Source organism: Lampetra fluviatilis, chromosome 65, assembly GCF_964198595.1.
Source record: "Lampetra fluviatilis chromosome 65, kcLamFluv1.1, whole genome shotgun sequence".
Lineage (NCBI taxonomy): Eukaryota > Metazoa > Chordata > Hyperoartia > Petromyzontiformes > Petromyzontidae > Lampetra > Lampetra fluviatilis.
Genome location: NC_136339.1, coordinates 1,860,176 through 1,920,867, shown reverse-complemented (window position 1 = coordinate 1,920,867; position 60,692 = coordinate 1,860,176). Strand labels below are relative to the sequence as shown.

The 60,692-nt window shown below is 51.6% G+C and overlaps 1 protein-coding gene across 1 annotated transcript; it reads right to left on the bottom strand.

The window, feature by feature from the left end:
• Positions 1-26,295: 26,295 nt before the first annotated feature.
• Positions 26,296-45,331, bottom strand: LOC144952026 (nicotinamide N-methyltransferase-like). Its single transcript, XM_078882416.1, has 6 exons — positions 45,290-45,331; positions 44,841-44,905; positions 41,939-42,105; positions 40,658-40,865; positions 34,670-34,759; positions 26,296-26,641 (listed from the first exon to the last, which is right to left on the bottom strand). Exons 1-6 carry the CDS (start codon positions 45,329-45,331, stop codon positions 26,296-26,298), a joined length of 918 nt encoding a protein of 305 aa, XP_078738542.1.
• Between the last annotated feature and the right edge of the window lie 15,361 nt (positions 45,332-60,692).

Below are 60,692 nucleotides of genomic sequence, written 5' to 3'. Positions count from 1 at the left end.
GGGGTGTTGGTATGGTTCTGTTCTGAACCTCCCCCTCCTGCGATTCCTCTGAATGTTCGGCTTTATGTCGCTCTCATTCTCGTGCCAACCTCTCTCTGGGTTATTTTGCCATGTGTGCGTGCGTGTTTGCTCCGTCCTGCATTGTGGGACTGCTCGGTGATTTTTATTCCTCTCTGAGAGGCTGGGTTCTTTATCCCTCTCCCTGTGTTCTGGATCCGAATTATGATTCTTAGCTCTGTATAACCATGCCATGTACGCCTTGCTCTCGATGCGGCGTAAGGATGCGGTTTCTGGATTCAAAACCATTCTCACCCTTTCTGTGATCTCTGGGCTCAAGGATTCAAAAAACATAATTTTGAACATTTTATCTCCTTCGTGGTATCGATTCACATCGCCTGCGTAATACGCTCTTTTAAATTGTACGAGGTAGTCACGTGGATCTTGGTCCATGCCCTGGGTCATCGATTTTACAGCATAAAACCCCTCAGTGAGTGTCGAATATTCTCCAAACTTCCGAATCACTGCCAGGCTCAGTTGTTTAAAATCATTTCTAACCTTGTGTGGTAGTGACTTTACCCATGGGATAGAATCTTTACTTAAGCTTCGTTTCAACAAACTCGCTTTTTCATCCCGTCTCATCAACCCTCTAATCATTGCCTCCTCTTCCACTGTCGCGATATGTGTGTGGATATCCATAGTCTTATTGTGGGGGTCAAAATCGGGAATTCTGACTAGAGCCTTGTCCATCAATTTAAGGGTTTTACTGTTGAATAAGTATTCCGAAAGTTGATCGCCGTCAGCGTCATCATCAAACAAGTTATCATCAGGCAATCTGTCACTTTTATCTGTTCTGTGTGGGGCGTGATTAAGCGGTGTGCATTTTCTGTGTGCGCGCCCAGTGCCGTGTCGCTCGTGTTGCCATTTCCCTTCAGTTTTTGCCTCTGCCCTTAGCGGAGCACGTCCTGTCGACTTTACTTTAACATTTTGCTTCCCTCTATCTGTGAAGTTGTCAATCTCACATGTTTTTGTTTGCATATGTATCTCTCCATCCCTTCTCTCGAATGAGTGTGATTTAATGTTACTTCCATATTTATTCTGTGGATCCCCGTCTGTGAGTTCCGCTGGTGTCGCGAGCCCTGATTTCTCCTCCCTTACGATGGTGTGAGGACATTTTTCCTCGTTTATTAGAGACGATTTCTCTCCTGTTTCCTTTCCGAATTTTCCTTCATTCCACAATCCCTGTCTGTATGCCTGTGTGAAAAGGAATGAGTCCTGTCCTGCCTTTCCTGTAGTTTTTGCATCGTGTTCGCCTTTGTTACATTTTATCCAGTCAATTAGTTTCCCCCGAGGTGTGTTCGTGTTATCGATACAGCTCCCTTCCCATATGTCTCTCTGACTGTACTGCTTTGTAACAGATTGGTCGGTACGTTTTAATACGAGTTCCCCGTACCCCGTCACCCATTGAAAAATTATTCTTAATCCTATCATCTCAAGCGGCAGGAGTTACTTGACATTCCTTTTCAGAGTACTTATAAACAATTGTATCACAGGATGCGTCAGTTCAACTCGAGCAAATAATCTCAGCCCAGTTGTCTTTGTTATACTCTGCTACTCTGGTATTTCCCTTCAGAGCGCGTTTTGTTTTGTTTTACGCCCGTTTACAATCACAAGGCAACGTTAGTTCACAACACTTAGATTAACACAACAGTGATTCGTTCCTGAATTCATGCATAAACTGTCTGCGAGAGATCCCGGACAAGAGCCCCCATTATGTTGTATATGTTGGGTATGAAAATTTTGATGTGTTGTATGCGTGCGTGGGTGAAATTATTATGTTGTATATGTGGGTTATGAATATTCAGTGAAAATAATAGTAATCAAATGAAATTTGGCCAAATGTGTAATTATCCGGAAATATGTTAATTTTATGTAATTATGCACATTTAATTATGCCAATTCGAGAGGTAATTGTAGTAATTATGCGAGTGGGTGTAATTATGATGATGCAAGTCGTTATGATAACCAGACCCCGCCTCGGTGACGAGGGTGGGTTATCGATCGGAATAAGGCAATTAATTGTATGCAGTTATGCAGGTGTGGTGTAAGTATGCAAGATTAACTTAGATTAACTCGGCATCGTTGTCTAGGTTCGTCTCATTCTCGCTTATCTTTAGGTCCCCGGTTCACCCCGTTATCGCTTTAACATTTACTGAGTATGTGTTAGTGTGTTTATTAAGGTCACCAAGTTCAGATCTCAACGCAGAAGCAGATCTTATGCATAGACTTCAGGAAAGAATCACACAACCACTTCTGTATTAATCAATTTATTACTAATTCAACCTCAACTATGATATAGTATGCGAACTCTCAATCCCGGAACGTCAACACGGCATCAATACAGTATCATCAATGATTGTCTGATTTCACTTGACAACGGCACATGGATCCCGCGTAACGCGATGGTTGTTAGTGAGAGAGAGTCGTTAAAACATGCAAATACTATGCTAAGAAAACCTTAACGTTAATGAATGATTACTCAATATTATTCACGCAGTACCGTACTCCTTATTGATAGGATGCGAGTACGTGCGGCGATTATGACTGAAAGATACTTGAAAGATTATACGGCGATAAAAAAAAACAATCAAAAACAGTTATTATTCTTAAAGGCACCAATCTCAACAGATACATCGGCAGGTTATCTGACAACAGAATGGCTCGGAGTAAGGGCCTGCGACGGTGCTCCTTTTCCGAAGATCGTTATCTTATCAAGTTTACTAATTGGGGACCAGATCACCTGTTAAGGATCTGGTGGGCCACCACTCCCCACGTGAGCGTGGCTCGGCGGAAGGAGGTGCCAAGAATCAATTCGTATTGATGGATCTGTTGGGAATTTATGCGATTAAGAGTACAGCCCACTAAATATTAAAGATAAAATTACGAATACTCTTATAAACGACGGATGGCCATCACTCGGTCGTTGGGATGCCTTCACAGCCACGGGCAGCTTATGGGTTCGAGTGGGTTTGAGTGGTAATAGTTGTCTTCAATAGTCAGTGTTCGGAGTCGGTTCTTTATGTCAAGCAGACGCCTGGTGGTCGTGTGGTGAGGGGGCGGTGCGCGTCATACGTATTAGTCGCTCCTCTGTCGCCGTGGGGAATTGGTTTGATGCCTGTTGATACGCTGTCGTAGTTCGGAACCCGGTCGGTAGGTGGCGCCCACAGCTCGCTCGCAGCGCGCAGTGCTGGGTCGTCGCCTCGTCGCCAAACCGCGATTGTCAGCTGCAGCAGGGACCTCCGACTCGGCAGAGGTTGAGCTGTCAAGCGGGTCTTGCCCGCGTATTAGTCGCTCCTCTGTCGCCGTGGGGAATTGGTTGGATGCCTGTTGATACGCTGTCGTAGTTCGGAACCCGGTCGGTAGGTGGCGCCCACAGCTCGCTCGCAGCGCGCAGTGCTGGGTCGTCGCCTCGTCGCCAAACCGCGATTGTCAGCTGCAGCAGGGACCTCCGACTCGGCAGAGGTTGAGCTGTCAAGCGGGTCTTGCCCGCCTGCAGAGGAGACGGGGAGCCGCTTGAGTCGAGCCCCGAGAGCCGGCTGAACTCGGCTGAGTCCCAGAAGCTGAAGAGTCGAGCCGACCCGTTGGTCGCAGCTCGCCCTTGAGTCGACCCGCTCGGTCAACTCCTGAGCCGACCCACTGGTCGAGCTCGGCTGGTGAGTTGACCCTTCTGGTCGAACTCGTGATGAGTTGACACTCCTGGTCGAACTGATTTCCAATGCTCAGGGTCCTTTCTTTTATGCCGAAAAATCCCTTTGGGTCCTGCCCACAAGGCGGGGTTTCTTTCGATTTTTGCTGTGTCAGGATCTGTCCGTAGGTAGGTGTGTCCATGTGTGTGTCCGTACGTCCGTGTCCTTGTGTGCATCACCCACGGTATATTCCGTTGTCATACTCCCTCCATAAAATCCATGAGCAAACAATCAGATGTTACAAATTGCCTCGAAATCGTCTCTCTGTCTGGGTGCAATATTATCTCTTGTCTGGCCTTCTTCATGAACCAAAACACAGACGTTACAAATCGTCTCACAGGCGCCTCTGTCCGTGTTGCACGACCTGGAGGGAGGGGCACACTCCCTCCGACCCTCGCTGACGCACGAAGAAATGATTAAAAGTTTTAACATTTGTCCCTTACCATTTCACAGTTATGATTCTGTATGTAGCCTAAGGTCTGTCATTTCCCATCGTGGTGCTTGACTCAAGTGGAGGTGTTTCCCCGAGCGTATACACTCCTATCCCGCGCTGCGGGGATACAAAGACGGCCGGGATCTCCCTTTCTCTCCGACCCTGGGTTTAACATCGCTCTTTTATTATGTATTTTATATTCGACCTGGTGGTGATTCATCCCGTTATGCTTCGGGTCGAGTTGTATCAATAACTTTAGCCTACCCTGTTGTTAAATTCCGACTTTAACGTGACTTTAATAGCAATACAAAATAATTGAGCTTTTTTACTTAACTAGGCGAACACGAACTCCCGGCGGCCCCCGCAGCCTCGCTGTTCAGCTGAGCCTGCAACCTTGAGAGTAACACAACACCCTATTCTCGTCTCACTGTGGTCATCCAACCTTCTTCTCTGGGAGGGTGATTAATTCCAGGACAAGGCCCCCTCACGTTCAGACGTGCAGTGGTTGTTAATCAGCCCCCTCTCCTGTGTACACAACCTTGAGCTGAGTTTATCTTGGCTCCCTCAGCTGCAGAGAACAAGGCGTATTTCTCCTCTCTGTGTGCACGTGTTCCAATTAGCTCGAAATCCCTAACACACAATCAGTGATGACCCCCCCCGGCCTTCTGTGGCCGTGATCCAGACAAAGGCGCCTCTGCTTCCTTCCATTGCATTCGAGTTGACACTGCCCCATTATTCGCCCATGTGCTGAGGTCATAGATGGTTGGGCTTTTTGCCTTAGCTATGTCTGGCTGACTCTCCCACTGTCTCCGCCGCCTGCACGGGTGACAGGTGCCGTTTATCAGGCCTTATCTTTCCTTGAAGCAAGGTTGCAAATTCTGCCATCCTAGCCCTCCTCCCGTTCATTACTTGACAACACCTGGTGTTTTGCAGTTTGCTGCGCTTTGGTGTGTTTTCATTCATTATATATCAATGATGGAAGAAGGCTTAGGACACAACATCAGCAAGGAGGTCACACCAAATACCCTTGTTTCCTGTGCTACTGGGACAGTAGGGCTACATGAAAACACTGGGTTAAAAAGAACTGGCCACCAAGAATCAGTTTGACGCCTGGTGACAAGAACATCAAGAATGAGCCTCTGGTTGATAGGAATAAAATTGTATTTCCCCCACTGCACATAAAACTTGGGTTAATGAAGCAATTCGTCAAAGCTCTTGATCACACTGGAGACTGCTTCAGCTATATATGTTCACCCTTTTCAAGTCTCAGTGCCGAGAAGAAAAAGGCAGGAATATTTGATGGCCCTCAAATAAGAACACTCATCAGGGATCCACACTTTGTTACAACAATGACTGCGGCAGAGGCTAGAGCTTGGAATGAATTCTCTGATGTGGTGCGGAATTTCCTTGGGAACAGGAAAGTGGACAACTATCGAGAGATTGTGGAGGAGCTGCTCTTGAGTTTCCAAGCACTTGGGTGTAGAATGAGCATCAAGGTTCACTACTTACATAGTCATTTGACCCAGTTTCAAGAGAACATGGGTCACGTGAGCGAAGAGCAAGGTGAATGCTTTCATCAAGACATTAAAGTTATGAAAGAACGTTACCAAGGCCGACGGGACTCATGATGGCAGATTACTGCTGGTCATTGATGAGAGACATTCCACAAGCTGTACATCGGAGATCGTCAACAAAGAGGTCGTTTTTTCAGATGTAACATCACTATTGTGAATGACCTTTTTGTACATATTTTTCGTATCTTCACAATTCAATTCTTACATGGTAATATGCATTCACTCACATTGATATGCAGTCACTCTCACAACTTTGTGCTACGGCTCATTAAATGTTTGTTTCATTATTATTGTATATTGTATCTTATCTTGTATGGATGTCTGTTTAGCTATTCGTATATGAGCATAAATTTGCTGTTTTTATTTAAAATGCAATATTTGATATCTCAAAAACCTGATGTGATAGACAAAACTGATGCCAGGTTTGGATTAGCACCCCAAAATTACATTAAAACCGTTGGAATACCTTATGCCAGAAAAAGTGTGTTGACCAGTGTTATGAATAATATTGGTCGCAAAAGCCTACGTGTTAAACTGACTAACTTCTATGGGGAGGATACTTTTCTTAAAACCAGAAATTGGAGAAGCTCCGCATCAAGCGGATGAAATTGATATATTCACTGGCGTTCCTCAAAAGGTGCAGAGATTCGAAGGTAATACCAAACGCAGTTAAAATAACATCACACAAAGTATGCTAAAGCTAACCAACTACTACACAAAGCTATCGAATTATTATAAATAGGGAGAATACAGCACAACAGGAGTGAATTGTCATATATTTCGGAATCTCTAAGGCAATTTTCACTTAGATATAAGCAATAGTGTATCCATGCATTATTGGAATATAATTGATACTATAACAACAATCGGCTGATAATGTGTTTAATCTAACAAAAACTAGCCAAATGAATACATTTCTAGACTTCATAATAAACAATTCCCTACTAAAAACGAACAATTTAAAAACAAAACCGGAATGAACTGAACTAATACTGCTGTAGGGGTGTCGGGGGAAGGATTCCCCCCAATAGGTGGGTTAGTGGGAGGGGTGATCGAGGAGATATAAGGAGAGAACGGGCGGGAAGAAGGGCCCTTTGGCGGGAACGATATTGGGACGGCTGGGGACAGGTGTGGATGGAAGAAAAGGATTAAAGGACGAAACCCCTGCAATCTTGTGTCGGCTCTCCTTTACATCTGGTGGCAGCGGTGGGATTTCAATGGCTACAAAGAAGAATCCCCGCGGAAAAGAGCCAAGGGAAGAGGAAGCAGGGGCCGGGGATCCTTCCCATCCCGGGCAACAAGGGGGCCTGTTATCAGAAGCAGCAGCAGGGGGCCCGGATCGCCTGGAGGACCCCATGGAGGACTGCATGGGCCGCGTGGAGAGGGCACTCCAGGAGCTATTGCAGAGGCTCCCTATGGGGGGCCCGCTAGCACCGGGACCCCCACCCCCACGCGTACTACGGGAGGAGAGGCCACGGGACCCGGAGGCTGGGCAGGAGCCGCAACCAACCTCGTCACGCCAGCCGCCGCCGCTCCCGCCAAAACCCCCAGGGCTAAACACCCAACACGGAGAGCAGGTGGCAGGATGGCCGCGTCGGCTGGGGCCCGTCGACAAGTTCGTAGCTGAGGAAGAAGATTGGGAGGGGTTTGTCCGCCGATTCGAGGCTGCCTTCCACGCTCTCGAGTGGACAGACGAAGAGGCACTACGAGCGCTGCCATCCGTTCTGGGCGAAGAAGCACTCTCCTCTTACACCTCCCTTCTCTCGCACAGCAAGTCCACGCTACTGGTGGCCTACGAGGCTTTGGGGGAGATCTATTGCCCGGCGGAAGGAGCCTTTAAACGGTTCCAGGATCGCCAGCGAGGGGCTAAAGAATCCCCTTTAGCCTGCAGGGGTGCGCTGCTCGTGTTGGCGAGGAGAGCTTTCCCTCGCCTGGCTGAAGAAGCGCTCGAGGACCTCGTGGTCGAGCACCTCATCGCCTACGCTTGCCGCGCCGGCGTTGTAATGCCCGTGGTGACGCCGGAGGAACGCACCTCGCTGTGGGCTGCCCGGACCATCCAAGCCCACGAGTAGGTCATGGGCCGGGCGCCACCCGTGGGCCGGGTGGCTGGCGCGGCGGGGGGGAACAGCCGAGCCGTTGCCGCGGCGCTACTGGGTCCAGCGACACCAACCGCCGAACCTGCACCGTCGCCACAGGCTGCCTGGGGGGCAGCTGGGAACGGACCCCCGACGTCTGAGACGGAGCCATCGCTGCGGGAGGTGTACGCGGCGATCCAGGGACTGGCAGAGCAGAGGGACCAGGGCGCGACCAGCCGCCGCGTCGCTGGCAGCCGCCTCTACAACATCGCGCCGAGCCCCCCCAATGGAACGCCCCGTGGGTCTGCCACCGTTGTGGTCGAGAGGGGCATGTGGCGAGGGGGTGCCGCACGGAGCCGGAGGCTGCCAACGTCACCTGGAACCCGCCGGGGCCGAACGCCGACAGGATCCAGGCGAGTGACGCCGTCCCGCCCGGCCTCTCGGTCGGGCCGAGCAATTAAAATTCCGACGCCGCGAACTCACCTGGAGTCTCCTCGGGGTGGGCGCCGGCGGTGTCGTTTCCTGGTCCCCACTGTCCTGGTCGGGGGAAGGGGATCGCGCCGGGGATAGCGCCGGGGCCGGTGATCGCGTCGCGACCAGAAGTGGCGTCGCGACCCGGAGTGGCGCCGCGAACGGACGTGACGTTGCATCCGGAAGTGACGTCGCGGCCAAAAGTGGTGTCGCGGATCGCGCCGGGAATTGCGCCGGGGCCGTGGACCGCGCCGGGAATTGCGCCGGGGCCGTGGACCGCGCTGGGAGTCGCGCCGAGGCTGGGAGGGACGTCGCGGGCGGAGGTGACGTCGCGGGCGGAGGTGACGTCGCGGGCGGAGGTGACGTCGCGGGCGGAGGTGACGTCGCGGGCGGAAGTGACGTCGCGGCTATCAGTGGCGTCGCGGGCGGGCGTGACGTCGCGGGCGGGCGTGACGTCGCGGGCGGGCGTGACGTCGCGGGCGGGCGTGACGTCGCGGGCGGGCGTGACGTCGCGGGCGGGCGGGCGTGACGTCGTGGGCGGGCGTGGTTTCACGGGCGGGCGTGACGTCGCGGGCGGGCGTGACGTCACCAGTTACCTGCGACGCCGGCGAGTTGCCAGGGGCAGCGGCCCTTGGGCTGAGGCAGCACACAAAATTGACATTGTGCCCTGGAGCAGTTCCACGGCCCGCCTCACCACCGCTTTGCGGCAGAGCGAGACGGAACCAGAGGGACCACGCCTTCGTGACAAAGGAAAGGGAGGGGAGAAGGGAGGGGCTCACGGGAAGGCACACCCCCCAGTCCCCACCGCCCCCTACAATGGGGGCCCCCCCACACCACAAGGGGGGCCCACCCTACGTCACCAAGGGGGGGCAATTTGCACCACATAGAGAGCCCAGCCCGCAACCCAGGGGGAAGCCCACACTATGTAACAAGGGCGCGCTCACCCTGCTGCGACGCACTCCAAAGGGAGGAATCCCATCTTCGGTCCATTCACATCCATCCCCCATCATCTCACCATGCACCACAGGATAACGAGACGCCGCCTGGTCAGTGGCCGGACTCAGCCACACAATGGAGGAAGCTGGCAAGGCGGGTGGTAGCGGCCACGTCAGGAACCTCGGTCCTGGTCGGTGAAATCGCGGGAGTGTCGGCAAGTATCTTGGTTGATACGGGGGCATCAGCCACGATCATCTCGAGCACCATGCACGAGATGCTGCCGGATAAAATCCGACCTTTAGTCCCCGTCAAGACGACGTTTATTGCAGCAAATGGAGGCAGCATGGGCTTCCTGGGCCAGGTTGAAGCCCCGATACAGATTGGGCAGCTTTTGGTAGCAGGACCCATCCTTGTCTCCGCAACATTGCCCGTACCCTGCCTGTTGGGGACGGACTTTCTGAGGCAGATGCCAATGAAAATCGATCTGGCCAATGGGCGGGTGGAAGTCCAGGGAACGCATCTCCATTTCCTAAAGGCGGAGGGGGCCAGCCGGTGTGTACCCTACGTGCAGGCTCTGGTCAGTAAGTCTGTCTCCATTCCCCCGGCAGCCCAGATGCTAATTCCGCTGCGATATCGGTCCCCCCTCGTGACAGCCCGACCAGACTCACCCATCCTGGTGTCTCCGGTGTCAGCTGCCATGGATCGCCATGCGCTGGTGGGAGCTGAAACTATTGTACAGAGGAACCAGCATCTGTTCATTCAGGTGCTGAACACCTCCGATAGAACAGCGACGGTGCAGGAGGGAACAGTTCTGGCCCACGTTAGTCCCTTGTCACTAGGAGCCCCAGGGACAGAGCCCGAGCTTGTAGGCAGCATCAGCCAGTCCGAGGACAGAGGGGCCGAATCGTGGATGGACCAGCTGGCGGGGCCTGAGCCGGGATTGCCGCCCGACCAGAAACAGCAGCTGCGCTCGTTATTGCATGAGTTCTCGGACGTGTTCAGCCGGGGACCGTTCGACCTAGGGCGCACAAATCTGTCGCAGCACCACATTAATACGGGAGATGCCGCACCCCTGCGCCAAAACACATATAGAATGAGCCCAATGGAAAAAGGGCACATTCAACAAGCGGTGCAGGAGATGCTGCGGGCCGACATAATTTCTCCATCCTCGAGTACCTGGGGGGCACCGGTGGTCCTAGTCAAGAAGTCAGACGGATCACTGAGATTCTGTGTGGACTTCTGACGCCTCAATGCCGTCACGCTGGCCGACGCATATCCCCTACTACGTATTGACGACTCATTGGATGCACTGGCGGGAGCAACATTTTTCAGTACGCTGGATTTATTGTCCGGGTTCTGGCAGGTCCCAAAGACGCGGACTCCCGGCCTAAAACAGCGTTCCGGACACCACAGGGCCTGTTCGAGTTCAACTGCCTGCCTATGGGCCTCCAGACTGCGCCGGCGACGTTCCAACGCATAATGGAGTTGGCCTTAGCAGGCCTCCAATGGGAAACGTGCCTCATCTACCTGGATGACGTCATTGTCTTCAGCCGATCATTCGAGGAACACATTGACCGATTACGTCAGGTATTCCTGCGGTTCCGGAACGTGAACTTGAAGCTCAAGCCGTCGAAGTGCCACCTTATGCAGTCGTCGGTACGCTACTTGGGCCACGTCGTCAGTGAGTCTGGAGTGGCTACAGACCCAGAAAAGACGGCCTGCGTCAGGGCCTGGGCTGTTCCCACAACGGTTCCAGAGGTACGCCGGTTTGTGGGTTTCGTTTCTTACTACCGCCGGTTTGTACCCAACTTCGCAACCATTGCCAAGCCCTTGCATGTGTTGACGGCGAAGAACCAGAGGTTTTATTGGGGCCCTCTCGAGGAAGAGGCATTCCAGCAGCTGCGCTCACGTCTGACAGAAGCACCACCATTGGCCTTTCCGGATTTTGGCCTCCCCTTTATCCTGGACACGGACGCCAGCGATGTGGGCATCGGCAGTGTTTTGTCGCAAGTCCAGCAGGGTCGGGAGGTGGTTATCGCCTACGGTAGTCGCGTGCTTTCATCAGCGGAGCAGCGCTACTGCGTCACACGTAGGGAACTCCTGGCAGTCGTTCACTTCGTGCAGCAATTACGACCCTACCTGTATGGTCGCAAATTTACGGTCCGCACTGACCACGCGGCCTTGCAGTATTCGCTCCGCATTGACCAGCCTTCGGGCCAGCTGGCCAGATGGATAGAGCGCCTGCAGGAGTACAGGTACCAAGTAGTGCATCGCAAAGGGACCAGACATGCCAACGCAGACGCATTGTCCCGACTGGCGCCCCAGGGCCCTTGTGCATGCACCACAGGCGGGGCACGCTGCAAGGAGGCGAGGCCGGAAGGGACGGTCATCGCTCCCGTACGCACGGCGGAGGGCGCACAGGGTGAGGTCCAGCTGACCGACCACGACCTGGGGCTGACCTTGGACGATTGGAGACGGCTACAGCTGCAGGAAGCCCCACTGCGAACGCTACGCGCCTCAGCAGAGGCAGGGGGGGAGGAGTACATCGTATGGGAGGACCTCCTCATGCGATGGGACCCGACAGGGCGCCGGCGATGCCTGGTAGTTCCGGAGTCACTGCGTCAACAATTGGTTATGGACGTACACGGCCGCCAGCTGCTGCACCTGGCGGGGCGGAAGACACTGTACACATTACAGGATCAGTACTTTTGGCCAGGTATGACCGCTGACGTGCATCGATGGGTCGCTACCTGCGTCGTATGTGCGCGGCGAAAGCCGCCACCCCGGGTAAGCCGGGCGCCCCTACAGCCCATCACGGTGACCAGGGTCAACGAATTGGTTGCGTTGGACATCCTGGGACCACTGCCGGTCACGCCACGGGGAAATAAATACCTGTTGTTCGGAGTCGAGTACTGCACGAGGTGGCCGATGGTGTGGGCCCTCCCGGACCAAACGGCACAGACCATCGCCGATGCCTTCGTGGGAGGCTATGTCCTTGATTAGGGGGCACCGGAGCGGTTGCTCACGGATCAGGGCAGGAATTTCTCCTCACAGCTATTGAAGGATGTCTGCTCTATCCTGGGCACTAAAAAGGTCCGAACATCTCCGTATCATCCCCAGACCGATGGGATGGTAGAGCGGCTTTACCTTACCATAGCGGCCATGCTGTCCCAAGTGGTGGACGAAAACCATTCCGACTGGGACCTCCACATTCCATCGGTCTTAGCGGCGTACAGGGTGGCCCCGCACGCGGCGACGGGGTTCTCGCCGTTTTTCCTGATGTACGGACGGGATCCCGTTCCGCCTATTGAGGTGCAGCTGACGGACATTCCCGCAAGAGCTGACGCATGGCCGAAGGCACTAAAGACCTCCCTCATTTATTTGAGAGGCCCGCCAAGCAGCCGAGGCCGCATCGGCCACGAGCCAAGAGAGTAATGTACGGATACGGGAGAGGACAGTGACAGCCAAGCCCTTTAAAGTCGGGGACCAGGCATGGCTAGACTGTCTTCAGGTGCCGGTTGGCCTCTCACCAAAGCTGCACCGACCCTGGAAAGGGCCGGTCGAGGTCATTAAAGCACTCCGACCGCAGTGCATCCAGGTCCAACTGGGTAAGCGACGATGGTTTGTACACCCCACCCGCCTTAAGCCATACATCTCTCCACCGTCATCTTCACCAACATCACCACCAACATCACTGCCAACATCATCATCATCCCTACCCAGGCCAAGGTCGCCGACCACCACGCGCCGACCGGCAGGGGGTTCGGTGCCCTGTGTTCCCTTGTCACCTACAGCACCCCATGTGAGGCCTGACGGAGCGGCGGCACGAGCGGGGGCCGGAGAGACAGCGGCGCCAGGCAAGGCGACACCGGCACCACCGAACCAGGGACCACGACGAGAGGGCCTTCGAAGGAGGGGGCCGCCACGGTCATCTGCTGCCTGTGTATGTCCGGGCTGTTACGGGACACTGGCTGGAGACCCGGGCAGGCCGCGCAATTGATTTTGTTGTGTTATATTGCATTGTATGGTTGTGGGGGGGTTAAGGGCTGTCGTCACTGTCAGTGGTGGGAGGCATGGGGAGACTTAAATGGTCCATGGGGGAGGCAGAACCGAGGATGGTTATTTTTTCTCCGGGGGGGGATGGTGATGTAGGGGTGTCAGGAGAAGGATTCCCACCAATAGGTGGGTTAGTGGGAGGGGTGATCGAGGAGATATAAGGAGAGAACAGGCGGGAAGAAGGGGCCTTTGGCGGGAACGATATTGGGACGGCTGGGGACAGGTGTGGATGGAAGAAAAGGATTAAAGGACGAAACCCCTGCAATCTTGTGTCGGCTCTCCTTTACACTGCTTTCACCAGTGACATGATTTCCATCCTTTCCAAAGGCCTTAACTTTGCCGTTACCCCACGCACAATTCCAGTGGATGAGATCATTGCTGAGGTAGAATCAGCGGTAAGACTCCTTCCACATAATGAGGCAGAGATGACTCGACACGAGGTTTCCAAAATAATTGAGAATAGCAAAGTACCACAAGTAAATATTAGCTCGAACAAATCAAAAGCCTTAAGAGAGCTCCGATTAAATAAAGATATTCAAATCCTGGCAGCTGATAAAGGCCGCACTACTGCAGTGATGTCACGAGCCGATTATGATAATAAAATTAACAATTTACTAGAGGAAAGTACCTACATTAAAATTAAACGAGATCCAACTAATACTTTAGAACGTAAGACCACTGCAATCATTGCAAATTCATTCATCCCTAAGACTGAGCAAAACCAAATTAAGCCAAGGGCTTCAATACCACCGTGACTGTATGGGGCTACCAAAAATTAATAAAATCGGCACCCCATTACGACCCATAGTCAGTACAATTGGCTCTGCCACATATAAATTAACAAAATATATAACTATAAACAAATACAGCCCTACATCGGTAGGACATCTTCATTCGTAAGAAATTCAGAACATCTTGCGAATGTGATTAAAGATATTAAACTTAACCCTAATGCCATTCTGGTGAGTTTTGATGCGATTTCTCTATTCACAAAGGTTCCAGTGAACGAGTCGCTTAAATTACTTGATACACTCGTAAAGAATACAGGTTTACCAAAAGACATCCCGAAACTAGCTGACCATTGTTTAAATGAAACTTCCTATGGAGAGGTGACTGCTTTAAACAAAAGGAAGGAGCTGGAATGGGCTCTCCTTTATCTCCTGCTGTAGCAAATCTGTACATGGAAAACTTCGAAACAAGAGCACTCGCCTCGTACATTAAAACCATCTTTTTGGTTTAGATATGTTCAAGACACTTTGGTTGTCTGGCCACATGGTAAAGATACACTTAATGATTTTCTAAATCATCTCAATGCACAAAACCCGGCCATCCAGTTCACCATGGAAATGGAGGTGAATAACACACTCGCGTTCCTAGATATTTTGCTTGGACATGGTCTAAATGTCAAAATAACACACAGCGTTTACCGAAAGCGAACGCACACTGATGCCTATCTGAATTCAGATTCACATCATCACCCAGCTCAGAAATCCTCTCTTATCAAGACACTCATAAAATGGGCTAAAACAGTGTCAGATGGTGAAAGTCTAGTGAGAGAGATTAAACATGTTAAAGAAGCACTACGGCAGAGTGGCTACAATAATGCTCAAATTAACAGAGCACTGAATGCTAAATCATGAACGCAAAGCAACACTGCTGAAAGCGATCAGATTGTTAAAACAATCAAAATACCATATATCTCAGGAGTAACTGACAAATTAGCCCGTGTTTTGCAAAAGCAAAACATTAAAGTAAGATTTAGTACAGTACACAAAATTCAAAAACCAGTATTTTACACTAAAGACGAATTACCTAAATTGCTAACAGAAGGTGTATATCGGATTAATTGTTCATGTGGCAGATGCTATATTGGTCAGACGGGACGTAACATCAGCATAAGACTAAAAGAACAACAAAGAAATATTAAATTATCTCAAACACAACTGTCGGCATTGGCAGAACATGCTTATCAACAAGGACACTCAATTGATTTTGATAACGTTGAAGTGTTGTGTAAAACGAATTATTACTGGCCAATACTAATTAGAGAATCCATTGAAATTGAGAGAAATACAAATAACTTTAATCGCTCTGACAGCTACAGTCTTAGTGCGGCCTGGAAGCGTATTATTAAATACAATATATATTACAATTCCTTAAAGGGGAAACAAATACTAATTAACAACAATTGAACGATTACCAATCTATATATATAAAAAAGAGAAATTTGTGAATATGTGTGTCTGTTCGAAATGTTTAGCATTATCTCGGCCTCGCTGTGCGCTGCGTTGCACCGCTAGTCGAGTAGATAACCTTGCATTCAATAAACCCTCGGAGCCAGGATGAACGTCCAACTCCAATCGTCATTTATTGATTGTAACAAGGTAAAACTGGTGAGAAAACACAGATACAGCATCTGTTATAATCCGGAAACACCAACACAATGAACACCACAGCATCAGAACATTGTCTTAGATAACAATAGATCCTGGACGGACCAGGCCCCTACATTACCACTGAACAGCTAGACAAGAGCACAAGCCGGTGCGTTGCATACAGGCACATCGTGTATTCATCCCACTGCACCCCAAATGTACAGCATTACACATAACACTAAACTGTGAATGAGATACTTCGTCATCTTTACTCTCAGGATCGCAACATAGGCACAAGTCTGACTCGACCTACTAAATCACAAGTAACATCCACAATAAGGAAAGTCGCAGGCTTCGTTACTAACTAGGCCTCGTATTTACTACAACAACTTAACAGCACCATAAAGGCATTTACATCACTATAACGGTCATTCCAACATTATAACAGCATTGCCAATATTATAGGAATATAAACAACTTACAGACAATGCTTTTTAAGCTCCCACAATGGACAAGTGCGGCTGTGGTCTCACTGAGATGCGATGCGTGCCGCCATCTTGACTTATCTGTGTAATGGCCGACGCCTGCGTGGTACAGTGGAAATCTAAAATCGTCACTTCCTGGTCACGTGACCAAAATTTGCATAAAAAAACAGGAATTTCCTGTGAACGTACGCTCCACATCTGCCGTGAGGCAAGACACTCCCCATCTGGTATCTAGGAGATACCACCATTTATTTCCTATCTCATAAACAAGTGTATAACAACTTCAACGGGTCGACTTATTTGTCCATATCTTTGCGAGAGAGAAGTAGTACTATCTCGACTATGGGCCTGATGAAAGTTCTTGTGACACCTTGCTTCGCAATCATAACCTCCACCTTTCGAACTTTTCCATCGGCACTTGGAATCGACTTGAGAATGCGGCCCATTGGCCACTCATTCCGTTTGGCTTGGTTGTCCTTCAGTAGGACGAGGTCGCCTTCTTGGATGTCTGGTCTGTTAGACTGCCACTTGTTGCGCACTTGGAGTGTCGTAAGGTACTCGTTTTTTCCAGCGACGCCAGAACGTGTTCACGAAGCTCTGTAGAGGTCTGCAGTGCTGGCCTCCTCGGTAGGTGCTGTGAGCACATCTGTCTTCTGGGTAAGAAGTGTAGCAGGAGTCAAGATGAATGGTGACTCCGGGTCGGTTGAGACGGGGATCAGGGGTCTTGAGTTAATTATGGCTGAGACCTCGGCCATGAGAGTGGTCAAGACCTCGTGAGAGAGCCGTGTGGACCCGACATCACATAGCATGGAGTCGAGAATGCGTCGAGCAATCCCGATCATGCGTTCCCAGGCTCCACCCATATGCGAAGAGTGGGGAGGATTGAAGATCCATGTGCAGCCTTGGTCACTAAGGTATTTCTTGACAGAATCATCTTCGACATTCTCCGTATTGATCTTAAGCTCTTTACATGCTCCTATGAAATTGGTTCCACAATCAGAACGGAGTTGCTTGGCTGGCCCTCTGATGGCGAAGAATCTCCGGAGTGCATTTATAAAGCTCGAAGAGTCCATGGACTCGATGACTTCGATGTGCACTGCTCGTGTACTCATACAGGTGAACAGCACTGCCTAACGTTTGCTGTTCGCGAGCCCTCCTCTGGTGCGGCGGGAGATGACTGTCCATGGTCCGAACACGTTGATCCCTACAGAGGTGAAGGGAGGTTCCACACTGAGTCGATCGGCTGGAAGGTCTGCCATTTTCTGTTCTTCCTGTTTTCCACGTAGCTTACGACACCGGATACACTCGTGGATTGTGCTGGCGATGCAACTCTTTGCTTCAACGATCCACAGCCCTGCAGATCGGATTGCTCCTTCTGTGAAGTGCCGACCTTGGTGCTTGACCTTCTCGTGGTAGTGGCACACAAGTAAGATTGCGATGTGGCTCTGGCTTGGGATTATGAGGGGGTTTCGTTCATTCTCATCTAATTTTGCATTCCCTAGCCAACCACCGATCCTGAGCAAGTCGTCTTTGTCCATCCTGGGGTTTAGCTTCCTGAGGGTGCTGACCCTAGGAAGGTCTTCTCCCTTGTTGATGGCCTTGATCTCACTTGCATAAGCTGCCTGTTGCACACAGCGGAAGATTGATTTCCTTGCTCTGGAAAGCTCGTCTTCAGTGCGTGGCACTGTGCAGTGATGCCATCCATTGCAGCTACCAGTGGTGCCTCTCATCGGGCGATGGAAGCAGTCTGCGATATGCGTTAAATGTGCTATCGCTCGCACGAGCGTCGTCCATTTCGAGAAATGTTCAAAATGGTGTGGACTCAGTGGACTTCTTGGTCGCACATTTGTTACGAAAGTTGTCACTTGAGGACGAATCTCCTTGTCGGACTCGGGCTCTATGAGTCCAAAGGTCTCCTTGGTAGTACATGGGCCACCGTCACGTCGTAACAGGAACGCTGGACCCGTCAGCCAGATGGTTTGATTCAGCAGAGATGCAGGGACGGACCTAGTTGCGAGATCTGCTGGATTCTGGTCGGTTGGAACGTAATTCCATTGCTCTGGCTGTGTCGATCTCCTGATGCGCTCCACCCGGTTGCTGATGTAGGTGTAGAACCTTCTGGTTTGGTTGTTTATGTAGCCTAGTAAGACCTTACTGTCCGTGTAGAACTTGACCGCATCCAGTTGATGTCCAATTCGTCTAAGATCAGGTTCACCATTTCTGTAGCTAGAACGGTTCCGCACAGCTCGAGCCTTGGGATGGTATGTTATGGTTGTGGGGCCTTGCCGTGGAACTCCTTCCAGGATTCCCACTCGGACGATAGCTCCGAGTCGAGGAACGGAGAGGCCACGGTCACAGCGACCACCGCCACGACCACCAGCAGAGCGACGAAAAGCAGCTTCACCTTAGTCTTCTTCCCATCAGTCAGGACTGGCTTGGAGAAACGTGGAGGAACAAACTCCAGCGAAGACGGTGGATGTACAAGCGAAGTCGTGGTGGTTTCTTCGTAAGTCTGCACGGTACAGCCTTGACTTCTCTCGCCGAGTTTCTCTTTCAGCGTGAAGTGGTTGGGGCACGGTTTGAAGAGCGACGTGCGTCCATTCACGAGCACACTCGTTCTGAATGTGCTAATGTGGTCTGGTTTGTGTGTTCCATCGAGACAAACGTCACCTACGATGACCCATCCTAGGTCGAGTCTCTGGGCGTAGGGAGCGTCATGAGGTCCATTGCGTTGGTCGCGAACCTTGTGGACTCTCAGCATGTCCCTGCCGAGCAGAAGTAAAATCTGTGCCGCGTGATCCAATGGCGGGATGAACTCTGCTATGGGTTTCAGGTGTGGGTGGTGACTTGCAACTTCGGGCGTGGGAATCTCACTCCTGTCGTCCGGTATCTCATTGCACTCTGTCACCGTAGGAAGGGCTAGCTTCATGGTGCTATCCATGGTTTCCACCATGAGGCCGCTCGCTCTTCTTCCCGCTGTCTCCATCAGTCCTGAGTATGTTCTGAGCGTGTATGGAAAGGAATTCCCACCTACACTTAGCTGATCAAAGAACTCTGACCTTGCCAAAGACCTGTTGCTCTGGTCGTCCATTATGGCGTACATCCTTACTGCCCTTTCAGGATGTCCTTTGGGATAGACTCGGACGAGGCATATCTTTGAGCAAGTTCTTCCTTTGAAGCCTTCTCCACAGACTTCTGTGGATTTGGTTGTGATTGACGAAGTGAGTGCGGCGGTCTCGCCTTGTTCCCCGCCGTGCTCTGCTTCGGGATCGGAAGCCTTAGTGCCACTGGGTTTCGAGTAAAATGTGTGCAGAGAAGTAACGTGTTTGTCGCTGCCACATTCCTCGCACTTGATATCTGCCTTGTAATTCCTTGCAAGGTGGTTTGTAGAAGCACAGCATTTGAAGCACACTCCAAATTCTTTCAGCATGTTCTTCCGCTCTTCCAATGGCTTCCTCCTGAACTCACGGCATTTCTGGAGGGAGTGAGGTTTATCATGCAATGGGCATTGCTTCTTTGGATCCTCTATCTTCTTCTTTGTGGTGGTTGCCTGGACGCTCCACATCTGCCGTGTGGCAAGACAAGCATACTTCCCGACATGCGACAAAATTAAAATTTGGCATGTGGGTAGCAACCAGACTGTACACAATGGAAAAAGTATAAAAATAGACTTTTTTTTATTTGGGGGGGGGGGGGGGGGGGGAGCGCAATAATGGATATATTTTGCACGGCAAGTGAGCGGTGACGTCACATCTGTGATGTCACCCGCATGCGGCAGCGTCACGCAGTGTGCCTGCTGACGTCACGCATCCCCCCCCCCCACGCCGTGTATTAATCCAAGACAAGAATCCAAGTCTCGGGCGAAGCCGGGTAGTAAAGCTAATCTATTATATAATTACAATACCCTCCCCCTCTCTGCCTAAAATCCAGTGGCGGCTCCTGCAAAATCTCTCAGGGGGGGGCAAATGTTTGAATGATTGATAAGGATAAGGTCCACCCATGCAATGGATAAATTAACAGCTTAAGCATGTAAAGGCAACTTCACTACTTTAATATTAATGAAAAATAAAGTGACTCTTACAATACATCTCCTTGTTTGTTTCTATACTCACTATTATTACACTGCTTACATCACATTACTCGCTTAATACACTGCTTACTTATATTGAAATTTTGCTCTTCTCTCTTTCAAAGTAGCAAAGTGATCAATTACTCTCTCATTGAAAGCAGGCATGTTCCTGACTAGTTCCCTCTCCATGGAAAGCATAGCCAGTTCATTCAGACGTTCCTGTCTCATTACATTTCTCAGGAATGTCTTGATTCTCTTTAAGGTTGAGAAACACCTCTCAGCTTTCCGCAGTTGTCATGGGATTAGTTATGAGGATGTTCAACAGAGCAACAGTCTCTGAAAAAGTATCCTGGAGGTTGTACTTCAGCAAAACCTGGTACAGCGCCAGTGCACCACAGCAGCCCTTGAGTTCTGGACTCTCATAAATGAGAGACAGTTCAGTCTTCAGCTTCGCCTTATTTAACATAGGGTATGCCCTGACAGTGATGTTCAGAGCCTCAACAGGGAATGTATGGCCATGCTGTTGAAACATCTCTCCTTGTAGCAGCGTGGCACTTACAAGGTGGTCGGTAAAGGAGAACCTTTCTTTGGTGTGGACCAAGATTGTGTCGCAGACCTGACAAAATAAATACATTTATTTTAGTTATAAAATAAATTATTCATTATAATATAAATATGGAGATACAAGGTTTCCATCGCGACAGCAACAATGTATCAGGCCGAATCCATATTTTATTTCTCCATATTTTTTCAAAAATTAATGCTATTGGTCACCCTTTACATCTGTCAATGTGTTTTACAAATATTTAACCATTGAAAAGCATTAAAAGAGCTTGGAAATTATTTTGGGGAAAAAACAGGTTTTCTTTCGTTTCCTGAAAAGTAACAGTTTTGGACATACAAGGCTTCCGTCCGACAGCGATGTTTGTTCCCACCAATCGCTGCACAAGTTAAGGATACGTATGATGACGTAAGCACGTTAGTGCGAGCCCTCCCGGAACCCATAGAGAATGCATTGCAGTGCCTGCAGTTCGAAAAAAAACATCTTTTAATGTAAGTCTATGGGAACACTCTGGGCGATACTCAGCCAGAGTGAAATCGCCCAAAAAGAGGCGGTACTCCACAGAACGTGACATGACGCTGATTTGACTATATCCAGAGGCACAGTGACGGCTAGCGTAACTCTGTGGTTGAATGAGATTGTGAATGTGATTGAAAAAGTCCCTTTCACACTTTGGTGGTGCGTCGCCCAATCGCCCTAATGAAGAAACCACCCCTTGTGTGGACCAAGATTGTGTCGCAGACCTGACAAAATAAATACATTTATTTTAGTTATAAAATAAATTTATTTATTATAATATAAATATGGAGATACAAGGTTTCCATCCCGACAGCAACAATGTATCAGGCAGAATACATATTTTATATCTCCATATTTTTCAAAAATTAATGCTATTGGTCACCCTTTACATCTGTCAATGTGTTTTACAAATATTTAACCAATGAAAAGCATTAAAAGAGCTTGGAAATTATTTTGGGAAAAAACAGGTTTTCTTTCGTTTCCTGAAAAGTAAGTTTTGGACATACAAGGCTTCCGTCCGACAGCGATGTTTGTTCCCACCAATCGCTGCACAAGTTAAGGATACGTATGATGACGTAAGCACGTTAGTGCGAGCCCTCCCGGAACCCATAGAGAATGCATTGCAGTGCCTGCAGTTCGAAAAAAAACATATTTTAATGTAAGTCTATGGAAGCACTCTGGGCGATTCTCAGCCAGAGTGAAATCGCCCAAAAAGAGGCAGTACTCCACAGAACGTGACATGACGCTGATTGGACAATATCCAGAGGCACAGTGACGGCTAGCGTAACTCTGTGGTTGAATGAGATTGTGAATGTGATTGAAAAAGTCCCTTTCACACTTTGGTGGTGCGTCGCCCAATCGCCCTAATGAAGAAACCGCCCCTGCTCAAATCACTGCACCTAATTGGGTTAAATAATGACGTCACCCTGCTGGTCTATTTAAGACCGGGAGCAAGTGGAGCGCTTCACCATTCTGGCAAATTTCCCGATGATGCTGGATGTAATTACCAGAGAAACGTCGTACTCAGAAATTGTAAATGATGTTGATTCACACTTCAACACACCGGTGGCCTAAAGTAGTGAACTATTTGTCTTTTGTAAACGTGACACATTTTTTACTGTTTGGCCATGTCAGGTGGTGGAGGGTTACGACACATTTATTAATAACGCGATCTAACCCAAAAAACCTTTATTATGAATCATTATTCAACCAGTGATTCTTTATTCGACTGCACAGTCACCATTTTTAATTCAACCAAAAACACATTCCTGCGGAGGGAGCTGGTAGGAACGTTGGGTTGCTCGGTCAATGGCCAGGGTCAACGGCGGCGTGGTGTATTCCGCAAATATGACCGACTGCGAGGGCAGGCACAAGCCAGCGTGAGTAGGTTAAACGTTGAGTTTTATAAGGGCACCACGGGGTGACCATCCCCACCCCTCCCACCCCCTACTCAGCCCTCCCCTCCCAACCCAGCCCCTCCCCACCCTCCCCACCTAGCCCCTCCCCACCCTCCCCTCTCGACCCAGCCCCATCCCTCCCATTTTTGGATGCACGACGGACGGACACAATAATCCCCTGTGGGCTGGTGGAACCAGGTGGTTCCTATCAGTATAAAAAGTACTTTATTCAGCCACACAGTCACCATCCTTAATTCAACCACGCTTATACTGCAGAATTAAAATCTCAACAAAATGTGAGATTGTGAGTTGGGATCCTTGTCAAAAATCAACTCGCCAATACTCCATGCGGATTTGATAAAATTAGTAGCAGTCTTGAGAAGTGCCAAGCTAGGGTGATTCGAGGCAACCCACCATGGGAATGTGGAATGTCCACTGCTGACATGGTGATGCCGCGTCCTCACAGCGTAGTGACTGGGGTGCCACGTTGGTGAAATGTAAACTACCTCGTCTGGTATACAGGAGGTCGTGGGTTCGATCCCGACCCTGACACCCGCTGTATATTTGGAGTTTGCGGTGCCTCTCTTCCCATGGTCGCGTGTATTTTTATCCCCTCCACATTTAGAAACAACACCACGCGTTAAAGAGCATTTGGCTGCTATACATTTCCACATGATGTTGATGATGAAAAGTCACTTTGTTGAACTATCATTTGTGATAGCCAGGTCGCTTCTGAAAAAATAACTATACAGCTCAGTGGGGTCTTACCTGGTAAAATAAATTGACTTATGTCACACGCAATGAACGTGTTGATATGCATGTGTAGTGACTGTACTGTATGGTGCCGGGGCTTGCGAAGCCACAGCCGGTATTGTGTTGTCACTATGGGCAGCCCGGGTTAAGGGATGTAGTACCAGCCCTAGCGGAGCTTAGGTGAGCGCTGGTTAGCGGGGAGGCACCGCGAGCAGTGTGCGGGGCCGGCTCCCGGTGAGGGAGCAAGAGGGAGCGTCAGCCAGCCCAGCCCAGGGTTACCTTGGGGCATGATACGCTGGTTGATCTGCTGTCACGTGACCGGATGATATTGGAGGGGGGCGACTGGTGGACGGGGGGGCCTTGGGGTGGTCACGTGGTCCAAAGGAGCTTTCGGGAACCTTCGAAAAAGAGCTCCAGAGACCTGGAAGGTTGGCGGGGCAAAGGGCGAAGCCCAGCCCCAGCCCGGGAGCATATATCGAGGGCTCCGTGAGGAGCTCTGGGTTCTTCGTGTGCTGGTGTTACGAAGATCCACGTCGGGGAGAAGAAGCCTCTTGTCACGCGGTCCGGGACCCCAGTTGTGGTCCGGACTGGGATAGTGAATCGTGTCTAGTTCTGCCGTAGCGTGGTTAGATGGGCATTCGAGTCCCGAGTGTAGATCGTGTTGTGTTGCGTGTTAATGCGGAATAGTGTTGCTCCCAAGATAACGTCTGCGACTCAGTTGGACTCACTACACATGTGTAGGGATTCAATCACAATCGAAAATAGGAGGAGAAAAAGGGCAGGAAACGGGAGATGATTGACAGGGAGGACGGTTAGAAACCGTTGGGAAAAGTGGGGAAGGTGATTGGCTGGAGGGAAAGGAGATCAAGGAACCTTCGGGAAAGGGGCATGCGGGATATATAAAGAGACGCTTGGAGAAAAGGGAATCTTTGAAGACCGTGTCTCGTGATGTGAGAAATAAAGACTCCAATTATTGATAATAGGTTTTTCCCCTTTCATCTGGCAACAAAACAGGTGTTAAGAGATGTTAAAACACCAAACTGAAACCTTTCATAAGGAATCATGTCTACATTAACCACAATGCTTGTGGTCAGAATGCAAAAAAAACATACTCTGATAATATATGCATTGTCCTTGAAACTGATTGGCCTACACGAGAGACAGCTTTCTTTTGAGCCTCGTCTCAAACGGTGTTAGACCAGAGGACGCTAATCTATCGGGTGTCACTACGCATGTACATAACGAGATGAAGCCCCGTCCTCACTCGTGTGCTGACAAAACCGACATCTCCCCCATCCACTAGGATCTCAATCACGTCCCTCACCACCGCTTGTATTGCATTGTTGTTGTAACTTCCCCAGCCCGTGTCCTATACTGGACACCTGTGAAAAAATAGAGTGTCATAGCTCATGGGAATTCCTCCTGCAGTTCAAAGTAAAGATTCTGATTCCACTCGAAGTCACGCAAGCCCCCTTTTTGGACCAATGCACGCGTACAACCTTCAACAATGCAACTTCAACCCTGATGACGTTGTTTGCAAAGCCGAATGGAGTTCACAAAACCATGGTGGATGTGTACAAACATAAATGTTTTAACTCTGTAGTGTGCGACTGTGGTAACCAAGATAGACCAAGGAACTCAATGACCCGATTCGCAAATGTACAGTAGAACCTCGGAGATCGATCGCACCAATTCGAACAAATCGGTGTTCGAACGATATTTCCAAACATTTTTTGCCCCGGAAACTGAACGAAATTTGGAGGTCGAACGGGCAATCGCGACTTGAAAGAACCTGTACGGCTGAGACGCGTATGGCCAGCATGCATGATGCTTGCACAAGGAGACTCCATTCCAAACAATAACACCACCACCACCTCCTCCTCACCACCTTCCACTCAAGCCATCAACTCTCCTTACTACAGGTAAAGTGATGTTCAATGTTCATTTATTTTATTTATTCCATATATTTATTAATTTATTCCATTTATTTATTGTGTTTCTTGTTATTTTGTATGATTTTATGCATGTAATTACTGTAAACTTCGTGTAAAACTTATATATAATGAGAAATTTCTTGTGTCTGGAACCAATTAATGTCATTTACATTAATTCTTATGGGGAAAATTAATTCGGTGTTCGAACAAATCGGTGTTCGAATGGCCTTCTGGGACGAATTAAGTTCGATCTCCGGGGTACCACTGTATAAGGAAGGTATCGCAGCGATGCATTCCGCTATTCCGGACGCAATTGTCTGGTTAATTAACCACCCCGATGTAAAAATCATACTTGTTGTTCTACATGAACATGAGCCATCTGAAGGAGATGCGCAATGACTGACATGCAGTATGTATACTGAACTTCTTTCACACTGCACGTAGCCAACCGTATTAATCAGAGGTGCGGGGGTAAGGACAACAAACATGACAGTTTTTTTTGGGATAGATTGCATAAATATATAAATGTGTCGTTAAAACCAGCCACTACCTAACACAGCCAACGAGTAAGGGTTGTCATGTAAACAGAACATGCCAAGTTACTAGTATAGCACACTGGTGTGTTCGGGAGCCAAGCCACAACATTTACAATCCGAGAAAGACAACGATCTAAACACAATAAGCAGTTCTAAAGAAATTAGTTTATGTATGTATGTTGAACTTCTTTCACACCGTACATAGCCAAGCGTGCTAATCGCTAATCGAAGTTGCGGGGGGTAGTACAGCAGTTCTAATGAAATTAGTTTACGTAGTTTGAACTTCTTTTGCACCGTACAAAGCTACCCATGCTAATCGGAGGTGCATGGGGGGTGGGGTGGAAGGAAAACTAAATTAAACACAAAAAATATGGACTTTATTTTTTCTGCGCTATGATTAAGAGCAACTCCTTGAAGTCAGAGGCCCTCTCCCCTCCAGCGACATCAGGCGCCCCGTGCTTGGTCAGTCGGCGGACCGTCAACCCCGCTGCCCTCACGGCGTCTACCACGTTGCCCTCGTCCACGGGCAGCACCCCGAAGGTCTCGACGCCGACGCGGTAGAACGTCTCCTGCAACACAGTGGCCATGACGAGCCACCCGCCCGGACGCAGGCGCCCGCACATCCGGCCCAGCGCAGCGCCGAAGCCTTCGACCGAGTCGCACGCAGCCTCCAGGCACAGCGTGGAGAGGACGCAGTCGAAGAGGTCAGGGATATGTGTGGACCTGCCGACCCGATCAACCCTGGTTATTAGAATCAGGATCTTTATTTAGGACTGCAGAAATCCGATGAGCTATGTGTGTTTAACCTCTTTCTCATCGTACGTAGCCAACTGTGCTGATCGGAGGTGTGGATGAAGCTCTTTTTCACAGATGTCCAGTAGGGGTGGGTCAGAAAGTTGCAACAACAAACAATACAAAACTAACGATCAGAGTGCAAAGTATAGGAAAGGTAAGCAAATCGCTAAAATGATATACTGCTAAGTATACAAGTTCCAATTGCATAAGTACACGAAGTCCCACACCTCCGATTAGCACAGTTAGCTATGTACGGCGCAAAATAAGTTCAGCATACGTACATACTTACAATTCCCAAGCTTGTGCAAGGCAACACAAACAACAGCAAGAACAGTCCCATACCACATCACGACAATGCACAATCCCTCAATAATAATAATAATATTGATACATGTGTAGTGACTGTGATTGTCACTGTGTGGTGCCGGGCTTACGAAGCCATGGCGGATAATGTGTTGACATGTGTAGCCCGCTTGCGGGGTGTAGTACCAGCCCTAGCGGGGCTTGGGTGAGCACTGGTCAGCGCAGAGGCACCGCGAGCAGTGTGCGGTGCGGGCTCCCGGTGAAGGAGCGAGAGGGTGCGTCAGCCAGCCAGGGTTACGTTGGGGCATGATACGCCGGTTGACCTGCTTACACGTGACCGGATGATATTGGAGGGAAGCCACCGGTGGACGGGGACCGCTGGGCGGTCACGTGGTCTAAAAGAGCTCTTGGGAGCCTTCGAGAAAGAGCTCGAGAGATCTAAAAGGTGGGCGGGGTGAAGGGCGGATCTAGAAGGTGGGCGGAGCCAGCCCCAGCTCAGGAGGGATATAACGGGGGCCCCGTGAGGCGCTCGGGGTTCTTCGTGTGCTGGTGTGAAGAAGATCCACGTCGGGGAAAAGAAGCCTCTAGCAACGCGGTCCGGGACCCAGCTTGTGGTCCGGGCCGGGATAGCGAACCGTGTCTAGTTCTGCCGTAGCGTGGTTAGATGGGAATTCGATACTCGAGTGTAGATTGTGTTATGTTATGTTGAAGTTGCTAAATAGTGTTGCTCCAAAGACAATGTCTGCGACTCAGTTGGACTCACTACACATGAGTAAGGATGAAAGATACAAATCATATTTGTAAGTACAGTTGCTTCCAGCACTAATCTTGTACACTGTATAGAGATTACACAAGAACAACTGCCGTTCGCCACTAAGTCGTGGTAATGTCACCACGGGGCTTGTGGCCTCGTGAAGTGTCGAAGGCTCACTGGCAGAAGGTCATGGGACAGGCCCAGGTGCCATGCGTTAACTGACTGAGGTGACTGAGGTGACTGCCAGATGCACATCTGCAATTCCCATTGTGCTAACTTGCTACGTTTTATCCGCCCGTTGTTCCAATCGTTGTTGTGAGCGTCGTCCTTCTGACCTCCACTCCTGCTGGAGGACGACTGCCTCCAACTACTCAGTAGAGTCCATAATCAACCTCAACAGAGGCCGATGTTAACACCATTACTACTAGTCATTTCCATGTCTAATGTACACATGTATGTTGAACCTCTTTCGCACTCCAAGTAGCCACGGTGCTCATCAGAGGTGCGAGGGAAGGACAACAAACTAACCACAAAAAGCAGTTATAAAGAATCTAGATGATATAAAAGTGCATAGCTACCGGATGCTTCCTAATATCAGAAGGAAGAGCATACCAGACTGCCGCAGAAGTGCATTTGAAAACACGCGATGCAGTGGCACACTTCTTCTTTCGTATGGCATGTAAGCAACAGTTTGTATAGATGTCATAGTTGACTGTTAAGGTCCTTTAACCAATCCAAGGCGGCAGTAGATGCTGTATAGATTATATTGATGATGTGAGAGTTGATGTTAAGGTTCTTTAACCAATATAGATTTGAAATTTTCGTGACTGCAGGGATCCATACTCTTTGGTTCTTTCGCTAAAGTCAGGTAGGTGTAATGTAGTAACTTGCCGGGAGACGACCTTACGGGTAGCACACTCTTTATTAACACCAACTTATATTACACGGGTGGCTAACTGCAGCCTAACCCACGGGGTTCCCCTGGCTACACCCACACGGGCTCTTACGCCCCGTAGCTTCTTGGAACCCACCCGGCTGGGGTGTCCGTCTCGACTCTGGGTCCCACAGCCTCGTCCCACATGGACGTCAGACCACGGGTCCCACAGTCTCGCCTCCGAGCCACACAGGGTCCCGGCCCTTACAAGGACAGCGGGACTAGGGGTCTCAGGGCCCTACCTCTTCAACTCCGTCTTCGATCTTCAACTGGTTATCAACTCCCCGAGTGCTCCCGCGCGTCCCCCTTTATAGTCCTTCATGCGGACGTCGCTGAGAGCACCCACCCCAGTTGACCAATCACTGCGCGCTGCCCACGATCCTATTTCCCACCTTGTGTCCACGCACCCCGCGCCGCCCCGTGATCTATCACTGTCGGCGCGCGTCAACACCACCACTACATCACCCCCTACCACATAGCTCGCAGCCGACCCGGCTGCTATAAAAAAAAATTATTACCCCCCCACCCCGTGTGTGCCCCGTAACACAAGCAACAATCACAACAACACAACACAACAAGAACTCTGCCATCCGCAAGAATCAGAACATGCCACCGCAACAACAAGAACAATATGTACAACCCGGCGAGCGACAACAATAAATGTGTATGCAAAAAAAAATGACTCGTGCAGCGTCCCTTCATTTCCGAGCGCCCCTTGAACCGGACATTATACCGGGCAGAAGGGGAACGCGGCGACGAGCTGCAATCTCGGGCCCCCCCTCTTTTTTTTTTTTTTTCATGAAAAGTGTCGTGTCTTAGCACGAGTCCGCCTGGCCGGTCCGTCATACGGCACCAGACGCGGTTGACCGTCCGGTGGCGCCGGCAGTCCAGGAAGGCACGGGGCAGGCATCGGAGATCCACGCGTGCCTCGGGGTTCCGGTTCACGACGGTCAACAGCCGTCAGGTCCGAGACACCTAGGAGTGGGTCAGGTGGAGACACGTGAGGATCAGACTGCAACACATCCCTCCCCGAGTCGACGGCCACATCACACGCTCGGTCGTTACGGCACAAAGGGAGGCCATGTGGTGCCGCGAAGGGTTTCAGCCGGGAGGGGTGTACGTACCAACGGCGTTTTTCCCATTTAATCTGGATACTCTGAGGTCGCGCAATACGCACGATTTCCACCGGTCCCCTCCATGGTCTCAACAATTTAGGGGACGTAGCCAACGGTGCATGTGGGCAGTGCAGCCAGGCCTTATCGCCTGGTTTCCAATCGTGCGTATACACCTTTCGTGCATGCAATCTTTCGTTAGCGATCTGGCGAGACCTTGAATTCAACCTCGCAGCCTCTCGCGCTTCAGCCAGTTTGGCGATATTAAATTTGATGTGTGCGGCCAATTTAGATTTCGCACGTGGCTGGGAAATCCCCAGTTGAACATCCATGGCCGGATCGGCCTCCCGCCCATACATGAGAAAAAATGGGGAAAACCCCGTCGCCGCATGGGGGGCCATTCGATAGGCCGCGAGTACCCCAGGTACCTGTAAGTCCCAATCAACCTGATCGTTGCAGACCTGTTGGCACAGCATAGAAGTAATCGTCCTCTCTAGACGTTCAACCATTCCATCAGTCTGCGGGTGGTACGGGGAGGTACGCACTTTCTTCGTACCCAACAGGTCGCACACCTCGCGCAACAAAACGCTCGAAAAATTCTTTCCTTGGTCCGTCAGCAAGCGTTCGGGGGCGCCTTTGTCCAAAACATAGCCCTGGACAAAGGCGTCCGCCACTGCCGCAGCCGACTGGTTGGCGAGTGGCCACGCCATGGGCCATCGGGTGAAGTATTCTACGCCAACCAGCAGGTACTTGTTACCCCTAGGTGTAGCGGGAAAGGGCCCCAAGATGTCGAGCGCAACCAGTTCGTTCGTGCGCGAAACCTGAATGGATTGTAGCGGTGGATTAGCCGCTATTGGTGGCGGTTTTCTTTGAGCGCACCCCACACATCCCTTGAGGATGTTTGCCACGTCGCTCCCCATACCCAGCCAATAATAGTCCCGTTGGAGTAGGGCGAGCGTTTTATGAAATCCCAAATGCATGAGTCGTTCGTGAGCAGCCAGAACGACCCTACCCCGCATAGCAGATGGCACAACGAGCGTATGACGCCGGGACATATTGTCCCACTTCATCAGGAGGCCCTGTCTGACCACCCAGGAACCGACCCGCGTCTCCCCCCCCCCGGGAGCCTCTGCCTTCCGACGCAACGTGAGTAGGGAGCTGTCGGCCATTTGGAGACGGCCCCACTCGATAAGAGGCAACGCGAGTAACGAGTCCCCGCCCGTGGGAGCGGCGGGCGCGTCGACCCCCGGAGCGTCAGTGGCGGCGAGCAAAACTTCCACGGGGACGGCGACAGGGGGTTTACACCGCGCCGATCCCAGAAGACATGCGCATTCCGAGCGAGGCGACAACCGCGACAAGGCATCCGCATTCGAGTGCCGCAATCCCTTACGGTAAATAGTCATGAATTGGTAGTCTTGGAGGACCTCCAGCCATCGGGACAATTGGCCGGAGGGTTGCGCCACCCGCATTGCGTATTGGAGAGCCGCGTGGTCCGTACGAACAGTAAAATGACAGCCGTAGAGATACGGCCTGAATTGCTGTATAAAAAAAACGATCGCTAGAAATTCACGACGTGTCACACAGTAGCGTTGTTCCGCAGGTGACAAAACTCTGCTACCGTAGGCGACCACCCGTTCGACCCCCCCGACCACCTGTGAGAGCACTCCCCCGATACCCGTGTTACTGGCATCCGTGTCAAGCAGGAACGGTTGCGTGAAATCAGGGTAACACAAGGGAGGAGCCCGTACCAAGGCGTCCCGAAGGGAGCAAAACGCAGCCTCCTCTTCCGGCCCCCAGTGAAACCTTACCCCTTTAGCCGTCAAAGCGTGTAGGGGCCTGGCTATGGTGGCAAAATGTTCGACAAAACGGCGGTAGTAGGGGGCGAATCCTATGAAGCTGCGGACTTCAGTGACTGAGGTTGGCGTTGGCCATGAGCTGACGCAGTGCGTCTTAGCAGGGTCTGTAGAGATCCCTGAACGGCCAACGATATGCCCCAAATACCTGACCGATTCCCGAAGCAGGTGACATTTAGCCGGTTTAAATTTTAATTTAGCGGAACGCATCCTGAGGAACACCCCTCTCAATCGCTGGAGGTGCTCCTCGAAAGTCCGGCTGAAAACGATGATATCATCGAGGTAAATCAAACAGGTGTCCCATTGGAGTCCTGACAAAACCAATTCCATGAGCCTCCGGAACGTGGCGGGAGCGGAATGTAAGTCCATGGGCAATCGATTGAATTCAAATAGGCCTCCTGGTGTCCGGAAAGCGGTCTTTGGTTTCGATTCGTCATTGAGGGGCAATTGCCAAAATCCCGAAAGCAGGTCAAGCGTCGAAAAAAACTGTGCTCCCGCCAAGGCATCCAGCGACTCATCCATCCTGGGGAGTGGATACGCGTCGGCCATCGAGATTTTATTTTGGCGGCGGAAATCCACACAAAACCGCAAGGACCCGTCCTGTTTTTTAACAAGGACGATGGGAGCACCCCACGGACTGGAAGAGGGCGAAATGATGTCGGCAGCCAACATGTCATTAACAGCCGACTGCACATGCTCCTTCTCGGTTGGGCTGAGCCGGAAGGGATTCTGCCGAATAGGGGCCACGTCACCCGTCGCTATGTGGTGGCGCAACAGGTCCGTGCAGCCAATATCGTACTTGTGTCTGCTAAACACGTCAGCGAATTCGAGTAGCAGGCCCCTCAACGCTCCCAACTGCACACTAGACAAGTTACTAGACCCAACACACGAGTCCAACCATTCTGTCCCCTCCACCAATGGAGGATGCGTATCGAGGCTAGAATCCGCATGTGCAACGAGCTGTTCATCGGCGGGTAGCGGCGCCGCGTGAGCCAGCACCGTGCCCTGTGTAATTACAGCTGGCCGCGACCCCGTTTTCAGAACCATAACGAATGGATCCCTGTCCGCCCGCACCATGGTCTGAGCTACCGCTAAGTCGAGGCCCCCAACAGCTCTGTTTAACGGCCCCAACAGAACACCTTGTTCCGCCGCATCCACCCCGAGGGGTTTTCGCAATCGAAGGGGTACCAACATTTGCGATCCCGGGGGCACCCGCACAGTCTGAGTTGCCAGCGCCTGAACCGTTGCACAAACCGTGCGTATTTTGGTAGGACTCGTTAAAAATGCAACCCGCCAACCCGATGGAAGCTCAATGCAGGCCTGATCGATGAGAATTTTAATGGGCATTTTAGCCAGAAAGTCCATACCCAGTAAACAAGGAACTGCCAGAGATGATGACCCAAAAATAGGACCCGCCAATTTGATATCGCCAATACAAATAGTCGCCCGAATCTGTCCGATGATTCCCAAAGAACCCCCATTCGCCGCGTAAAACGGTACGTCCACCGGAAGAAGGGGTCGACATTGGACGGGGAGGATGTTATAAATAAGGTCCGAAATGATAGTGGCCGACGCACCCGTGTCCACCAGCACCCGGACCTCAACCCCGTCAATAAAACCCGTTACTACGGACGACCCGGCCGACGCAGCCACTATCCTGTGGGCCAACTCAGACCATTTGACTGCTCCCGGGCCGTGTACGAACCCCCCTCGCCGAACCGAATCCCCGGTACCCATACGCGGTCCCCCCACCGCGAAGCGCTGACCGGAGTGTGCCGTGTATGTGGACCGAGCGTGTGGGGTGCCGCGACTTGCCGGGGTTAGCTGGGACGACTTGGGGCCTTGGTCGTTGTCCGGACGTGGTCCCGTGGCGCGCTGACGCGGAGCCCGGCACCCGGACGCGACGTGACCCCGAAGGCCGCAGTTGTAACACATGACGAGGGACGTCGTAGGTTTCGGTTGCTCCAGCTTGCGGGACGATCGTATGGGCGAACGACCTCCCGATCTCCACTCCCCCGGTCTCGACACGGTGAAGGCCTCCTCCCGAGCCGTAGCAGTCTGAGGCTCGGCGACCGTCGCGGCAGGTGTCGCGATCTCCGCCTGATGCTTTACCGGTCTTCATCTGGGCAATATCAACATCTACTTCCTCCATTGAGAAAGGACCGGAGAAAGCGGAGGTTTGTTTGGCAGCAGTCAAGAGTATGGTAGAGTTCTTTCTAAACTTGCCGTCTTGTGTTTTTTATTGATAGGTGCTCGTGAGATGCCGATTATCTATCCGGCAATGTTGTCAGGACTGACTTGTGGAGGTTTGTATTTTGGCGTGGGCTGTTGCTCCCAGCATCCTTCAGAGGCTCCAGGCTTTATGGCTCGATTTTGTAAAGTTAAGCGCCTCCACCGTTTCACACCACTTTTGTCTTCATGCCAAGTCCAGTGACTCGAGGAAGACTTTTGCAGTTTCCTGCTGCTGATCGGAATAAAATTTCCGGAAGAGTTTTTCGCTTTCTCCAGACCAACGGGAAATGAAGACTTTTCTAAGAGCTGTGAGCAATTAATATTGGACTTGGCTCTTCTTGCTGGTAGGTACGAGTGTTACCTTTGTTGCACCCCCTATCCGCCGCCTCTGATTCTGTTAACATCTCTCGCCATGGTGGCCAAGAGATGGTAACTACCTCACCTGGTATACAGGAGGTCGTGGGTTCAATCCCAATCCTGACGCCTGCTGTATATTTGGAATTTGCGTGTCTCTCTCTCTATCTCTCTCCCTATGAACGCATGGATTTTTCTCCGGGTCCTCCGGTTCTTCCCTAAACATTTAGAATCAACATCATGTGTTTAGAGTTTTTGGCTGCCATACATTTGCATCTGATAAGCCACTTCGTTGAGCTATCATTTGTGGCCAGGTCACTTCTGAAAAAGAGCTACGCAGCTCAGTGTGGGCCTTACCTGGTAAAGTAACAAAAGAGTAGATTATAGCTGAGCTTAGTCAAGAAGGGGCCTCACCCGAGTAACAGATCATCCTGGTTGACGTCGCAGGGCAGCACGGCCTGAACCGCCCTGCGTAGACGCTCCGTCTTCTCCTCCTCACATCCGCTACTCACATACGCACACACGCACACACGCCACGGTGTTACGCACACAAACAAGAGCCCGATGCAGGGCCAGCCTGCCTTCTCTCGGCCCCCGACGACAGTGTCCCAACAACTAAACTAAAAACTAAACTATTTAATTTTATTTACCAGGTTTGTATGTATGTTGAACTTCTTTTGCGCTGTACGTAGCCAAACGTGCTGATCGGCGGTGCGCAGGAAGGAAAACAAACTAGACACAAAAAGCAAAAAGCAGTTAGAAAGAAATGAGTTTCTAATCTACATTTAGAGTGCACAGCTCCAATGTATTCCTAATGTAATAAAAGACTTGACCACGATCTCTGGCTCAGTGTCCTTTATTTGGTCCGTACTGCATTCCCACACGGCTGTCTCTCTTATTCTCTCAGTGCTGGTTCCGATGTCACTCCAGTCACCACCAGCAGCCCCGCTGCTGTTCTTTGTCGCTCTTACAGCCCCACAGCAGCTCCGCTGCTGTTACTCACTCTCAGCCCCCTTGGCTGTAATCGCTGCCGCTCACTCCGCAGCGCTGACAGCCTCGTGCTGTCTCTCTCTCTCTTCGTCGCTCCTGCGCCTCTCTGCAGCCACACTGCTGCCTCTAACACACAGCCTTCCTGGCTGTACTCTCCTCTCTCTTCGTCGCTCCTGCGACTCTCTGCAGCCACACCGCTGCCTCTAACACACAGCCTTCCTGGCTGTACTCTGGGGTCGGCTCCCGCTCGCCGGCGGTGCCCCCCTCCTCTCGTTCGCCCTCGTGGCCTCACCCTTTTCCATTCACAACCCGACTGCCTTCTCTTTCCGGTTTACCCGCTTAAGGACCCCAACCTTTCACCCACGTCACCTGGCTCCGCCTCCTCGTGACGTCACATCCGGAAGGTCGCTTACGCCCGCATTACACCACCCTCCCCCATAGAAAAAACCCAGCCGACCTCGGCTGAACAATACCAAAGCGTAATGCGGTGAACCGACCTTCCCCCTTAAAGGACACTAAGCATGTAATATAACAACAAGAACAACAACAGCACAAAGCACAACAACGCACATCCGCATGTCGTACACGACAGCCACCCGGCCCCAGGATAGTGGAGATGATGTAATTCCGGGCCGCTTAAGAAAACCCCAATAATTACCCAAATAACCGCGATGGACGCCCCAGTATTTACATTTTAACAGCAATATTATTTACACGTGAAAACAACAACAACAACAAAATTTCTGCTCTTACCCACCAGCAGTCCTCCCTTGAGGACCAGCACAGACCTCAGACGTACACAGCATGTACCCACAGTCACTCTCAACAAACCAACAACCCCTAATCGCACACCCTCGCGTGGAGAGAGCCACGCTCCCCAGCGGTAACGTTTAATTCGCCGTAACCCTCACCGTGGTCGTCAACCCACGGCAACATCCATTTACCATACTCTCAGCTAGTGCCATTTCGGGGATGAGCAGCACTCGGTCATGCTCCTCCCTTACTATCCCATCAGCGATGGACACACACCAGCCTTGCCAAAAATAATGACGTTGCAACGTCAACAAAGTCTTCTGCACCCCTAAATGCAATAGTGTGTCACAATGGAGAGTTCTCATCAACTCGAATCGCGAGGACGTTGGTAGCACCACACGCCAGCTTTCCTGGAACCCTTCTCGCCACATAAGCAGACCATCTCGGAGAGCGGTTCGCGGCCCCACAGCCGTACTCGGACACCCATTGTCCCTCATAGACCGCTTCCGCATGGACAACAACAACTCATCCATCATTTGTTCCCGAATCCAGACAGACCGCGGCAGATTCAAAACCCCGTCAGTCGGTCCCGGTTCCATCGGAGTATCCGACTTCTCGACGGCCAACGTAAGCGGCTGAGGGGGGTTTAGAATCGGCGAACACCTATGCGTCCCCGATGCACATTTACAAGGGGCGCGCCCTGGTAATCTGGAAAGTGCGTCAGCGTTCGCATGGCGCACTCCCTTCCGATGTTGAATTTGGAAGGAAAATGCCTGTAGCGTGTCCAACCAACGTGCCCACTGTCCCGATGGCTGGTCCATTTTAAGTGCATATTGCAAGGCCGCATGATCCGTACCCACAATAAAAGAACGACCGTAAAGGTACGGTCGAAATTGCCGTAGGAAAAACCAACCGCCAAAAGTTCTCTACGAGTGACACAGTAGCGTGTTTCCGCAGGCGACAAGACTCGGCTACCATACGCCACGACGCGCTCTACGCCCCCTTTAGACTGTGATAATACCGCCCCATTATCTGTGTCACTCGCGTCCGTATCAAGAATGAAAGGGCGATCAAAATCGGGATAATCCAATGTCGGAGCCGTAGCCAATAGATCACGCAGACTCCGAAAGGCCGCCTCTTCCGGCTGTCCCCAAACAAATTTCCGTCCTTTACCCGTAAGGAGATGCAAGGGCCTCGCAATCGTCGCAAAACCCGGCACAAATCTTCGGTAATACGAGGCAAATCCCAAAAACCGCCGAACATCCCCCACGGTGGCCGGAGTCGGCCAATCCCGGACGCACGCCGTCTTTTCCGGATCCGTGGACACCCCCTCAGCACTCACAATGTGCCCCAGATAACGGACGGACCGTTGCAGTAGGTGGCATTTCTTTGGTTTAAATTTTAAATTCGCAGAGCGCATCCTCGTGAACACTGTCTCCAGCCGTGTTAAATGTTCCTCAAATGTGCGGCTGAAGACAATGATATCGTCCAAATATATAAGACACGTCTGCCACTGCAACCCCGTCAACGAGCTCCATCAATCTTTGAAATGCGCTTCATAGCCAAGGGAAGATCAATCCCTCGGCAAGGCCAGATATCAACGACCCCCCCTACGGGGTAATGTTCTCTTATAGAGACAATAACGCCCTAACCCAAAACCCGTGAGCCCCCGGCACACCAGGTTCAGTCTGCCTCCGCACAACTGAACCATGACTCCCCGAGCCATATGAGCACACGGCCCATTAGTTTAAGACATACCACGGAGGTCTCGCCTCCGGGCTGTCAGGTCAGCCATCAGCCATAGGCCGACGTGACCACCACTCGTGCATCACCCAATCAACAATGGCAGGCATAACAGATGGAATATTTGCCCCACCGAGGTTTTTCCCGCGCGCTCAAAATGGCGGCCCCCTTCGCCCAGCGCGTTCGCGCAATATCTCGCGCGCACTCAAAATGGCGGCCCTTTCCGCAAAGCGCATCGACGCCATACCCCGCGTGTGCGCAAAATGGCGGCCCAACGTGCGAACACGTGGCCAGTTTTCTCCATTCGTGCACCCCAGCTTCCCTTTGCTGGGGGTCACAAATTGCTTCCCCCGTCTTATTGTAACAATCCCAACAACGATAGACGCACAGCCCCAGCTTGCTGCGCGCAGCAGTCATATCGGGGAATTTTTAACCAATATTTTACCAACCACATTGGTTACACAACCCAACTCGCAAAGCAACTCGTGGCTGCATGCGACCAACCGAATACGCGACGCAACTTGGCGCCAATTACGGTCCCATTAGCATTAACCTTTGAGACACCCACAACGGCGTCATCACGCACCCTCAAAGCGCGCTCTCTCTCTCACAAAGCGCCGTTACCCATAATATACACAAAATCGCGTGTACATAACATCCATACGACCAAATAATAGGGTCCCCCTCGAATTTGTTACCAATTTCCAAACAGGTACGCACAATTAATAACATCCCAATCCCAATAGTCAATCAATGCATCGCACCCCATAACCGTACAGAACGGTGTAACAGCACATACAGTCAGCATATCGCGATCACACGCGCACATTTAAGCACAATAGCAAACCGATCTGCAGGTAACCAACACACCATTAATCCAGTCGTAACATTGCAGCAACAACACAAATATTCTCTCTCTTGCAACAACCACATCGCACATAGCACCTCGCAGCACAATACACCAAAAAAAATATATATATTTTTCAATTAAGCCCATCGCACAAGGTAACCCACGAGATGATACAGCGCAAGATACCCGACGCTCCCGAGTTAATAATTAACTTCGCCATCAATATAACAACTCCACACCGCAGCGCACACACACAATTTAACACTCAGCAAGCACAGCATACTCTCCGTCCATTCTCAACACACGTACACACTTTAATTGACACCGAGCAACAAGCAGATAGCGCGTTCATCGTTATTACACACACATACCCACAGTCCGAACCGCGCTCCGCACAATCGAGTCATGAGAGAAACAAAATCGCCCCCACCCGGCCCTCGAAAGATGGGTGAGGTGTGTGTAAAGGCCGGTTGCGTATCGTTACGACCCGCCCGGGGCTGCAGCAAGAAGAGGACGGCAGGGCGGCAACTTGAGTCGTCTCGCAGAACTCGTTCAGCGACTTGACTGCTCCGTTGTCACGCACCCGAGCCAGGACGGGAGAGCTCCCGCCCCAGCAGCTGTAGCGTCGTCGTCCTCTCCTCGCAGCTCCCCCTCGCAAAACAGCAGCTCACAGCAGGCTGCTCTCCCCGCGGCACCTCCAGATGGCAGCGCAAGGCTGCCTCTCCGCCGCGATGTTGAAGATGGCGGCGTCTCCCCGCCGCGGTGAAGACAAGATGGCGGCTTCCCGCCGTTTCTCCCCTGCCACGCCCAAGATGGCGTCTTCGTGCCGCGTGGCAGATGGCGCTGGCAGCGCAGGCAAGGCGTCGGCCTGCAGACCACCATCGGCTCTCCCCACTGCCGTCGTCGGCGTGGTGAGCTCACACGGTTTCGCCAGCACGATTTTCCAGGTCTCCAGCTGCGCCATCTGTCTCAATCGTAAGTCGGATGATGTAGCAGATGATGGCACAGGAATATTCTTTCTTCCGAGCCGTCTTGACAAGCCGTTTCACTTCTGACACCAGTGTAATAAAAGACTTGACCACGATCTCTGGCTCAGTGTCCTTTATTTGGTCCGTACTGCATTCCCACACGGCTGTCTCTCTTATTCTCTCAGTGCTGGTTCCGATGTCACTCCAGTCACCATCAGCAGCCCCGCTGCTGTTCTTTGTCGCTCTTACAGCCCCACAGCAGCTCCGCTGCTGTTACTCACTCTCAGCCCCCTTGGCTGTAATCGCTGCCGCTCACTCCGCAGCGCTGACAGCCTCGTGCTGTCTCTCTCTCTCTTCGTCGCTCCTGCGCCTCTCTGCAGCCACACTGCTGCCTCTAACACACAGCCTTCCTGGCTGTACTCTCCTCTCTCTTCGTCGCTCCTGCGACTCTCTGCAGCCACACCGCTGCCTCTAACACACAGCCTTCCTGGCTGTACTCTGGGGTCGGCTCCCGCTCGCCGGCGGTGCCCCCCTCCTCTCGTTCGCCCTCGTGGCCTCACCCTTTTCCATTCACAACCCGACTGCCTTCTCTTTCCGGTTTACCCGCTTAAGGACCCCAACCTTTCACCCACGTCACCTGGCTCCGCCTCCTCGTGACGTCACATCCGGAAGGTCGCTTACGCCCGCATTACACTAATATTGGAAGGGCGTTCTAGACGGCTGCAGAAGCACACCTGAGCTATGTCACTTTTTGTTAAGAAGCGGCCTGGCCACAAATGATGGCTCAACGAAGTGGCCAATTACTCTGAACGTACATTGTTTCTAAAGTCGGAGGGAAAAACCGAAAACACCGAAGAAAATTCCATGCAGCCATGGAAAGAGAAAGAGACGTAAACTCCAAATATACAGCAGGCATCAGGGTCGGAATCGAATCGATGACATTCTGTATACCGGGTGAGGCAAGGTAACACCTCTTAGCCACCATGGCAGCCCCCCGTCTTTCGGCTGCATCACCATCCTAGAGTCTCACGGCTCTACTCGGCCGACCGTACTCTGGGGGTTCTACAACGCGAACGCAGTGGAGAGAGAGGCACTTGCCTCCTTCCCTCGAAGCGGCACACAAACTGGACGATGCTCGTCCAGTCGAAGGCATCGGGGGAGCGGTTGAGCCAGCCTTGGAGCTCTTCCCGGTTGCTCTGCACGTACTCGGAGAGGTAGATCTCGGGGAAGCTCTCGCAGGCGCTCAGCACCTGGTAGATGGTAGGACCCGAACCGACGTCCAGGAGGCGCTGGCCTGACACCTCGCCTGGAAGCGGTGAGAGGAGAATAAAAGAAGCGTTTAGAGTGAAGCATGGAGTGTTTGTACGTGTGTGTGTACGATGAACTTCTTTTGTACCATACGTAGTTAACTGTGCTAATTGGAGGTGCGGGGGAAGGACAACAAACTAAACACAAAATGCAGTTCTAAAGAAATTAGTTATCAATTTAGTATAGTGGTGTACTGTATAGTAGTGTAGTGTATGTAAATGTAGTGTATAGTGTAGTGTATAGTGCAGTGTGTATAGTAGCGTAGTGTATGTATGTTTAACTTCTTTCGCACCATACGTAGCCAACACACTGCTCAGCCCCCTCCATATTCAGCTGTTCAGCACCTACCTTGGGCCCCGTGAACATGTATTTTTCCAAAACTGCTGCTCTGGGCGTGGCCTAAAGTGTACGTGTGGCTTATAGTCCGATCCCTGGGTCGCTATTGCATCACGTGTCTAAAAACTATATTACACAAGACGCCTCACTCCACCTGACAATTTCACGTGAAACTAAACTACAAATCTGTTTCATTTCACCAGGTAAAGGCCCACTGAGCTGTGTAGCTCTTTTTCAGACGCGACCTGGCCACAAATAATAGCTCAACAAAGTGGCTTATTATCACGTGGAAATTTCTGCAGTCAAATACTCTAAACGCACATAGATTCTAATTGAGGAGGGAAAAATCCACGCAAACTCCAAGTATACAACAGGCATCAGGATGGAGCCCACGACCTCTCCTGCATACTACGCGAGGGATTTAACGCCTCGCCACAGTGGTTCACCAACAGTGAGCGGAGAGCGCCGGACGGCTAACACGCAGCGAGTTGGCACACAGTGGGGAGCACAGGTGGTGCGTCCGCCAGTCGTCTCAGTCAACCCAAACCACCTGGGACTGTACCGTGACCTCCTGCCAGCAGCGAGCCCTCCGCGCTTCATGCGATAATCCTCAAAAGCACACCTAGGCTGGCACAAGCACTGTGGTGACATGACCGCCATTTTAACAGCTAATGGCGGATGTTGTTTTGTTGTCGTCGTTGCTGTTGTGACCGCCATTCTTGTGACTCGGAGAACCTGTGGCGAAGGCCGAGTGCAGGAACTGGAGGAGCTGGGGCAGGAGCTCGCCCTCCCCCGCGTCACCCTGGGCTGTGCTGAAGTACGCGCGCATGTACTCGCGCGGGCTGAAGTGGGTGGCATAGTCCTTTCCCTGCCGCCTGGTCACCTCCCGAGCCGCCATTCTGCTTCAGAAACATCGTCACGGCAATCGTGGAGAAAAGAAAGGGACAGAAAAGATTGCAAAGAAGCATGGGGAGATGTGTCGTGACCCGAATCACAGGGGTTGAGCGACGAGGACGACGATCGTAATGGGAAACGGGAATACAGTTTCAGTGCGGCTTTGGGAGGCGTGATCCCCGTGGAAAAAAGGGCAAATAACCCACCAAATCTTAACGTATGGGGTCCTCGTGAGAGACTCGTTCAGGTGTGGTGTCACAAGTCGGCTCGGTTCAATTTCATCTCTGATTAGATACGTGTTAGCTACACACGGTGTGGAAGAAGTTTAAGTTCAATACTGGTGAACCAGGCCTTCACTGACCCCCCCCCCCCTCTGGTTTCCTAGATACCCTCATGACCTCAGTGTACCACACTCGCACCGATTTCAAGTGTCGACGGTACTTTTGCAGCTCTTAACAACGAGCAATGAGTGTGTATATATGGCGGATTCCCGATTATCCGCGTGCGGTATATCCAATTTACGGATAAACCGTGCACCCGAGATTTTGACGTAAATTAATAACTCATGGATTTTCCCTTAAGCCCAAAATGTATAATCTAAAAATAGTTATACATGTGTAGTGCTCGACTTGACACGACAGCTTCTTGCTTTTCCTCTTTCTTTATTTCACCAATAACGATCAACATTCCTCCAGCTAACACCGATCAACGTTTCTTCTGCGCGTTCTCCGCTCGCTCGCCGCGTTCCACCGGCCTCGCTCGCTCCCCATCACTCCTCCGTCGACTCTCCTCTCCACTCTCTCCGTCACACTCAGCCTTTCCTTATCGGCTCTCCCGTCACACTCAGCCGTATCTTTATCCGCTTCTCCGCTACTCTCCAGCCGCTCTCTGCTGGCTTTGCCATCACACTCCAGCCGCTTCTGCTGGCTTCTCCATTTCTACCTTATGCTTCTCCACTTCTACCGTTTGCTTCTCCACTGCTACCGTACACTTCTCCACTGCTACAGTACACTTCTCTACTGCTACCGTACAGTTCTCCACTGCTACCGTACACTTCTCTACTGCTACCGTACACTTCTCTACTGCTACCGTACACTTCTCTATTGCTACCGTACACTTCTCTATTGCTAGCGTACACTTCTCTACTCCCTCCGGCTCCGCAGCTTCGGCTCTAACATCCTTCTTCACTCCCAGCCGCGAACTCCCGTCCGCTTCGAAACCCCTTCTCTTTATCCCCCAGCCAATTAATCCAATCAATCGGTGGCATCCCCCGCGACGCCCGTCGCCCCCTAGCCCCCACTGGCACCCGCCGTGTTTTCCCAGACAATGCGGCGCCACTTAGCGACAACAACAACTTCTTGGCCAATCAGCACCCTCCGTCCTTAATTGCTTCCTGCCACCTGCTACCGTCCTCAGACAGCGTGGCCTCACATCTCGACAACAACTCCCAGCCAATCAGCGCCCTGTGTCCTTATTTGCTCCCTACCCGTCTCTTGCCCTCTCCTCACGCCTAGCAACAACAACAGCTCGATCTCGTTTGCTCCCACTGTACGCCGTGCGCGCGTACACCGTCTTCAGCGTGTGGCGCGTATCTCAGGCACTACGCATGTGTAGAAGAGTTGGCGACAACTCACTCAGAGACGGAGGTAAGGTTAAGGGCTTTTGCCGTAAGTTTATTAAGGGCTACACCACACACGGGGGGTGAACCACTTCCCAGGGGTTAGGGGTCCCGGGCTCGGTCCCAATGGGTCCCGACACAGCCGGCTGCCCCTGTGCCGTCTCCTCTGCGCCGGCCGTGGGATCAGCCAACACGGCCGACCGAGGAGCACAGCCACGTCCAGCCCTGATGCTGTGCTATCCCCTATTCCTCCCCTTAGCTCCTGGCTCCCCCCATTCCACCCTACTTCGACCCTACTCTCTAGCTTACGTCACGGGGTCCCCCCTTTATACTCGAGGAGCTGTGTCGTCATGTGCGCCGTCCAGAGCGCATGACCCCACGTCCCGTGACGCCATCGCACCGGACAATGCACATGACGCCACTACCCTCTTCTACTCCTCTACACATGTAGTGTTATTATTGGAAATGTTTATAACAAGTGTGCCTCGCTGGGCAGGTGGGGCGCGACGTCCGCCCATTCCGCTCCCTCTGCCATGTCGGTAGGCTCGCGCCGGGCCCCCGCCGACTGAGAGACGGGGCCCCCCATGCTAGCGCCCTCTCTGAGGGACATGCTCGTGCTGCTGGCCTCAGAGCTGCACGGGGTTAAAACACACACGGGTGCATACCGCAGCTGTCGCTAACAGAGGGGCCGCGAACCCCGCTATCACCGGCGACCGATTAACAATGTGGCGCGGACCGCACACTTCCACCTGCATGTGATTAACTCCTAACGCGCCCGCACACACCGCGGCCCCGCTAACAAAAAGGGCTGCGAGCGCGCTCACACCTGCACGATTACCCCACTCGCGCAAACATGGTAGCTATCCCGCAATAACCACTGCCCGTTCACTCTCGCCACATGTTCCCCCACCGCTACCCAGGACTCGGCTTGCACACGCAGTCGCTCCACACAGAAATCGCAGACACCACACCACCTATGCTCTGTGCTAACTTTTATTCTGGGCGCAAACCACAATCCCTTAAATTATGCTGCCTAGTCGGCACTATCCAGGGGGAATATCTCGCGGGAAAAGTCTAACCTCCTACCATCTATACTCCTGCTCACTCAAGTGTCCTATCACGTACCTAGTAGCTGTACTCACGGCGTCACACAGATGCTGTGAGAGGCGGAGGGAAGAGGACGATAAAGCCTTGCCTCACATTGCCTCGTAGCGGCCCTCACTGGCGTCACACGGACGCTGTGAGCGGCTGGAGAAGGCAGGACGGGCTGGGGGGTCTTGACGGCCAAGATGTTGAACTTCTTGTGTGGCCCTCGGGCTCCCCTTTTTATCCCCCAGACTTCAAAAGCCCAGAGTCGCGTTGTACCGCGCGGCCAATCGTGCGCCTACCTGTGGTTACAGCTCGGCTTTTTCTGTTTTTTTTGCCCTTAGATGGATCGCGGTAGCCGGTGCTTCTGCGATCTATTGTTAATCTGGATTAGCAATATATCGCATCCAGGTGTGTATTCGGTATGGGGGTCGGGAGGGGGGGTCTTGGCGCTGCGCTCCCTTGACCTCATCGTCTGCCTTTCTCACTTTTTCCACCCAAGCCTCTCCCGATTGTCGTGAATGACTCATTGCGGCTGGCCCGGTAACCTTTTTGCGCCCAAACAATATTAAGCCAACTCAAGGGCACCGCGATGTAAATTGTCTTGCGAGGGTCGTCCAATCCCCTGGCACCGGGAAACTGTGGGACTTTCCTCTTAGGGACCCTTCAGATTAAAACCCTTTGTGCCAAGCAATCCCACGCCAGTGCGCTGCGTGGATGTACTCGGTGTGTTGGCCGGGTGGGGGGGGGGGGGAGATTGCGGCGCTTGCAGAGTACCACACAAGTCACGTGCTTAAGACGAGCAAATATGTATCATTTGTGATAGCCAGGTCGCTTGTGAAAAAGAGCTACAAAACTCAGTGGGTCTTACCTCGTAAAATAAAAATAGCTCAATAAATAAGTTAGATTAAATAGTCTTGAGATCTTCCTGGCTAAGCAATCACGTCATGAAACCCAAGACCACCAGACCACTTGATTACACACACATTAACTGCTAAACGCAAACCTTTTCTGGTTGATGATAGTGATGATGACGTTGTTGAAGTTGTTGTTGCTGCTGCTGCTGGGACAGGAACGAGGAGGAAGCTGCCGTCTCTTGCCTCCCCAAAAGTTTCTCTGAGAGCAAAAAAACAGCGCAAAAATGTCCTCGGGCTGCAGCGGTAGTGGGGTTGCTTTGCCAGGAAGCTTTCTCCAATGGCTGAAGCCAGTCCCACTAACTTCTCCCCCCACCTACCCTACCCAGGGCTAATGATTGATGGAGGCCGAGCAAAGTTCCTCAAAACAGTCTCAGTGTGGTTCTCAACCAAGGGTACGCAACTATAGGGAAGGGAGGGGGGTGATGTGGCAGCGTTATGCGACACATAGGAGGCCCAGTCGGCCACAAGGGGGGCCCTGAATCAATAAGCTAAAAACAAGTACAAACATTTTTTTTATTTAAAGCTTTCGTGACTGCAGAGATTCATATTCTTGGTTCTTTCGGTAAAGTCACGTAGAAGGGAAATAATAAAATAATATAAAACAATAAAAATTATCACGACGTTTCGACTGCAACACAAGCAATCATCATCAGGTGTGAAATCCACAGCAAGAAAATAAGTACATATTAAATTTTAACTCCAACAATTACCCATTAATGAAAAAACCCATTAACAAATGAAAAATATATTTCCGAAAAATACCCACAGCGTGAAATCTAGTAGCCGCTACTGCTGGTGTTTGTTACTGAACACCACAAGGATGTTTTGGCAAGTGACACGCGCATGAAAGCCAGACGGCACAATCACTTAATTGTGAGTACTCTTTGGTTCTTTCGGTAAAGTCACGTAGAAATCAATTAAATTAAATAATAGAATACGAAGTTTCGATTGCAACACAAGCAATCATCATCAGGTAGAAAACAAACCTAGAAAACTTAGAAATACAATGCAGAGTCTGCTAACACAAGTCAACACCCTACCTGGTTGATTACGTTCTTCCAAAGATTGTTAAAATTGAGAGAGAGACAAAACACAGACACGGAGACACACAAACAGACACACAAGCAGAGAGAGACAACACAGAGACACACAGAGAGAGACACGCACATAGATGCACAGAGACACAGCGCCTCTGTGTCGAGGCCTTAAATAGAGAGGATTTAAGTTTGTTTTCTCGCTCTCTGTGTGTCTCTGTTTGTCATATTTCACACTTAACTTCTTATTTAGTAATCTTTGGAAGAACATAATCAACCAGGCTATGCGTTAACTGTGTGTTAACCGACTCTCTGTGTTGCATTGCACCAATCTGGTGACGTCCCCCCTATCTCCCTGGGCATTTCCTCTCTCTCTCGCCCCGCCTTCTCTTTCCTTTCCTTTGTGGTGTCATTTTAACAATGACCTGGGATCCCGAAGAAAAAGTCGTCCTCGACTCAACACAACCCGTGAAAATCCAAGGGATTCAGGGTAATTCTGACGGCAGGGGAGTATGTAGGGAGGAAGGGAGAAAATATTAACTTGTTGGTCAATTAATAAGCAATTTTGACCTCAACCCAAGTCCTGTCCCTTTGTGTGTATAGGTGTGGAGTGCATGTGTACAGAACAGATTTTAAGACAGTAATAAACGGGTAACCCGTAAGATGATACGGGACACACAAGGTTCAACCGGACCTTCCAACCGTAACAAGCGAACAACCGACGACAACCTCCGGCGTGAAGAAACGACAATGTAATTTGACTCTGTGGTTCCGTGGTTTTGCATGTGGTGGTTGTTCATCACCGTGGGAACATCGCCTGGGCGCGTGGCCGGGTAACTGGGCCGTATAGCCGTGGCTCGGTCGGATGCTGCCGCACCTCCTTGGTCACAGGCAACCTTGTTGAGGTTGGTTCGTCACAGCAAGTGGCTTCCCCGTCCTCGACAGTGATGATGAAGATGAGTGAAGGGGTGAAGGTGTAGGTGTCATGACCTGCCAGAGCAGACCCCGGACACACTTGTTATGGAGATTAGAGGCAGAGAAGCTTCAGCATCGGCCAATCCTTTATTCCACGACCCAGGAGGTGCTCCCCAGACCCAAGGGGCCGTGGTTCTGTATAGCTCCACGCGAAGCTTCACATAATGTTAGGGACCACAGACAATTACACCCAACACGAAACATAACATATCTTCCCCCTTAAATGGTAATGTCCACATTAACCCAAACAATAACATTCTCTAATTTGGAAAAGAGGGTAGACTGCCTCAACATTCCGCTAAACGCAAAGGGGATTATTCTGTCCCTCGCTTCCAGGGTTAGCACTAACTATGACGTACGGGAAGCTTTCTTTCTCTGGGTGGATTGCGCCGCAACACTGGAACAGGCTCAGGTGTAGATGTAGGTTGCAGCTGAGCCTCGGGTGTACTCGGAGGAGTGGTCTCCGTTGGCAGTGGTGTAGATGGGACTGGCGTAGGTGCTGAGACGTTCCCATACGGTGTCAGCTCACTTGTGAAGGTAAACGCTGGAGTATTTACTTCAGAGGTTGTAGCCGCAGGTTCACGAGGAAATAACTGGTCCACATGTCTCCTTCAGGTCTGGTTGTCTTGGGTGCTGGCTCTATATGAGACAGGTCCAGTCTTTTGAAGAACCGTTGCAGGAACCCACTTTCCTTAGTGGTGTAGTTCCGGGCATAGACAGGATCTCTGACAGAGAACTGTCTCTCCTTAGACCGCCTTGCTCGTACATTGACTTGATCTTGTTGCTTGTCTTGGACCAACGTTCTGGTGGGTGTTGGTCTCAATAGATCAAGGCGAGTCCGGAGCTGTCTTTTCATGAGTAGATAAGCAGGGGACATTCCAGTTATCGCATGCGGCGTATTGCGATACTTGAGCAGGAAAGTGTCGAGTCGCTGCTTCAGTGGTGCCTCCCTTCTGGATGCTTTTAAAGCATGTTTGATTGTCTGAACCATTCTCTCTGCCAGTCCATTAGTAGATGGATGTGCTTGATTCCATTGTTCTGTAGGAATTTCTGCATTTCTTTAGATGGAAAAGATTGCCCATTGTCCATGACAATCTGCTCAGGCAGTCCTAAACGTCCAAACACCAACAGCAGCCAGCAACATCGTTCCTTCCACTGGTCCTGCAAAATCTAGGTGAATACGCTGCCACGGGCTCGCTGGCCCATCCCAGGGATGCAATGGGGCCAAGCTTGGCGTGTTTTGGTTGACTTGACATGAAATGCAGGATCTGGCTGTAGCTTCAATTTCCTGGTCTAGCCCCGGCCACCAGAAATAACTACGCACTATCTCTTTCATCCGGACAATGCCACAATGTCCAGAATGCAGCTCATCCAGGACAGGTTTCCTCAGTTTTGGTGGTATGATGACATGCATACCCCACAGTAGGCATCCCACCGTTACCGTCAACTCTTTCCCCAAGAAAGATAAGGCCGTAGATCAGGCGGCGCATCAGAGACACGTGGCAAGTCACTTCTCATCACTCGGTCGAACACTCTGGACAGTGTTGGATCTCCTTTTGTTTTATTTTAATTTGTTGAGCAGTCACAGGTGTGTTCTCTACCATATCGAAGTAGAAAACCTTACGTTCGCTACTTTTAGGGCAGTCTGGCAGAGGAAGGTGTGACAAGCCATCAGCGTTGGTGTGTTCTTCCGACCTTCAAAACTTGATGTCATAGTTGTGGGCACTCAGGAGGAGTGCCCAATGCTGCAGTCTGCTCGCTGCTAGAGTTGGTATTCCCGAGTATGGACCAAAGATGGAAGTCAGAGGACGATTGTCTGTCAGCAAGGTGAATCTCTGTCTGAACAGATAGGAATACAACTTTTTGATTCCGAAGATAATTGACCCGACCCAGCCAAGGTGCGGGTCCCGACCACTGGCTCACTCGGACCCGGCCCGTACAAGGACGTCGGGCTGGGGATTCCCAGGGTCTCACCACTGGCCCACAGAGTCCCGGCCCTTACAAGGGCAGCGGGGCTAGGGGTCCCAAGGTACTAGCTAGCTGGTCTTCTAGCTTCTGTATTGGACTGGCCCCGGACCCTTCCAGAGGTCCGGCTTTTATACACCGGTCCGGTGTGTCAGCCCCTAGCCCCGCCTACCTTCCAGAGAGTTCCGGGGGGGGGGGGGTTTGGGGAATCCCAGGACACCACGCCGCCCCCTCCTATTGGGAGGGGTTCCGGGGGATTCTAGAACACCCCGCAGCCCCCTCTGTGCTTTGGGGCTGGGAATATAGCAACTGCCTCTGCTGGACCCTGTCTGCCTCTGCAGGTAAGTGTCGCCAGTTGTGGAATAAATTTGCCATAGTAGTTCAGGAGACCCAGGAAAGACCGCAGCTGGCTGACATCCAGTGGAACAGGAGCCTTTGCAATGGCTGTTACCTTCGATGGAGCTGTGTTGATACCTTCCGCATCGATCACATGGCCTAAGTACTCCACAGCAGGCTTGAAAAAGTCAAATTATTCTCTTTGCGAACACGCAGACCGTACCCTTCCAGTCTTTCTAGAGTCTTTTCCAAGTTCCGCAGATGTTCCTCATCATCTTTTTCTGTGACACGGATGTCATCAAAGTAACACTGTACCCCAGAAAGACCACTCAAAACCTGATCCATGGCCCTCTGGAACAATGCGGGTACCTAAATACCAAACGGCAAGTGGCAATATCTGAAGAGTCCTCTGTGGGCAGTATCATGAGGTACTTCTGTGACTCCTCATCTACATGCATCCAACCCAGCAAACAGTTAGTCGATGATGGGAAGTGGGTATTGTTCGACCTTTAGTATCGGATTAACGGTCATCTTGAAATTTCCACACAGGCGAACAGAGCCATCACGCTTTATCACCGGAACTACAGTGGTTGCCCACTCACTATGTGGAACCGGATCCAAGACTCCTATCTGGACCAGCCATTGTAAGTCGGCATCCACCTTTGGTTTGAGGGCATAGGGAATGTTTCTAGCCCTCATGTGCTTAGGGTTAGAGTCTGGCTTGAGCTGTAGTTTCACCGTAATCCCCTTCATACTTCCCAGTTCATCTTTGAAGATAGCTGCATGTCTATTCAACAAAGCTGGCAGCCCTGTTCCTTCTTGTGCCAATATGCTCACCTTCATCCAGTCCAGATGAATCTTTTCCAACCAAGGCCGGCCCATCAGCGCTGGATAGTCTCCTTTGACCACGTAGATGGGAAGTCTAGCTTTTTGTCCGTTTAATTCCACTAGGACCTCTGCCTTTCCAGCGATGGAAACGGTCTCTCTTGTATACGTCTTCACCATGAGATTTGCATGTGTCAGTGAAAGATGGTTTAGTCTTTTCTTAAATAATTTTTCTGACATCAGTGAGACCGCAGCTCCTGTGTCAATTTCCATCTCAATCGGCTGTCCTTCCAACAATGGTGTTACCCCATAGGCCGCAGTGCCTCCTTTTACTGTTAATACCTTGATTAGTGACTCATCTTCTGAGTCTCTGGCACTATCACTTAACTGTTCCTGCTGTACAGCATGCAGGTATTTCTTCTTAGGACGCCAGCTGGATGTTTTCCCTTTTTCTGACCTTTCCTTATAGGTGTCCTTCACTCGTCTCTCTCGCTTGGTTTTACAAGCTCGCTCAATGTGTCCCTTATTTTTTTACAATGGCGACATTTCAGCTCCTTTGCCCAACATTCAGATGGGTAATGATCTTGGTTTCCACATCGGTAACACTCCTCGGTGCTCCTCTTTGGTTTATCCTGTGTTGCTGCTGCTACCTTGTACACTCTTGATGCAGCCCCAGCTCCTGTGCTTCTTTTAAAGCTAGCTCCATGAATACAGCCACCTCTACTGCTTTTTGTAGGGTGAGTTTATCTTCAGTGAGTAGGCACTTCTGTATTGACTCACTCCTTAGGCCACACACTAGTCTATCGCGGATAGTGTCATTCAATGTTGCATTAAACTCACAATGTTCAGTCAGTCTCTTTAGCACCATCACATATTGGGTAATATATTCACATTACTCTTGGTTACGTTTATGAAACCTGAATCGCTCTGTAATAACCAGTGGCATGGGGCAAAAATGTGCTTGCAAGGTTTTCACAATGCCCTCATGACTGGTCACTTGGTTTATCAGGCTGCACCACATTCCTTAGCAAGCTAAATGTTTTAGCTCCCATCACACTAAGGAAAGTTGCCACTTTAACTTTATCCTTAATGTCATTGGCTATCACAAAACAATCAAACCGTTCTGTATAAGCACTGCATTGCTCCCCTGTTTCATAAAAATGGCCGAATGCTCCAGTAAGAAGAGGCATTTTCACACTTCGCTCTTGATTTTCACGTTACATGTAAATTCCTTTTGCCAAGTTTTCAGCTTGTTCGTTTATAATGCCGCACAAGTCCATCAAACCTTGTCGCCAGTTTCTTATTGTGTCTTGACCCGCCAGAGCAGACCCCGGACACACTTGTTATCAGAGGCAGAGAAGCTTCAGCATCGACCAATCCTTTATTCCATGACCCAGGAAGTGCTCCCCAGACCCCAGGGGCCACGGTCCTTTATAGCTCCACGCGAAGCTTTACAGAATGTTAGGGACCGCGGACAATTACACCCAAAATGAATCATAAGAGTGGTGACTCGGTATTTGGTGAGTGTAGTGGGTCCTCCTCTGAAACTAGTGGTACAGCCGTGGCAGGTTTTGACCAGTCAGGCTTTAGACTGGTGGGATGTACATACCATCGCCGACGCCCCAATTTGAAATGTACACATTGAGGCCAAAAGATCCCTACAACATTAATAGGGCCCTGCCACGGACGGTGCAGTTTGGGTGAGGTCCTTAAGGATACCTTTGGGCAGTGTAGTCACGCACTATTTCCCACTTCCAAAGGCAGGGGCGTCACTCCCTTTTGCCAAACCTGTTCATTGGCAGAATGGGCAGAAGCCGCTGCAGTTTGCGCCGCTTCCCTCGCCGTCTCCCACTGCTGCATGACCCGTCGCATCGCTATAGGGCATTTCGCAGCTCTAGCTAGGAGGTCAAAAAGCTGTTACTCGATGGGAGGATCTGGCTTTCTACCATACATCGAGTAGAACGGGAAGTATCCTGTTGATGCATGCGGGGCCAACTGATATGTCGCCAGGACCCCGCCTATGTGTAAGTCCCAGTCCATCTGAGCGTCATTGACTACCTGACACAGCATGGATGTGATGGTGTGATTTAGGCATTCTACCACTGCATCGTTTTGTGGATGGTATGGGGAAGTGTGTATTTTCTTTGTGCCTAGGATGTCGCACACTTTCTGTATTAATTTTGAGGATTTTATTTTACTCTGGTCTGTTATAAGTTTTTCAGGGACCCCTTTATCCAAAATATATCCATGCACAAAAGCCTCTGCGCTTGACTGCGGTTTGATCCACTAGGGGCCACCCCACCGGTCATCATGTGAATTGCTCGACCCATAGCAGATATTTGTGACCTCTATCGGTGCAAAGTAGGGTCCTAATATACTCGCGAAACCTCTATTGATTGTAGAGGCACTTTGATCAGTTGTGCTCGCGGCTTTCGCCGTGCACATTCTACACAAGGCCGTCCATGCGTGGATATCCGCCATCATGCTTGGCCAAAAATAATGCGTCTTAATAGTAGTTTTCAGCTCCACCAAATGCATGAGATGGTGGTAAAGCACCTCCAAAAGTAACTTTTTGCGAAAAGAGGTTGGCACGACGACACAGGACTGTGTGTCAATCTCCCAAAGCATCAACAGCCCTTCATACTCTATGCATATCAACGCTGTTGGAGGGCGATCTTGTTCTGGGCTAGATTTAGCGATGGTACGAATGGGTTCAAGCGTCTCGTCCTCCCATTGCAATTGCGCCACTCCTCTTGGCTTGCTTTCCCGTATGTGCACAGGTGCTGTGAGGCACTCCGTGTCAGGTCAGAGTGGTTTACACCTGGGTGACCCCTGAACACATACACAAGTACCTGCCTCTAGTAGGCGAATTAAAGCATCCACATTGGTGTGGCACAACCCTGTCTATGGACCACCTCATAGTTGAATTCTTGCAGCCTTTTAATCTGGGCTCGGAGTGGCCATTACCGCTGGGCCTGGCGTTGTCGCGCCAAATCCGCTCCGATTGCGGCGATCAATTTCGTTCCCGCCAAATCTATTTTCTCCTCCCTCCGGAGGTTGCCATTCTCCGTCCCTTTGTTTTAATGCCCGTTTTGCAACCTCCAATGGACTCACCAGCCCGGGGAGGGTGGATCCCGTCGGTTGTGGTGCCGCGCTCTCACCTGTCAACAGCGCTGGCTCCTCCATCCCCGGTGCCAATGTCTCCCGAGCTCCATTGTGGGCGGCAACCATCTCGGCCGTCGCTGTTGCTCGTGGCGTCCCCGCTTCGGAGTTTACCATTTGAACCGAGGGAGAAGAAGAAGGAGCTGCCGTTGGCGCCAAGGGTGCCATCGCCGGGCTAGCAGTCATCTTGTGTTCCTCCAACTGTTGCAGGAGTAGCGTTACCACCTCCGTGAGTTGATCGACTCAGTCCGCCCAGGGCCTCCTTCTCTCAGGCGGTGGAGGGCTCTCAGATGAGTCACTCCTCGCCTTTTACCGTCTTCTTACGGTGCAGGGAGCCATCCCGACTCCGTCTGTAGACCGTGCTGTCTCTGGATCACGGCTATCCGGAGCGCTGGGAGTGGAGGCACATTCTTCTCTTTCTTCGCTGGGGTCTCGGTCAGGGTGCTTTCGGTGACCGCGTCGAGGCATCTTCGCGATCCCACCACTGCCACCAGTTGTAATAAGTGCACCAGACGAAGATTGAGACACACTCTTCTTTATTTTCTGCACGAGCTCACATCGCATGCAACCACTCCACTCTGAATCCCACGAGGAAGCGCCCCGATCATCCCGCCTCATCCAGTGATGTGACCACTCTCTCCCTGGGCGTTCCCTCTCTTTCATGCTCCGTCTTGTCTTGCCTTTCTTTCATGATGTCATCTTATCAATAACCTGGGATCCCGTGGGTATTTCTACCCCCGGATCACGTAAGTATTAGCACTACAAATATGGCAAATTATATTAGGCGTGAAAGTCATTGATAAATAATCACGCATGAATCTGCCAATAATAAAATAACTACAATAACATTTGAATCCATATGGTAACCTAAAACAATATAAAAGACCTTTACAAACGTATTGATCATAAACAATGTTGCTTTCCAAGAGTAACCGGCGAGTGAGAATATATTACGTCGCCAGTTAGGACCAACCTCACAACATCGACAGGGGCACAGTGCAAGCCTGTTGGAATTCGTGACAGCGCATCTGCATTGGAAAGACCCGAGCCCTTATCATGCATGTGGTGTTGAAAACGACAACCGCTGCAGCCTTTGCGACCACCGTGCCCAGCTGGTTGGCCGGCCGGCTGATCCAATACGCAACATGGTCAGCGCGCACAGATATGGCCAAAATGCATCGCACAACGTCCACTACCATGAGCGGTTCACGGCAAAGCAAAACTATGTTCCTGCTCGGCGCTTGATAGTACGTACTTACTTGGCTGCCGTGAGACATCTCAACCTCTCCTGGTATACTGGAGATCGTGGGTTCGATCCTGACCCCTGTTGTATATTTGGAGTTTGCACGTCTCTCTGTTACTCCGTGGCCACATGCATTTTTCTCCCTTGTCCTCTGGTTTTCCCCTCCACATCTAGAATCAACGAAACGCGTTTAGAGTATTTGGCTATTATTTTCCACGTGATCATATGTGGCCAGGTCGCTTCTGAAAAAGAGCTATATAGCTCAGATGAAGGATTAGGAGAACATCAGAACACACTCAAAGTGAAAGGCAGGTTTGAGGGCGTCATGCAGTTTGACAAATGCACCTTGGCACTAAATTGGTGATAGCGGAACGCTAAGCCAGGGGGTCGGCAACCAAAACAAGAAGAGACAATTTTTTATGTTTTCGAATTCGACGAGCGGCTGGCTCCCTGGGAGCCACGTGGAAGGTGTTCGACTGTGGAAGGTGTTCACACGACTCGCCGTGAGGACCTCGTAACCGGAAGGCCCTCTCAATTCGAGCCTCATGCCGAAAAAGTGTGAAAAGCAGTTGCCGGAGTACGGACGCATGTGCCATCATCAGAAGTATGTCTGGATCTCGTCAGTGAGAGTCGTTTAAAGAGAGGATTACAATTTTTAGTTCCAACAATTTTTATTTTGTTTTACCAGGTAAGGCCCACACTGAGCTGTGTTTCTCTTTTTAAGATGCGACCTATCACAAATTATAGCTCAACGAAGTGGCTTATCATCGCGTGGACATTTATAGCAGCCAAACTACTCTACACGTGTGATGTTGATTCTAAATGTGGAGGAGAAAAACCGGAGGACCCGACGAAAATTCCACACAACCACGGGGAGAGAGAGAGGCAAACTCCAAATATACAGCAGGCATCAGGGCCGGGATCGAACCCACGACCTCCTGTATGCCTGGCGAGGTAGTTAACATCTCGCCACCGTCGATTAGCAGGGTGGTAGTGGTGGGGGGAGGGGGTGGGCGGGTGGAGTCTGTTTTCAGGAATATTAAACTGGGAATGCAATAAATCACAATGTCCCTCTGCATATTTTTTGCTTATCTATTTCCCAATCCGTGAAATACGCGACATCTTTCCGTGTCATCATCGTGAGATCCAAGAGCAACGCTACCAATGCCTTTTCCAGTCTAAAACTAAGCTCGTGAAATTTGAAGAGCTCTTGACTGAACACCACGCCAGAATGTGAGTAAGTGTCATGCCGCCGCCACGAAGCCGTTCAGCAGGCGCCCCACCTACGACCTCGCCACCACCAAGCGACGGAGCTGACCCCGCGTCCCCCTCACCTCACCTCACATGAACACACCCGCACGCATTTCCCCCCCCCCCCCCATAGAGCTGGAAGGGAAGGTCACCTGATCGACCGGTTTTTATCCGAGAAGCCCTTACCGGGATTAACTCTCACGGTTTCCGGCGATCAGGGAATTGGATGACCTCCCCCGTGCTACGTGGCACCGCGGCGCTGCGACCGGCCTTAATATGGTGTGGTCGCGGCGTGGGGCATTCGGCCACCGCGGTTGAGGCGCATTTCCCCCCACACACGCAAGTATCGACGGGGCAGGCAGAGGGAATAAGCATTGTGATGGAGGAGCATCATTAGAAAACACGCAGCGCATCTGAACTGCAATAATAGCGAAGGCGCACGGTGCGTGAGAAAGGGATTGATTGGAATTTGCGCCGTGCAGGTCGCTCATTGATTAGCGGAACAAAGGCACCGCGGAGCCGCCTGGCCCGGGCGAGGGGGGCGCGTGCCATTGTTTGGAGTTTACGCCGCGCGGACAGAGGATTAATTAGCATAGCAAAGGCGCACGGTGCGTGGGAAGGGGGTAGGGGCCTGAGTCCGGGAATCAGGATAAATGGGGAGCGCAAAGAGGAAATCGGGCTCTTACTCCAGCGCCAGGCGACCAGACGCAGCTCCAGCCAGCGACCCGGACGTCCGTGCGACGCACCGAGGTACGCTGTTAGCACAAGGATCAGCGGACCGCCGTGGACACTTAACAGTGAGTAAGAAGGTGAATTAGAATCATAGCAGATAAATCGGGAATAGGTATAGAAGTATCAGCGTAGGCCAGCCTCGTCGACTCACTGATTTAACACCAGTCCCAGGTAGCAGACAATAAATCATTAATAGCTGATTGTGGCCTCGTGTGATCTCGTGTGATAAGTGTGAACGCGTGTGGTACTGTGTATGCGTAAGCTCGCGGCGTGCGTAATCGGCGTACCCCAGGTGCGCGATCATAACGTGAGCGGCCAGCGGGCGGCGAGCGCGGCGCAGAGCGGCGCAAGAGTGGGTATCGCGTGTGGAGCTGTATGTGTGTGTGCGCGCACGTTCACGACGTGTATAATACAGGTGCGCGATCCTAACGTGAGTGGTCAGGGTTGAGTGAGTGCCGCGCAGAGCTGTGTGTGGGTGTGCGCGTACGTAATTAACCATGCCTACTACGCGGACCCGCGGGGGAGGGGAATCCTCGAGCGACGGCTCTCACCCCATGGGTGAAGAACCCAGCAGCGGTTCGCCTAGCAGCGAGGGGGCGAGTAATGAGGTTAACCCGGCCATTAGGGGTACCGAGGGAGGGATCTCGGGGGCCAGCGACCCTCACAAATTGGTGTCAGAAGCGGTACGGACCCCCGCGTTACCTCACTCTAAAATAAGACTAATATTTACCGGCCGGGGGGCCCCTTCGTGGAAGGCATTCGCCCGCAATCTCTTAGGGGCCAAGGAAATTAATGGATGGACGGACGCGCAGGCAGTACGTCAACTTAATATGAATCTTGATGGGCGGGCAGCCGATTTTGTAGAAGCGTTACCCGCGAGCGCACAGACACAGCTAGAGGAGCTGATGCGCCGACTCGATCAGCGTTTTGGCACGCGTGACGAGGAGGAAGCAAAATCGGCCTTAGAGGCGCGCCATCGTCAACCTGGCGAGGATCTACGTGATTACGCCGAGGATGTGCGCGAGTTAACAAAGATTGCACGCCCGGGGTACGCAACTGATGTTATTGAGGAACTGGCCGCCGAGAAAATCCAGCAGTACCTGTCTCGCACGGCGTGGTGGCAGCCAGACATGAGCTGCCCACGTCTTCCCTTTAACGCCCTTGTCGAGCGCGCACGTAAGTGTGAAAGAATTCACAGCGAACGCGCGCAGCTCCGGGGGCTGGGACGAGAGCGAGCCATTGTGAGCCTGCTCTCGGAAGACGAGGCGGAGGAACAGGAGCTCGCGAGGACGGTAAGGGGCCGGGAAAGAGAGCCTCCAGTGTCCCGCGAGACAACCCCGGGATGGGTTGCCGGTATACAAACGGGTATAAAGGATGTCTCCGGCCAGGTAACCCAGGTAGGCGACAGGGTAACCCAGGTAGGTGACAGGGTAACCCAAGTAGACAACAAGGTAACCCAAGTATGGGCACACATGACTGCGCTGGAGACAATGGTAGAGACGGTCCAGGCCGAGGTAGGAGGATTAACTGGGAGAGTGGCTCGACTAGAGGCAGAGTCGGGGCAGCGGCGTGCCGGAGGGGGGATAGGGAACGGACGGGGGGGCTCCTACGGGACGGCCCCCCGTGCGTGTTACCTGTGTGACCGGCGAGGGCATCTCGTGAGAGACTGTCCGCAGATCGCCCGCGCTAGAAACGCGCCGGGGTTAAACCCCAACGCCCCCTAGAGAGTGGACCATCTAGGGGTGCAATCGAAGCGGTCCCGATGCAAAAAGACGGTAATAATGGCGAGCGAGTGATCCATAAACAGGTTACAACGACAACACCCAAGGGCGCGGGGACCTCGGGCGATTGGCTGCGGGAGCTGGTGGCAGGGATAACGGGAGCCACGTCGCTGGTGGAAGGCCAGGTGAACGGGCAGCGCACCCGGATCCTGCTGGACACGGGCGCCGTGGCCTCTCTCATGAGCGCCGCGCACTGCAGCATGCTCGGGGTGGACGTGGGCTGCCTGCAGGCCCCGGATCGCTCGCTGCACACGGCAAGCGCAGCCGGGATGGGGTTGCTGGGGAAGGTCTCCCTCGAGGTCCGTCTAGGAAACCAGGTGTGCACACAGGAATTCTACGTTTCGAGTGTGTTGTGCCACGAGTGCATTGCAGGAACGGACCTCCTGGAAAAGTTGGGACTTAACGTACAGCCCCGCCAACGATGCGCTACGGTGGAGGGCAGCGGGGAGCGGATTCCGTTCCTAGGACAGGAGCCGAATCGCCCACGCTTCACACCCGTGGCCGCTACGCTGGTGTTGGCCGTCACCATCGGGCCTCTCGCCGAGATGCTGGCGCCAGTGGCAACCCTTTCCACCGACCCAACCCACCGACCATCGGGTGAGGTAATGCTGACTCCTCACCCGGAGTTGGCATCGCGATACGGGGTGGTGGGGTCAGCCACACTGGTAAACGCAGATGGGGGCCGGCTGTTTATACGTGTGTTTAACCCACACAGTACCCCGGCAATGATACGACGACGCACCCCGGTAGCCACCGTACACCCCCTGCACGCTCGCCACTCGAACGACTCGGTGTTCGCACTCTGGGCGGAGGACCCTGGCCGCCCCGAGGACAGCCAGGATCTGGCCTGGCGGGTCGGCCCGACCCCCCGAGCCGAGATTGTTCCACTGCAGGATGCGTTACATGTGTCTTGGGCAGCCTTACCTAAGGGGGAGGCCGATCAGCTGCGCGGGTTATTGCGGGAGTACGCCGACGTGTTCAGTGAGCACGATTCGGACGTGGGCCGGACCGACCTGGTCAAGCACCAAATTGACACAGGTGCAGCCCGACCCATCAAACTCCCCGCATACCGAGTGGGCGCGCCTGAACGGACCCAGATCAAAGAGGCAGTCATGGATATGCTACGCGATAACATAATCCAGCCCTCCGCGAGCCCTTGGTCTGCCCCGGTGGTACTGGTAACGAAAAAGGACGGATCGACTCGGTTCTGCGTTGATTACCGAAAATTGAACGCAGTCACCCTCGGCGACGCTTTTCCCATCCCACGCATCGACGACACCTTCGACAGTCTCGCAGGAGCGCGGTATTTTTCCACCCTCGATCTGGCGTCCGGTTACTGGCAGGTGGAGATGACGGAGGAGGATCGGCCAAAAACAGCATTCACCACCCCGATGGGCCTGTTTGAGTTTCGAGTATGGCCGTTCGGACTCACTAACGCGCCCGCGACGTTCCAGCGGTTGATGGAGTTGGTGATGCGGGGCTTGCAGTGGGAACAGTGCCTGATTTACCTGGACGACGTAATAGTGTTCAGTAGGTCGCTGTCCGAACACTGGTCCAGGCTGCGGGAAGTATTCCAGCGACTGCGAGCAGCCCATCTCAAGCTCAAGCCGCGTAAGTGTTACATTGCGCAGCGCGAGGTGGGGTACCTCGGACACCGAGTCAGCGAGGCA

Coding starts and splice junctions, on each gene's coding strand:
- LOC144952026 (XM_078882416.1), bottom strand. CDS start 45,331: ATGAGTCATTCACGACAATCGGGAGAGGCTTGGGTGGAAAAA. Junction 40,866..41,938: donor GCACTCGGCCTTCGCCACAG/GTTCTCCGAGTC, acceptor CACCGCTTCCAG/GCGAGGTGTCAGGCCAGCGC. Junction 34,760..40,657: donor TGCCGCTTCGAGGGAAGGAG/GCAAGTGCCTCT, acceptor GTATGTGAGTAG/CGGATGTGAGGAGGAGAAGA.